We start from the raw sequence: 72,089 nt of genomic DNA, 5'->3' as shown, positions 1-72,089 counted from the left end.
CCTCAATGACCTACGGAGCATGTCGGTAGAGCTCTGCCCATGTTGGCATCAGCTGTGATCACCCTGGAAGTCTTTTTCAGAAACAGCAGCAGCAAGACAAGGAAACAAGAATGCCCTGATAGAATTAGTAGAATTGCCACAATGCGCACCGGGGACACAGTCATTAAAATGCTGCAGAATTAATTTCAGTCTGGAAATTATCCGTGACCTAAATGCCTTTTATAGATTACAAATTCTAATGACTTTCTGCCTAATGACACATTAAAAGTAGTTTTCCATCATTTTTAACAAATTGTTGAAAGCAAACAAACATCCAAACATCTGATAGCATAGCCTCAACTCTGTAAACTAAGGTATGCATTTAATTTTAGTCACGTGAGTAGCTCTTTTAACTTCATACATACAGAAAGCCCAGGAAACCAACTACATTAATCTGCGCTTGGAAAATCAGAGCCAAGGATGATCACCAACCTCCTCTCCTCACAAAGAAAAATATGTCCTTTCTTTTTGTTCCAGAGCACTTGTGGTGGAGGCTGGTTAGTCTCTTTGTTGTGAGGTCAGGGTGGGGGAGCGGGAGTTAGGAAGGAGTATGTGGAAAGAAGAAGAGAAAGAATAAAGTAAACATTTCACAACGATCTCCAGTGAAAGTTACCACAAGACATGCCAGCACAGCCAGATGAATTGGGTAAATATGAATTTCAACAGATTTTCCTCAGAGATGTGGTCCTAGCTTGAAAAGCGACTCCATAAAAGTTGATTGTTTATAGTTTGGGATTATTTCTTCTCAGCAGCTTCAGCCTAGATATGCTCCATTTAATAAAAAACCCACAAAACAAACAAAATCCCTTTCTTAATTAAAAGTTACTTCCTAGGAGGCATTAGAATGACACAAGATACAAATTTATCATATCCTGTCTAAGAACTATTCCTGAAGTTTTATTACTTTTCTTCCTTTCACATGCTTATTTGAAATTTAGTGTTACTCTATGAGGTTAAGCAGCTGTTGTGCACAATCACAGGAATGACTACATATCAGCAAGGTGCAGTGATTTTTATGCATATTATATAAAAGCAGCTATACAGCACTGGCCCAAGACATGTGAAACTTCAAGCAAGTAAAAAGTGCATCACAGTTAAGCAGAAATCAATCATTATATATAGGGATTTAGAAACTGTGTGCCTGGTTAAGGCTTCCTGGGACTGCAGTCCAGCAGATGAAAGCATATACACTAAAGTATTATCTGAACCAGCATCAGTCACAGTAATTTTCTGAGAGCAAATATTTACTAGTTGCATCTAAGGAGCTGATGTATCCTTCAGACCTTCAAGTCTTTATTCTGGATTCTTACCACTAATTAAATATGTCAAAACTAGGTCCTTTCAGGAGAACAAATATAAACATAGGCTTATAAAAGAAGCCACAGGCTTATTGCTTTAGACCTTATTAATGAAGGGGAAGAGTTTGGCGGCCTGGGAAGATATTTCATGAAACTACCCAATGCAAGTTGAATGTTGGGCTGTATACAGTTATTGGCCTCTGCTCAGTCAAAACTGCTTTTGCTACCAATTATTACAGTAAAGCAACGATGGCCACACCGAAGTCCTCAGACATCCCTGAATACAGTCTCCTGCCCATACCGCTCAGGCTGTGAGCGCAGCACGGGAGTCTCGTGGGTCCCTCTGCCCCTTCCAGGAGGAGCTCATTAGCCAAGCATCAGGGCCAAGTCTTTTTTATCTACCATCTGCCCTGGACAAGTGGCTCCCACACAGTGTTTTCCACCTCTACTCCATGTTCCCATTCTGTTTCTCTTCCACAGACAAAAGAGATAAGCAGACCTTCACTGTGAAAAGCTCAAGGCAGCCAAGCATGGCAATGCACAGAGGAAAACAGAGCAAAACCTGCAAGGAGCTCCCCGCAATTTCAGCACAGCCAGAATTATAGCCCCTGGACCTCCACCTGAGCAGTGTGCTTCCAGCTCACGCTCAAACTGCAGGAGAAAACTATTATTAAGGCTGAAAAGTCAGTATGTGCAAGGTGGAGAACACCAGAATTAGAGTTGCATTTGCAATGTAGGTGGGACACGAATGTTTTTTCCTAGCCAAGATAAGTCTGATGTCTTGGAATTGCTTCTCAGCTTGATTTGAGGTAAAAAGCATCTTTTCCTTTAGCACTGTTTTATAGCCACTGCTTCACTTCTCTCTGCTTATCACAAGGGTATTTTTAGTTCCCAGCCCAGGCTAACCATCACTCGCTGGATTTGCTGTCCCCAGCCACTCGTGTCTCCTCCCATCTGACGTTCCCTGCCTGCAACTCACAGGCAGCTGCGGGCAAAACCTTCTCCACATTCCACCAACCCCCTTTAGAAATAAATACATACATGAGTCAGCTTGAGACAGACTCCTGACACACATAATTTCAGCTCATGCAGCTAAAGTCTGTCAAAGTAATAAGAAACTAAAAAGGCTTCTAATGGAAAGCATTAAGCAGCCTTAATAAATAATGCATTTTTTTGCTGCTGAAGGAGGAGACAGGCTTTCTACAACATGAACTTGACTCCCCTTCTTAGAGGGCATTTTCCCATCTTCTACTTCTTTCCCCAACACCTGCCCATTGTGCCTCTTCTCACTGCTTCAGTCTCTCCTGTTGTTTCCCATATTTTAGGCAAATGCTAGGTCTCATCAAAACAGGTCAAGGCCTGACTGACTGTCCTCCTCTATGGAGGACGAACTCATTGTGCCATTGCAAGGACAAGCTCAGATAGCCAAGAAGCCGTGGCGATTGATGTCGGCACTTCTATTTATTATTAGTTCGTGGATTTTAGGAATATAAACTAACTTATAATTCACACCAGCAAAATAAAGACTTCCTTCTCATTTAAAGTGAATCTATAAAGCAAATAAGCATCATAGGCAGAGCTTATTGGTGGTACAGACTTCAGAGATGCATTATTTAAAGCAATGGCCCTGGGTAGGCCAAAGACTCCATATTTTAAAACCTGCCTACAGGTTCAGCAGCTGGAAATCATGCTGCTGTTGTAGAAAGGGGAATTACTGCAGGGAGGGGACACGCACCAGCCAGGACCAGAGAGGCCTCTTGCACGGCTGTCCACCAATACCAGCGTATTCTGAATTCACTGTCTTTGTCCAAGGGAAAGAGATCAACCTCTCCTGGTGCATGGCACAGGCGAGAGAGCATTACTGTCCTCCCACATGAATATAATAATTCTTTCAAATGACAAGCAGAAAGGTAGGGGTGGAGAACACATAAAGAAATTTGTACATTTGCTACCAAGTCACCTAACATCCTGTCACAGGGGTTAGGTGTTTTTTAGTGTAACAGTTAATGACAGAAGCATCCCAGAAGTAGCATGTAGTAACCAAGGTGGATAAGAGCTGCAGCTCACATTGGAGGCTCTCAGTTTCCCACCACTAACGCCGCTCAAGCTACAGCAATGCCTGAAGAGGCTCCAAGGGTCCCTTTCTGCCATGCACTAAAAGAGCCCAGAGCCAGAGGGCATCTGTGGCAGTCCACAGAGACGGAAGCTGGGATGGAGAAACAGAAACTTGGAGAAGTGGAGCAACGCCTGGCATGGCAGAACAGCGGCAGACTTGCAGCCTGTCCGTATCGCAAGTTGCTCAAGGAGTGGCTTACAGGCACCTGCCAAAATGTGATGGCAGCACACAAGGATTAGGAGAAAGCTGTGCAATCTGGCACGGGCTAAACCACTGTCAACCACCCTTGTCTGGGAATACAGCAGCACACGCACCGCAGCACAGCTGGTGACCTGGAGCTAGCTAGGAGACATGACCGCTCCAGCAGCTTCACAACTTGCTGTTATGTTCATTGAAAGGTGTCCTTGGGGGTGATAGATAAGAAAAAAAAAACCTACTGTGGACCATTAGTTGTTATCTGATTTAATTAAAGAGCTGCGTGGTTGTGTGCTGATAAATACACAGACAATGCTAAGCTTCCACAAAAATTGCTCATTCCCACCCCTTTTTTTCCACCTTAGGAGGGTATTAGAAGCATATTTGAACCAAAGAGTTCATCATCTCTAAAATGGAAAAGACCTACTTTGCTTCATGAACTAGGTGAACAATTGCAAAATAAAAGTGTGCCAAGGAATTCTGAGACCCTGATATATCTACCAAAAACCTGAAACTCATAAAGAGACTGTTCACCTGGACTTAGGCTTGAAAACAATTTCCAGTGTACAGTTGTGCAGTAAAGGCTATCTAGTAGTGACGGGAGTTATTGTTGTGAATTTAAGGGCCCAGATATGGTACATTAAGATGAAGATGTAGCTAAGACAGTGTTAGTGCATTACAAGAAAAAAAAACATGAGCGTAGAGATTCAGCAGGGTGCAAGCTTTAAAGCAGGATCAACACTCTGCATTGAGCCCATTATGCACCAGAACCAGGGCAAAATAAGAGAGGAACGCAAGTGGTATTTACAAAACAAGGTAACCTTTTAGAAAACACCATTTCCAATGCTTCATTTTCATTACTAAGCCGAAGGGCTTGCCGGTCAATGTTCTCCTTTATGGAGGACCAATCTCCAGGAGAGCAGGACTCGGATCCTGCATCCAGAAAAGAGCCTGTTGCTAGCACTGACTCCTGCATGTCCTCCACCATCCTGCTCCCCGTCCTGCCAAGCACAGCACTAGGGTCAGTCACAGATGCTGGGAGGCTTGAGCCGGGCCAGAGGGGGTCAAACCATCCCCTGGCACCCCACAACAACAGACTGAACTAGGCAACTGATGAGGAAGCTATGAAAAATCAAAGGCTGAATAAAATCTAGCAAACATAGAAGTAGTCTTGATCCATTCCACTGGCTGACAGAAAGCTCTCACCTGCATTTTCTCCCTCTTCACAAAGACAGTTGGTACATTTAAGAAATTGTCCTATGCCGTCCTTCCGTCCTCTGCCTTCCCAACACATACTTTTCCTAATCACCCTGTTTTCACAAATGGCAAGGGGCTCTGACTGATTTAGAGGAAAAGCAGAGCATAACAAAACAGTTAAACTGTCTTTGCTTTGTTTAATGTTTTTTAACTACTTCATTGCATACTATTAAAAAGTCTGGGTTTTAGCCCATTAGCTCAAAGCAGCAGAAAACAAACAAGCGATGAGCTTTTTCAGGATAAGATGCACACTAAAGATCATTTCATTTCCATCAACCATGCAATTTCCAAACAACACGCTATTTGTATGTGCTTGGTGTGCTTCCTCCTGGCTTAGTCGGTCTCAGATCACGTTGGTGATTTATGAGATGCTACACTTACGGGTCGTGTTAATGTGAAAGCACTTGGAAGAGTCTCAGATGCAGAGCTACACCAACAATCTCTTTTCTTTAAAAAAAAAAAGTGCGGCAGGAATTGCATGTAAACAGATTGCCTGAAAGCCAGGGAGACATTTTACAAGATGTGCCAAGCAAACAGCTCACAGTCACCAGAAGACAGAGTTCCGCTCTCTTCTCAGAAAAAATCAAATAGGTCTGGGGTTTTTTTCCCCCTATTTAATGATCTGAGTCAGCTCACTAAGGGGTCAAGAACATCTGAGCAAATTCAAGGGGGACTGGAGCATGGAGGACTACACAGCCAGCAGGCAACTGCCCCAGAAGTAAAACCCTTTCCTGATAGCAATGACCTGGAAGATTGGCTCTGCCAGTGCCATGAAACTTCACCCCAATTTGTATCTTAACCCCAGGCCAGCAGAGATAAAGATGGCCAGTGAATGGATGAAAGATAAGGGGCTTTCTTCCTAATAGTGTCATCTGGCTGATTCAGGTGGATGCTTAATTACACAGCACCAGAAGTTCCCAGGCAGAAGGATCAGCACAAAGCTAGGATTTTCCTGGGCAATATTTAACACTGGTAACTTCACAACTGCTACCACAAAGTAGAGGCATACAGTAATGAATAAGATCCTTGCTACTTCTCAGCAAAATATCATTTTTGAGAAATAATGATGAAGGGACAAAACTAAATGGACAGTTTTTGAAGGTGTCTGTGATGTGCATGATTATCAGTGTCAGACTGCAAATCCTTATGGCCCTTTGTAACACACTGTTTAAACCAGTGCCATTTTCCTGTTTTCTGGTATAAAAAGTCTGGAATAAAAACAACAGGAATAGCAGTGGCACAAACTAGCATTGGATATGCACAACAGGACCTGTCTGGTGAAAAATTACACTATGAATTCTCAGATTAACAAAACAGAAACAAGGTCACTTTGTAACTGCAATTGAATTTATCTTTGTAGTTGCATAAGGTGGAACTCTCCTTCCGCAGCTCAACTGTTGCAGAAATTAGGACTCTCTGATCAGTCTTTGAGAAGGATCCCATGACAAGACATTAAACTTTTCAAATCCAAAACTTGAAAATTAGCCTTTTATAGTCATATGAGACTTGACCTTAGCTCTTCATGGTCCAAGTGTGCTTTGCAACTGAACATTATAAGTCACATAAAGAGCCTTTTTGGAACATTATTTTCCTTCTCATGAATGGCAAGAGCATCACTTGCTAGCAGGAGTCTAGAGCATATACATGTTCACATGAACATCCAAGCTTTGAAAACTAATATAGAAGAAAGCCCTGATTTGAATTAAAACTCTTCAGATTCATTCCTGTCATCCTGCAGATAGTAAACAAGCCTCAGCATAGATCATATTTTACAAAGAACCCAATATGGTTCCTAGAATCCACCTACATAAAAAATAAAAACAAAACAGAGCTCCCCCCCTCCTGCCATCCCAAGAAGGATGACAGAGAAAAAAAGATAACCTGAAGTTTCCTGTGGAGATTTGCTCATTTGTATAAATCTATCTGAGAAAAGATCCATTTCTGTGCTCCTACTCCCACATTTTCTGTCTCCTGAGCAAGTGGCAACTCTACAGCCAGGATTTCTGGCTGTTTATATCCACTCCGTGATACCTTGAGAGACCAGATAGCTTTCAGTGCGCCTGCTGTAACAACCAAACTGAAGTCCATAACTAAACAAATACACATGTGACCAGGCAGGACTAGAGGACTCATCAGCACGTGTTGCTGGCTCATATGAGCTGGTCTAACGCTGTGCTTCAGAGTCATTTCAGACTCCTGTGCCCAGTTCCTGCCATCCCTTTCAGTTCTATTCTTGGGTTGGAAGTTAGAGTCACTTTCCTTTGTAGCCAAATTTGTTTCAAGGAGGGAAGTAGCAGGGCAAGAAACAAACTCGAGCATCCTAAAGCACTATCTCCAGGATTATCCAATTTAAATTTTAAAAAACCAAACCAAACATGAGCTATTTTTATTCAGGAAGATCATTAATAATCTTTGAACTCTTTGGTTGTCCTGCAGGTTGGTACCCACAACCAGATTTCAATCTCCTTTCAATGATCTCCCCTTATGAGAGATGTAATACAGATATTACAGATGTAATATAACACAAGACAGTCCAAAATGGATTAAACTGGGAGCAAAAGGCACAAACTCCCAGGAGTTACTACAGCTGAATTTGAGAATTCAGTTTTCACAAACACTAACATATCCTTGCACCCCTTTACTCTTCACTCCCTAAAGCATCTCCAAATAATTTTCATCCATAGACTTCACTGGTCTCCCCCCTCTTTATTTGCCTTCACACTGTACTACAATTTTGCTATGTATTGATGCTAGCTTTCATACCAAGCAAACTGTTTTAAGAACCTCAGACCTTGAAAGAGTGGCAGGATGCCCAGAGCATAAAAATCAGTGCCGCCTTCTAAAGCCCGGTAATGGTCATCACAAGCATGATAGAGTCCAAAATATCATAAAGTCAACTCAGCACAGAAAACTGAAGTTGCTGTTATGAATCCAAACCTCAACAAATCTACCCATAAGAACAATTTCACATTTGGACTAGATCCACCTGAGCACTCTGCCTCCCCCAGCAGCCAGGAACAGAAGTACAGGTGCAAGAAGAATGGCACCATAGCGATAATTCCTTGGGACATTAACTCAGCTTCCAAAATTTTGTACCTACAGGCTTTCCTGAATCGGAGTTTGTGTATTCGATCTATTTCCATTAATTTGCCCAAGCCCTTCTTGAACCATTTTGGTTCAACTGTTATTTGCTTTGCTTCAATCCACCGTCAGGTTGCTTTCCTATTGCTATTACAGAAGACAGAGGGCAAAGCTGGATTTCCACAGCTTCACCCACACTGAGCGGAAGAAAAAGAAGCATGGGGAAGCACTGTGGAGACACAGCCAACCTGCATGGATGTGAACCAAACCAGCATAGTTACATTGGCTACGCTATTTCATGTTCTTTGAACTTTTAGGACTTACTTTGGCATCTTGCTGCTTCACTTTCATGTGGGTAAGAAACCTGGCAGGAGAAGAGAGAGACAATGACTGTTTTTGCTGTGAGACTTGGTTGGGTTTTGTGGTTCCCGGTGAAACCTGAACAAAAGGAAGAGAGCCCCAAATCATGCACTCCATGCACTTCAGACGTCACTGCTAACTTTTAACATAACTGGTCTCAAAACAAGACTATTCAGACCTGGTAGAAGAGGATGAGAACTCCTCCGCTTCAGTCTGTGCTTGGAAGAAGAGGGTGGAGAAGGGGGGCAATACCCACTCCCACAGCTCTGACCCTGGATCCCTGTGTTGCTACGAACTGCTGTTGTCATCTAATTTAATATCATTGCAGTTCAGATGAGCACATGTTGGTAAACAAAGCAGCAATGGAAGGGCAGCATCCTGTTTACATTTCACTGCAGGATGATTCATTTATGGTTTTTCAGCAGGCCAGAGGCTGTAATCATGCAAAAGGTCAGCAGTTTCTGCTAGGGCTTTTGCATTTAGTCAGAGAGTGTTTAGGTTAAAAAAAAAAAAGCCAGTGTTGATATAATCCTGCTGAACAGTCTTCGTCTTTCCTGGAAATCAAGAGTTTGACGTAGATGGAACTTCTTTAATTTAAGGTATGGAAAACACTCCCCATGTTTCAAAAGAATGTTGATTGTCTTTGAGTACAACAAACATAATCCGCCTGCAAACCATACCTTCTGGTGGACACTGGCAATACACCGCCTATCACAGATCCCCAAAACCAGCATTGCCAGACTTGCAAGGTGAAGGAACAAGAAATCACCCTGAGCATTAATGGCCTCTGTTAAATGAGGCTGGGGGAAGCTCTGTCATTGTTTGGCTAAACAATTACAGATGAGCAAATAATCTAAAGCACTTGCCCTTCTATTATACAGCAGATGGCCTGCAGGATCAGCCATTTAACTTCAGCATTAAGATATCGAACATGACATCCGGCACAGTAGGAGCTAATCAGTTTCTGATGAGCTATGATTTCTTCATGCTTAGCATTTGCCTGAAATCTCATCTTCTACCCCAATCACTGAGCTTTACCTTTTGCATGCATTATGTACAATTTCACATGGTGTGGCTCCACTGTGAAGGTAACACCGCACATGCGGGCAGTGCTTGTCCCCGGTCTCTTCAGGAACACACTTTATGAAATCTGTGCACGAGCTCCCAAATAAGCTATTGATTTAGAAGTTGACACCAACTCTTAAATATAGCAAACCCTCCCAAGGTGTATCCTCTTCAAACACTAAACTTAGCTCGCCTATACTAGAATACATACGAGGAACAAGCTTTCCCAGCTGTTGGAAGAGTCTGACCTTACAGTGCTACATGATTTATATTACAATCAAATAAACATGGCCTCTGAGAAGATTAGAGCTACTTACTCCTTTCCAAATACTCCCTTACATATGCACTTCCAAGCCAAAGTTGTTCTTAAATCAGTAACTACTTCAACAAGCCCTCGAGGAACTAGGATGTAATTATTACAGCATCAGCTCCTGATTAAGGACTTGTTTGAAAAAGGGCTCATTAATTTGCATGCACATCTGATTGACTGTGATGGAAGGGAGCTGGCAGAGTTATGCAGGGCGCTGGCTCCCCTACACAGTGCTCAGAGCATCAAATACATGTCTATAAGAACAATTGGCACCTGTTTGTTTTCCATCTCTTCTATACCTTAACCCCTAAAAACTCAGATCTCTCCTTTTCTTGCTGGCCTAATTAATACTAACATTTCTGTACAAGTCTATCCAGATTGTAAAGATGTTCATAAAAAATAAAGTGATTCAGGAAAGTCTGACCTGTTTCCAAAGAGTGCACGACAGGAGAGAGGGAGGCCAGCATGGTTGGGGAAATAACTTGCTGCCTGTTTTCCACTCCATTCCACTGCTATATAAAATAGAGCCATCTTATAGCAATATGAAAAGTAACACTGTACAACTGTTAACGTTATATTAAGGACTGCTGAGAAAAATGTGAAAATAGCTCAATTTTATGAGTACATTTTAATAAGCAGAAAGATTTGATCACAATTTTACCTGCACTGTGAAAAGGGAGATTTATAAGCTTTATAAGCCAGGGGTATGCACCTGAATTATCACAAGACAGTTGGCCAGAGTTATGTTGGAAACCAGAAGGAAGGTAGCTAAAACTACTGCACTAGTTAAGCAAGACAAAGGCCATTGGAACAGGAACAACAGGAATAATAAATACACAGGTGTACACAGGCCAATTTACCTGGCAACTTTCCCCATCATCAGCTAATGGTACCACTAACCCACAACAAGGATGGAGCCCCACAGGGTGCCAGCAGAAAAGTCTCCATCTCCAGTTCCACTGCCAACTCCAGCACACACATGAGCGGTCACTTTGACTCCAGTTTCCCATGCCTGCATATATCTGGTGGGAAGTACCTACAATCTCATTTTGAAGACAATATGTACCCTGGAGCTGACTCTGTTTTGATGGAGCATTCTATGAAAAATGGGAAAAAGTTCTGCGGGGATGTCAGGAAGGCACATTTTCTTCATACTCTGGCACAGCAGAAATGCAGAGCTAACATGTTTGTCCTCCCAGCTACTTCTGCACTTCTTCCATTTGTATAATATTCAATATTTCAGGTCAGACACTGGTGCTGCTTTCAAGCGACTGGCACATCTTGCACACAAAATCCTTCATGTTCTTAATTCCAGGGAGTTATGGTCTGAATAAATGGTTGCAGGCTATTTGGGGGCAATAGCTCTCCCCTCTTTCAAGAGTGTTTGACATTACCAGGTCTTTAGGCACTACCACTAACACACAAGCTTTTCACCTGCTGCTGATTCCAACCATTCATAAGCTTTTTCCCGAACTCCAGAAGGTTTTTGTTTTGTTTTACTTTCCTAAATATACGCTTGCATGTTTGCCTTGGCAAAAACATTCCTGTGTTCACAGTTAAACTTTCAAGAACCTGAAGGAATCCAAGAGACATCCACCTTTTTTTCCATAATCTCAAAGTGATCACGTCGGCAGCTGCTACCACTCTTCTGGACATAGGTTATGCAGTTCTTTCCAAGGACCATTTCTCCCCCTCTCCCCCTCCCTAAGGATTAATTCTCGCACTCCTGACAATAGAGTACTATCCAATATCTAGATCCTGGAGAGCAGTTTCATCTGCAAAAGGACCACCTCTGAGGTGGACAAATGCCAGGTATTCAGGCCTTTTAAAATTTTTCCTTCAAACCTTGCACAAAGACAAAGAAAAGCCTGTTCCTCTGCCTTCCTATCCATTTCGCTTCCAGTTTGCTTGCCTTGCTTTGTTCTGTGTGCTTTTACACTGGTGATAAACACAGAGGACTGATAGCAGTGAACATGGGCAGCTCTCTGCTGTCAGTAGTTATTTAGCACCTAGCAAGCACCAAAGGCTCAGCAGGGCGGCCACATTCATACACCCCGGTGTTATTGACAAACCCTTTCCCAGCACCGCTGCAGTTCTGGCAGAGCAGCAGCCAGAACCGACACCCAGCAATGTCCAGGGTGGCTTTGCAGGCTTCTGCGTGCAATAATAATTGGGGCACGCATGTGCTTTCACACTATCCCTACTGCAGCAAGAAGAGGGAAAATCTCCAAGCGGCGGGATGGCCTGGCAGCTCTGAATGGCCCCTCCCTTCAGCAAGGACGCAGCTCTGTAGAGCAGAGCTCAGTACCAGGGCACAATGCATTTCAGCACCCTGTAGCACAGGTCACACTGACTGTACAACAGCATGGCACGGTGCTGCAGAGCCTGTGGGGCCATGCACAGCCCCACTGCAGCCCCTTCAATTGTCTGCACCCGCGCCACAGTGGCACACAGCTCCAAGCGGCTGGCACCACCACAGAGAGGAGCCCAGGTGGCACAGCCCTGGAGATGGCCCCCCAGCAGAAGGTGGGAGCTGCAGGCAGCCCAGGGTCACGTTACCTCAGCAGGCAAGAGTAATCTTGATGAATTTGAACCCACTGCCCATCCCTGGAGACATTCAAAAGCCCTCTGGACATGGTCCTGGGCAACCAGCTCTAGGCAGCCCTGCTTGAGCGGGGAGGTTGGGCAAGATGACCTCCAGAGGTCCCTGCCAGCCTCCACCATTCTGTGACTCTGTGAAATCTTAAGATCTGTCAGCTCCTACTGAAGACAGTTGTGTAACTCTGGTTCAGCTATACGTAAAATTCATAAAAATTACAGTGTGACCAACACCACCCAGTGCTCTTGTTGAGGATTGCAGAACCAGAATAAAATAAGAGATTTTAAAACTCATAAAATGCAAATCAGCAAACTTAGATGAACACTGCCAGCTGGTGTTATGTCCAAGAAAATCTTGACTTTCTATATAAATATGGTTTTAGTAACAGCCCAGTAGGAACAGATATATTTTCTTGAGGAGTAGAAAAGAAAAATGGTTTAATCAAGCTGTCTCTGCATGGCTGCAAATCAAATATTATTCTGGTGCACGGGAGCTTTGCAGTTTATATAACCTGCCTGTGGAAATACTAGAGAGATTGATAAAGAAAAGTGAAAATTGTTTAAATCAAGATGAAATTGGAAATGCTTAAAATCAATAAGACATGGAATTACTTTCATTGCTCAGTAAACAGGGAAGAAAATGAAGCTTTAACACCTGCAGGTAATGAGTTACAACAATACTCGTTAAAAAAAAAATTTACTTTCCCCCTACCCTTTTATTTTATTGATGTGACCAGCACTAATGGTTAGGAAAGGATATAATAAATAAACATCAACACAAAGCTAAATATTGCAAAAGTGTATTTGCATTCCATTTAGGAAAGATCTGATACATGAAAGCCATGAGCTGCTGATCGCTGCTTTTGTTTCCCAAATGTAAACCCGTGCACCTTGTAAGGTCTATAAAACCAACAAACAAACATAATGAGTTCATTGGACTAAGTGTTCACTTTAACCCCAGAATACATTAATCTGTATGTACAAATACTGTGTGAGAAGAGCTCTGTTTCTCAATTACACACTGCGGTTTTTAGACACATGGTAAATAACCTTTGGAAAGACTGCCTCCAATTTCCCTGCATAGTAAGCCAATTCACTGCTCAAACGTGAATATAAATCACATAGTTCAGAAAAAAAGAATTGGTTTTCTTGAAAAGTCCTGAAAAGTGGAACCATTTGTTCTGTGTTCGGTGGGCGCACTTGGCAGCAGTGACCCCAGAAGTGACTCCCAGCAACAGCCTCGTGGCCGGCAGTGCTCCTCACACCTGGGGAGAGCGTGACAGAGGGACAGACCAGCCTCCTCACTTTGCAGAGAACCGCTTGACACGTTCAAACATTACCATGTGGTTTAGTATATCCTGAAAAATTATAGAGGCCAGCACAAGAAGTATCCACTGAGGAGGTGTTTTTAGAAAAATCTGTAGGTATTACACTGGTGCAGGTGCCACCTGCAGGTTATTAAACAGGCAGCACAGGAAGGAGACGGCATGATTACTCCTAATCTGCTCTTCCAGGTCCTCACTCAGACTTACTCAGTCCATACCTACCACACTTGAAAATAACCTGTGAGGACTCAAGCCTCAGCAGAGAGTTTATATTTTGCTTCACTGAGGCAGGGTTTTAATCAGTAACAGACAGACACCTATTTATTATGACTCTTGGGAGGTAGCCCCAGCCTGGAGGGTGAATAAGGGCATATTCTGCTTACACAAGGCAGCACATGCTGCAGTCGGGTTCTGTTCTGAACCTCCTCATGTTTCTTCAAACCAGGTGCTTTCAGCAAAAGCTGCATCTCTGCCTGCTGCTGCAACCTATGTATCTTTGGATACCTGGGCCTTAGTGCCTACATCAACAGTTTTAAACTTCTGAGCAGTGTGTCCTTTAACAGGGAAGGCAGAAAAAATGAAATATCCCATGGAATACGAGATGGTTCAAAAAGAAACTAAGGACTGAAACAGGATCTGTTCTTGGAGTCCTCATACAGCTTAAAGAAATCATATGCATATACATGCCCACACATACGCATTGGCTTTAAAGAGTTTTCTGTGGGGTAAGAATTAAAAAATCAGCAAACCTGCAATGTAAATTTTTTTTTTTTTTAATAGATTTCCATCTCCAACAGAAAGTTACAAAACATTTAACAAGAAAAAAACCTTAAGTTTTCAGCTGAAGAAAAGTACATTTCCTACTTAAAACTCTCGTATCCAGAACATACTGCATCCTACATCACATCATACAGTGACATTTATGAGATGGTTGCTTAGTTCTCCTATATTTCACCTTGCTCTATTGTCCAGTTCCTCTAGAAGAGACAGAATGGTGAGTACACCCAGTGTCTTCACTCAGACACCTATTGCCCTGGCAGCCTGATCCCTCACATTTTGGTCTGCTTTATGTATTCTTTTACCTGTAGAGCGAGACAGGCTACAAAATGTCCTTTCCTGCAAAAAGGAATTATTTGGGCCCATCTTACAGCCAATGAAAATAATTTTATGGGACTGGAGCTCTTAGACTTCATTCTGCTGCACGGCTCTTGACTTGAGCACTCCCACACAGCGATGCCACTGTGCACACCCCAACTTGTGCAGCATCGCTGTAATCATCAACGTGTGAAAAATGTAATCTGCTCTGTCTCTGGCATAATCAGGAGAAATCCTTAGATTTGAAACACTGCATGATATTGGTGCTGAGCAAAGGGAGAATGGAAACGCCAAGCTCTTCTTACAGGGCAAAAAAAGCAATTGAAGAAATGGTGAAAGATAAGGGCAGAGGGCTTCTTTTAAGTGACTGTTAGCAGGTGTGTTTTGTTTTGTTTTGTTTTTAAAGGAGTGAAAATCTAGGCCCTGATTTAAATGGTGAACAAAGTGAAGGTTTGCATGAGAGGTATAGCAAAAACTCTTGAGTACCACCTTAACTCAAGTTGAGGCATGGGCAGATGAGGGAATAATTTCTCCACTACAGAATTAAAAAGAACAGGACCTGTGGGTTTATTTCTCCTCTCTTGGATGGACACCTCCTGCTGTTTTCCAAGGAGCTGGAGACAGCAGCAGGCAGCTTTATTTCACTTGGACTGATGCCAGGATAAAAGCCAGCCTCTCCTCCTCCAGTCGCAGGCTCCATGAATCCCCAAAGTCTTACCATAAAAGAGCTTTGTACTGTGTAAGTGCGTGACCTCCATTACACATGCAGCCTTTGATTTTTATTTATAAAAATCCTTAAGCAGCTTTCTAGCCCCACACATCTCTGTTCCCTACAGCAGGAGGATGTGCCCACAACCGCAAACAAACATGTGACCAAAGAACTAGAGGGCCTTTAACCCAGGACTCAAACACCTGCATCATCTCTTACCCAATTAGTGTGACAACAGAAGAAACTAGTGAGAAGTGTTGTCTTCCTCCCTGAGCAAGAGAGGTGTATCACCTCACATCCCAGAAACAAGCTGGCACGTTAATACATCTTATTCCCTAACTCCCTTTCGTCTGGATAGTTAAGACAAAATCGCTTTTAATTAAAAGCCTAAAGCCCAGTCGTGAAGTCTCAATCATAGTATCTGTTACTCCCACTGATGAACAGGAACAGGGTTGCTCTCCATCTCCGAAAAATGAGGCAATTACATGTCAAAATAAAGGTGCTTCATGCTAGCTACACAGATTTGAAGATTTTATCCAAAAGCCACAAAAACTTGTTATAAGTACTTATGGCTCATTTCCAACAAGCATGCATCAGTATCAGAACTGCAGTGCAGGAGAGAGATAAAAACTTCTTATAAAACCCCAGTGGAAAAGAAAACTCTAAGTGAGCTGCAAGTTGCAGACTGTAAAAAGCCATCTCATCCCAACTCTGACAAGAAGCAGTCTAGATGCAAGTACATAAATGAGAGCACATCTCAGCTGTATCTTTTCTGTCCTCTAGTGTCAGCTTTCTGTGATGAACAGAATGAGAATAAGCATTTTTCTGTTGTTCATTTTAACTGCTTTGTTTTAAAGAAATACCTGTCCTATTGTGAACACTGAATACTGGTAGAGACACCTCTGAAAAGAGGCCAAGTTTTGACTGAAAAACATCAGCCTTCCCCAAATCCAACTGCAAAGTTTCAGACAGCGTTACTGCAGCACATGAAAGCAACCAGCAATCTTCAAATAGGACATTTACCTCAGGGGAGAATCACGGCAGAACAGAGAATGCAACTGATTTTGCTTCCAGCTTTTCTTTAAACAAATGTTCGTGTATGCACAGAGTTTGTGTAGGTAAAAATAGAACTGTCTTTCCCTCCTTGATTTACAATGTACCTATACATGCAGGCTGTTCTGCTTAAGAACATCTCTAGCCAAACTCCAACCTACAACAGGCCATTATTTCAGTCGTTTCAAGAGTATAGTCATAAATTATACCAAAGTAGAGCAGTTCAATGAACACCACAATTGTCTCTGCATTTAGAGGTTGGTATAGTAAAGTACCAAAAAGACCTAGAATACTTAGTGACACTAGTTTAGAAAAATAAAACCAGATTAACTAATAGTTGCACAAAATCTGCGAGTAGAGCAGGAGCACAGACCAGAGCCAGCCGAAGATCTCCAGCACCCTCTTCTGGCTCCTGGAGCCCACAGGCACGACCGCAGCTGGAAACCTCCCTTCTGCTCATGTGACATTGATAGACCCAGTTAATACACACCCAGATGCAAGCTAACAGGATGCCAGTGCCCTCAGCAGCGCTAGAGTTAACAATATAGGACATCCTATAGTTTTGAAAATTTCAGGAAGAATTTTCAGCTGTTGCGATCTTGTTCCTATGAGTCTCAGCATCCATTATTTGTGTTACTGTACTTGCCAGAAGCCGTAGATCCAGGGCCAGAACTTTAATGTACCAGACAATGTACAGACACTGGGAAAAGCTGCTTACAAGCTACCGATGGGAGAACAGAGACAATGCACATGCAATATGGTCCAAAAGCCAGGCAGAGATCAGAGTAGCCTGAGTTGCCAAGGTTCCTCGTTTTGCTTCATTTCACTTTGGAAGGTTTGGGGCAGGGGATGGGCGGGATGGGGAGGTCAGACACCATCTCTAGGAAGGAAGATAACAATGGCATTTCATTGACCTCCAGAGACAGCATGCAAGGAAGCATAAGGATGTCCTTTTCAAACCTGACTGCATGGATGACACAATCCAGCATCACTGGCCAAAGGCAGATGCCATCCTCTTGAAGTCAAGTGACAAGTGACACATTGAGTGGAAGTGTCTACATCACAGGGGGCTCAAAAGCATGTTTAATGTAATCAGGGGCAGGAGATACATGGAAGGAGCCAGAGAGGATCAAAGATGGGAGAAGAACCTGTGCAGCATCACCCTGAGACAGGTGCGGCAGCATGGTGCTAAGGTCAGAGGCGATGCTGCTGACTCAAGAGCTGGGCAGATGAGAAGAGCCCCAGTGAAAAATCCTGAGATACATGGGCAGAATAGGTTATACCTTAGAGATGTTATACAGTGAAAATCTGCAACAGCTAGAGGCGGTTATGAGAACCCACAAATTGTGAAAGATGGAGACACACACAAGATAACAAGTTAATAATTGGGAATGGAAGAGAAGAGCAAAATGGTCAGAAGTTACTATTTAAAAGTAAGAAAATAGAAACCAGACCATTGTTTGGGAAGTTTGTTCTCTTGGCTAAGCAATACCGCTTCTGCTCTGCATGGAGCCATTCACTTTTCTTCCTGTCACATTGGTCGTTGGTGTCAATAGCTCTGAGGTCTGGGCCACACAATATTGAGCAGCTTCTTCCTCTTGGGGGTCAGATACTTCAAAAACAATCAGCAGCTCACCTCCGTTCTCTCTGGCCACACCACGGTCTTTTCTCCCTGGAGTCACTAGAGCTCCCGCGAAGCCCAGACTTTCATTACTTTGCACAGAACTAAGGTACAGAAAGGACCCTTGAAGGATGACCATGCAGAGGCCCTGTCCAAGCAGCTGGAGGGGAGGGTCACCTGGCCTGGCCAACGACTGATGTTACCCTAGGACCTTGCCAAAGCAAGGCAAAGATAAAATGACCTGTCTGTCCCTGTGTGGTCAAGCTTTCTTGCATAATGGAGCGGATAATACCATCCAGGTGCCAGTCACAGAAGAGCTTTGCAGGAGGACCAGCCTTATGCTGAAGAAGTTCCTGGGAACAAGAACTTCCTCAAGAGCAGAGAGGACAGCCAGATGCCCAGGCAGCAAGGCCCAAAGACCCCTTCCTGCGCTCTAAGCCAAGCTGCTATTCCCGGCACCATTAACAACCAGGAAAACCAGCCATAAGCATAACCATTAACTCCCCTTACACTGATACATGATGATGACAGCAGCCCACATACTGATGCTGCTGGGCACCCCTAATGTGAGCAAACATTATGAAATACCCTTCCTCGATCCACACACACTCTCCCCACAGTGCTCCCTGCATGCCTGGCAGAGCAAGGGCTCGTCCTGCTCACCATCGACCTCTCCACACCAGATACTCCCCCTCCCCTCCCAATAAAGCCAACAACACTATTTGTTCCCTGTCACCCTGCAGCTCTGCCAAGATTGCCACTGTTTCAAAGGTAATCAAAAAATCAAAAAGGTCATCAAATTCCTTCTTTGCTGAGGTTTCCTACGTATTAGCTAATGAAGTCTGTCCATCCTGGTTTGGCAAATCCTAACACAGTTATCTCACGTAGCAGAGATGGGTTTTTATAATTTTTTCTTAAACAATTAACAGTGAAACAGTTGCAGAACTGGGCTCCTCTGCTCAGCTTCCACGCATCCCCCATCCACACACCTCCTTCAGACACTGCCCAGCAACCCACTGCTCAGCCAGAACTATTTCATAGACATTTCCTCCGCTTGCTTCCATGTTTACTCTTTGACAGGGCTTAAACACCATTAAAGCACTCAGACACCAACTTACTAGCTTGCAGGTCTTTGCTGCCTGCACCAGGTACTGGCTGTGCTACAAAGCCCTCCAGCTCAGCCTGGAGCTGTAAGCCACCGCTTTCCATCAGTCCTCCTCCCCCTTGCAGCTTCTCCTCCCCCAGGCATATTTCTGAGCCCCCCAAAGCCTGCTGAGCCCCCCACTCACATGGCACCCGTTGCTCCCACAGCCAGTGCAGCACCAAGACCTCACTGGCCATCCTGACAGCTCTCCCCCAGAGGCCAGTTTGCTTCCCCAGCCCCACCAGGCAGCTCAGGCCCACCTGGGAGGTAACGAGCAGCTCCTGATCTGCAGCTGCAGCACTGCTGAAGCCCCTGTATTCAGCAGAGCCAAGCTGCCCATCCTTCATTTTACTCAACTGTTTCTGCTAAACACTGAGCTGTTCCACCACCCAGCCCCACGAGCCATGCCTCTGCATAGTCCTCTTTGCCCTTTGTTCTTGCTATTTCTTTAGAATTTTTTTTCCACTCTTTATTAGAGCAGTTTCTTCTCCAGCCTTCTCTCTCCACCCTCACTCCTTGAAGCCAGCTCCAGCTGTAATTGCTACCTGCCATTGGGCATCCAGGGGAAGAAGCCAGTGAGCGAGTCCTAGTGGGTGAAGATGTCTTGATCTACGTCCTCCCTCAGCCCAAGTGGGGCAGCTTCTGGGCCTGTCCTTTTGCTACTAACTCGCTGTTTCTGCACCACAAAATCAGCCAAAAATTCAGAGGTGAGGCCATCTGCCTTTCAGTAGTCTTAATAGGAGCCAGACAAAAAAAAAAAACCTGAAGAAAAATGCAGATTTAACCTACACTGTAGCTGCCCAGTTTTGACCAATGCATGAGTTCAGCCAGCTGCACATTAATTCTTTTGATTTCATTTCAGTCAAGTACCAGCCTCATCTCCTTGGAGAGCTCTGGCCTTTCCCCGCTCCTGCCCTACTCCAGCAGTGATGCACCCTTTAGGTAAGGGCACTTCTACACCCCAGGTTACTTGGAGGATGCCTTCATCCTCACCCACAGGACTGTGCCTGCTTCCAAAATCCTTAAGGATTTTACAGAAGCTCCAGCTTTTTCCTAATCCCTTTTTCAATCTTAATTTTCCCATTCATACAACAGGAAACTATTCTAACATCAGGACCACCTTTGTTAAGCAGCAAGAGAAAGTTACTCAAAGAAAATGAAGGTCAAGCACTTGCAAGATGAGAAATAGAGAACCTGACTGAAGGCCAGGAAGCACAAGCCTGTGCCACCTTCAAGCCCTTGCAGGCATGCATTACTTGTTAGCCTTTAATTGCATAAGCACATACCATTCACCTGGCAGGACACCTGCCTTACTCAGTATTTTGTTTTTACCTACTCCCCTCCTAAGTGTGCCTCTGGTACTCTTGTACTGAGTCCTTCACCAGCATTACCTTACCTTCACATCCCTGTGGTTAGCCCACAGTATGGTCCATTTTCTCCAAGTAAATAAATTACCAAGATTAAGATAAAAATTTTCAGAAACATCCACTAAAATCAACATCTTCCTTGCTTATTGTTAAACCTGGCACATCCTGACCAGCTTTATGTTCTCTCAACATAAAAAAAAAAAGTAAAAAAAAGAGACAAGAAATAAGAGAACCACATCAGACCTCTACATGAGCCATCTAAGATTTTTACTTTCTTACAATGCAACTGCATAATTTGAGATCATCACATGCAGCAAATGTTGGCTGTAATCTTCTAACACAAGACTAGCCACTAAGAGACAGGGAGGAACACTTCACTGGCATTAGAAGACAAGACTCTCACTTTAAGGCTGCATGATCTGGATGGAAACATATTGCAGACCTTTCTTTTCAAAATTACGAGCTTGTGCCGCCTCCTGTTTGTTCCCATTTATTCTTGCCACTGAAATTTCTTTTCCCTCTTTTGCCATTGAGTTCTCCCCAGTTTTAGCTGCCTTCATCCCACCTGCTGGGCTCTGCCACCCTGCAGCTACATCCCCAGTGACCTAGTCAGCCAGGGAAAACTGGTCCCACAAACTTAAGTATTTGGCAGTTAAGTGACTGAGAGCAAATCCTTGCAGTGGAAGCATAAGGTAACCATAACCACAGCCAGTATCACCAGTTCCACCTGCAACAATGTGTTCCTTTTTCAGCAGTTTCATCAAACAAAACACTAAAAATTAAATCATACTAATATATAGTTTAACTGGAATATTAAGGTGTTTCCACCCTGCATTTTCAGAAAAACTAATTCATTAACCTCAGCTAAGAAAATGTTTTTATCCTCTACAAAGGTTATTTGTGCAGGCCCACTTTGGAGGTGGGCAATGAAAAAAATCAGGGCAGAGAAAAATGTTCATGTGAGGACTTAGTAAAGTATCTGTGTACTTTACATTCATGCTCGAGCTTCTTTTTGAAACAGCTTTCCAATGCAGACAGAAGTATTTCTCAGCTTTTGGTAATGAAGTGTTTACAGCTTAGCATAAACAGTGGCTTGATTCAGTAGGCTGCTTACAGTACATGTCAACTCCTTACAGATCAGCTCATTTCAAACATTATCCTTTCTAACAGTATACTTTGTTACCTAAAGCAATGCTACAGGAAAAAAGCCAACCTGGTAATTGATGAAGAGGCCCTTCAGCCTGGTTATAATTTAAGTCCTGTATCTCCTGGGCAGAAAAGAACACGATACTCATGACGAGCCACCAATAATACCAACAGGTACAAATGGCAAGCATAGAAAGTAAGTTATTGCTAACAATTCTACAATGTCCCCTTGTATTACATTCAAATTGTGTGTGCACACATATGCCAGATGACTCAAAGCTCAATCATTTTTCATCTGTCCATGATGCAGTCACTTGACCTCAGACAGGATGCTCCATAACTTGCTAAAGATGGTTCCACTTCAGCGGTCTTGCAACAGGAAGCAATGGGAGACAGAAGATGCAAAGATCAGAATAGCACAAAGGTCCCAGACATCAAGCTATCACACAGAAGGAATAAGAATCAAAAGGAAGCCACTGTACCAAAGCCACCATACTAGAATAAGCAGGATCAGAACTGCACATCATGTCTTGCTATTGGCTATACTGAGTAACAGATTGGAGCAAAAGCCACATCACCTTCCTTGACCCAGCTGTGAGAACACTAAGGCAACAGTGGATACTGTCTGGCTTCAGAGGAGGTCAGAAGCTGTCTGTTGGTACCTGATGCAAAGAGGCCTGTTTCAGAATCTATAGGCTTAGAAGATGGTAACTCAGGACAGCACACAGCCAGTCTGGTAATCTAGAAAATGCAATAGCTCAGGCCACCAGGCTGCTCCAAGTTCATCTTTCAAGCATTTGCAATTTCTTGCATGAGTTTGCAAGTCTGACTGCTTTCTGGCAGAGTAGAAGGAGTTTGCTTTCCTTTGTTTCCCAAGCTGAAACTCTGTAGTGCCTTGCTTAGTACCACCAGAACCAGTTATCCCCCAACGCCTCCTAAGGGGAACTCAGGTTCTCTCATATTGACCCAAGCTCCATCAGCCTGATGTGCAGATGCTTCTCTGGACATCACCAATCGTACCAGTTGCCAAAAATACTCCCTTCCACTTCAAAGCTGTATCTTTGACCTGGATAGGATAGGAAAGTAAATGAGCATTTGCCCTGCAAGTATGGAACAACATTTGTCTGTAACAATCATGCTATTGCCAGGGGAATAAATAGCTGCATACTAAGAGGATGTCCAAGGAAGCTGTATACAGAATGAAGCCTAAATAGCAAGCATACTCTCAGGTACCTTTATAGGGATTCAAGAAAAGCATGCCACTATAGACCCTGTAAGACCTCACATCTCCATCAAATCTCCACAAGAGACTGCAATGGAAGCAGGCTTTGGTAGGCACTGAATTCACTAACAGAGCAGTACAGTCTATTGACCAACTGGTCAAAGGTATGAATTCTTCTTTAGTCTGTCTGAAAGTCTTTCCTAGACGGCAACACACTAAGAAATAGACCCCAGAAGCTGCTTACAAATCTCTGAGGAAGCGCAAACCTCCAGAGACAGAAGAAACTTTTCGATACACACCTATGCCTCACACAGAGCCAGACTGCCTCGCAAATCGCTGCCAATGCTGGTTTAGCAAATGCTTTGCCAGCTACCTCTAGGGAGAGCTGAAGAGAGATCCAGGGAATGAAACAAACCTCAATCAGTTTGCAATAAAGCTCACTGATGACTATGAGTAACAGGAAAGCTGACCAGCTAGTCAGCACATTTATCATCCTAATGAGCCAATAATTCTTGGTGCACAACAGTAATAATCCTTAATCAGACCAAAAAGTTCCCTGCAGCTGAGTAAACTGCCTCAGCTACTGCCTAGCAGCAAACAGAAAACAGGGGAAAAAACAAAGACACCCCTGACTAAACTCTCCTTCCAGTTTCTAGCAGCCAGCAGTTTAAATGTATTTCCTGAAGAACAGGTATTCCTTAAAGAAGAAACACTGAAGTTGAGGTCCCCATCATAAATAAAGCAGATTTTTTCCCCCCACAGGCAATTACATAGGAGAACAAAAATCAAGTTCCTTCACACTGGATAACATTTCTCAAAGACTGAGCTAAGCAGCAAAAATCTCTTTCAGAATCTTGATTGGGTCAATATGCATCAATGGACAACTTTACTGTAATTAACTCTCTTTTCAGGAAAGATAATTACCTTCTCTCACCAGTTAAGAGAGAAAAAGGCCCTGTCCAAGTCAGTGAGGAAGGCCTCTGGTCATTCTAGATGAGGTAAAGGAGCCCCAGCTCCCTACCATAAACACAGGTACCCTCCATACCAGCAGCAGACTCAGAAGGCACATCCCTCATGCAATAGATGGAAAATCAGTGAGTGACTCATCAATCATCTTCCCTTTTGAAGGATGGAAAGGGTAACCAGGAATATACAGTTCTCTGCCAATAAAGACAGGATGAAGAGGAGAAATGGCAGTGACTGCAAATCATACAGCAGTGCCATGTCTGCATGCGGCAATCAGTGATTACTGTCATTGAAGTCAAGCTCTTTCAGCCCAGCACTGACAAACTATCCCCAGCAGACATTCTCTAACATCCAAAACTTGCTAGAACCTACTAAGGGAATGGGCAAGCTTAGTCCACCAACTTCTTAAGCCTTTAAGGCAGACTTCCTTGCTGGCGTTTAACCTGCTCAAGCAGAAAAACAAGAGAGGATGTATCCTGGGAATGGATCGTCATTTACACATGACAGAAGAGAAAGGCCAATGAACTACTAAAATTGCCCTGGGAAAGGAACAAAGTCAAAGATGGAAAAAGTTGCATTGTTACTTACTAGAGAATCAGATTTCATTCTGCTTTACATCCTCAAGCACTGAACAAAAGGAGGGGAATAGCACAAAAGAATGCTTAAGTACATTTTATGGAAGTAAAATATGAAAACCAAACTTTGTTTCAAGTGACATGTCCCAGGAAAATAAAAATCAAAAACTCAACTGAAAACAGAGTTCCTCAGTGAGTGACTAAAGAAAGTGTTTCTTAAGGTGGCAAAAAAGAGAACCAACACAGTACTCAGCTTTGCCAGAAGTAAATACGACATAAGGCAAGCCAATTCCTCAGTGGAAACATCAAAGCTTCTCCACTTCCATACTGCAGTGAAGGGCAAACCGAAGTAACGGAGCAGGCAGATAACCATTTAAGCTAGGGGCTACGCAGACCCCTGACACGTCTCTGAACTAGCAGAACGGACCACTGTATAGGACTAGAACTGAACCCACAAGCATCAGTTGGTTAAGGCTATGCGTCTGCACAATATCAAATCACAGTATCAAACATGCCTGACTTCAGAAATGCAACACAGTGTAGTAGGAGTGCAGAGTAATTATGTGTATAGAGCCAGGACGGACAACACAGCAGATACAGGAGAAGCAGCCACACACTCATAGAAAAGAAGTTACAAAGGCTGTAAAGGTGTTTCATTCTACAAAGCAAAACCACTGCTCAGTTCCTGTTACTCACAGCTCATTATAAGCAATGCTTCCATTACCAGTTTGAGGATATAAACTAGCGAAACAGAAGTACCAAGTATAACTATTATTTCTACTTTCTCTAAAGAGAATTTTCTCAATTACAACCTGTAAATTTCCCAAGTCTATACACTTAGTATAACCCAATTCTTCTATAATTATAGTATCTTCCCAAAGGGTTAATTACAGAGGTGATACTTGTTACTAAACTGAATAAAGAGGGAAAAAAGTCTAAGGCCCACTTTGAGAAATACCAAGGCAAAAAAGCTTTCACTTCGTAATAAATATATCATATTCACATACCACGAGGTAATTAGGATAGGCAGAAGATCCTGTTGATAGGATGTGAAAACCAAAAAGGGAATAGACTACACCAAGGTGTCAAAGTCAGTAAAAAAAGCTGTAGGAGAGGGGAAGGAGAAAGGTGTGTAGGGCATAAGGTAGGAAAGACTTCATTACTGATATGGCAGCTTTTTCTTTAAAAAAAAGAAACATTTTTATCCTGTTAAATCCAGATGAGAAAATGGCGTGTTTCAATACATTGTGCCAAAATTAACTACATCAACATTTGTATGCCTGTTCCAAGACAAAAACTGACCTCTTGAATAGAAATCTCTATTTAAACTAATTAAAAAAAAAAAAAAACCACAAACATACCACCTTTGGCCCAAAATTGATAGATGCCATCTTATGAAAAATGTCTTTTCCAAAAGAAGTTAAATATGGACAAAATCTCAGCTTTATAAATATTTTTGCTTTAGAGTTCTAAATTGCAAATTATTTACTATAAGAAATAGTACAATCCAAAAATATCTTGAAGGGGGAATGTCTATATATATATAAGCTATGTTATAAATGTATGTGACATAACCGAGAGCAGTTGTGCTTATGAATTAATGCTACATAGTTTGTACAACCCTGTAGAAAATATTTAAAGAACAAAAATGAACCAAATAAAACTATAAATAATACAATATTGGTTTTTAAATGTGTGATCATAAAGAAAAAGTTTGACACAAAGTAAGCAAAACAGGTGCTTTTTGCATAGATATACTTCTGCTGCTATAAAAGCAAGATCTGGTGATGAAAATATTTTTACCTCATTCTGAAATGCAGTCACTGCTGCCAGAATACATTTAATATAAATGCAAACAAAACCTACCAGATTTAAAAACAATACCCTTGATGCTATGCACTGAGACAATACTCTGTAAATCAGTTTATTTTCCATGTAGTGGACAAATCCAGTCAGTGTAATTATTTTTCTGCATGTGAATAGTAAAATCAAAGTGCTTATTTTCCCACAAGAAACATGTTCACTGTGAGAATACTGGGTCTTGCAATACCCCATAAAGCTTTCAATTTAAAGGTCTGTTCCAGAAATTTGGAACTGTAACATCAGGGTCTTTTGCCGCTAATAATGACGACTACACTACAAATGGCTAAAGAGCAGTTATGTGTGGAAGAAGTAGAACAGTACAACAGCTCAATTAAGGAAAAGAGTTTTAGTGCACTTTGCTCATTTTAGCCAACATGCTACATTGCCCTTCTTGCGTACAAAGTGGACTCACGTTGAAAGAAATGACTTGGCAAGCAAAACACTGTGTCAAGCTGCCCTTTTTTTCCTTATAGACTTGGACATTTTAAGACAGAAGCTTTGCAAGACATTACACAATTCTTTGTTTTTATTATTAAATGAGAAAGTCTGATTTGTTACATTGCCACATTGCTAGTCAGAAATGCTTCAGTGATGAAGAAAGTCAATGGTGGGTCAACCCAAGTCCTCATTCTACAACATTCGTTTACAAAGAAATTATAGTAATGTTCAACACACCCAACGCAACATTCCTTGCTTTCTTCAGAGAGAAGTCCCATCATTCTTCCTCTAGTGGGTATGTTACTACATAAATTAGGAATTTTTTTTGGACAACACATCCCCATATTTTCATGAGATCAAAACGGGCTTCTACAGATGTTGCAGAAGTCTTCACACATCATCATCATCTGATGTATCACTGCTGCTCGTCTCAGAATCCTCATTCTCCAGAGCAGGTTTGAAAGTGCTGTTTTTCCAGGGGCTAAATTTAAAATCACAGATGAGGCCATTTTTCAAAATGCCGTTTTTCCGAAGGCCATTTTTTTGTAACTGAAATGAGAAAACAAGATGTATTTAGAAAAAGAAAAAGCTAAACACAACAATCTGTTGCTTTTCAACATTCTCTACATCTTCATCTCTGGGCTACATTAGATCCACAGCACTACATTTCCATATAAACACACAAAGGAAAACTCCCCTGAGAGCCTTCACTTCTGGGCCAGCCACCTGTATCCAAGCACCTCCAACTGTGCTAAGCTCCTGCAGTCAACGAGAGCTTACCCTCTTCTCTCCCACTTCCTCAGACGTCTTGCCCCAGTGATCCCTCCTCCCACATGGTCTCTCCTGCAATGCAGTCCCTTTTTCCACAGTGCTGAAAACATCTGTGCTAAGAAGGGCAGGGTCTGCAGTAAGGAAGGGGCCCAGAAGAGGAGAAGCAGCAGGGAGGAACTGGAATCCCAATCTACCTGATGCAGTTGGAAAGTCAAAGACATTGGAGAGAAAGGAAACAACTGATTCTAAAACAAGAAAGGAATTACTGCATTTCCACACATAGTGCAGAAGCTGGGCAATAAGCCAAGCATTTAAGAGTTTAATATTCCAAATGCTCTTATAAATATGCGTGTGGCTAGACTTACATAAATATCAAATGTTCAGATTTAACATTGCACAAGATTCTCCCTTCCAGCTCCTCCTCACTGACCCCATCAGGTATATACAACACTCCTAATTTAAAAAAAAAAAAAAAAAAATTTAAAAAAATCAAATCTGGATTGCCTTTTCAGATTTTGTTAATAGTGAACTAAATGTCTCTCAATTTCCAACAGAGAAAATTTAAATTTTGGAGAACCAAGGAAACCGCATAAAAACCTTGAAAGAAAATTCCCTTTCCTCAGGCTAAGCTGAGGAGCTGGAAAGCCTGTGCGATTCTACTACCAGCAATGCTGAAACTACTCAGAAGTACTCCCTTACCCTTCCCTTGATTTTTTGAGAATAGGCCTTACCTACAATAAACACTGGTCCCCTATCTTTTTAAAGCAATTACTCTTCCAAAAGCATGATACTGAAATGGTACTGAAACAGCAACATCCCTAACCATCAAAATTACTGCAGTTCCTCCTCAAAAGGTAGGCATTTAGGGTAGCCAACTACAAGTTCATAATGGAACATTAACTTAGTGTTACCTGTTCACTAATGACTCGGAACTCCCTCATCTCATCCTCTGTTAGTGGAGCACATGTTTCATCATTTTCACTGTCTTCCTGCCAGCCCATCTCCTTTAACAACCTTTAAGTTAAAAAGGACAACATTAAGGAATTTGCTACACACACTCAGACATTTCTCTGCCTACATATATCTGTAAAGATCTGTAACAAATGGATTAATCAGTCCATAATTTTTTTTAAACAAACTCTTGCATAAACATAGGTTAAAAGCCTTACAAAAGATACATAAAGCATAGCAGCTGAGAAGTTCTCACGTCCTTCACAGATGACCCTGTTTTACCACTACATGTGGTAAAAACTGTACCTTCATTTTAAGGCAAGAAATCTGTGTCAGGTGGAAAAGTAAGAATGTATTTCCTTTGCATAACTGCTCTGGTGAAGCAGCAGTGTACCCCCTTGAAAATCGTACGAAGAGATAAAGACTCACACTGAGGGAATCCTGGATAACAGAGCAGCCGTGAGGAATACTGGTGGTGTCCCTCCATGGGAACCAATTCATGATGCCATGGCCTCATATAGTTTCTTTTTTTTAGCACATGCTAATGTCAGGGCCAGGACGGGTTTCTTTGCAATTGAGTCTCACCCAACGGCAGATGCTGGTATTTCAGCACAGGCAGACTACAAAACTAGGAGCGAGTTTTGGGATGAGGGGAAGAAAAGAAAGAAGACACTGATTCCTCTCATGACTAAGCTTGAGATATCCAAAGATGCAATAATCAACGTGTTTTAGCTAGTGCCAAAAGTGGGACAGCAGTATCTGAGCAGGCAGATAGTGGTTTTATATGTGAAGACGCTGTGAAAACAGGGGTTATCTAAGGGTGAAGACATTGTGACATTTAACAATGAAGATGAGAGTTCTCTTGCTGCAAAGTTTTTGCCAAAAGGATTAGCACCTTCTTCAGGCAAACCATGCACCTGTTGACCTTAAATGTTAAAGGAGGTTAAAGCTATTTCACAAAAAATAAAGAGGTTTCTAAAGGATATGCCGGAACTGACACAAGAAACTGGCACTTAGAGCTGAAGAATGGTGAATATATCAAAACAGGGAAGTAAGACGAACTCACAGTTGATGCCATGTGCCCAGCACTTGATTTAACCAGATGTCAGCAAAAAATGTCCACCAATATAACACACCCACCACCACCCACCACCCCCACCCACAAAGAACTCTGGGTCCCAATACAATGGATGTGCACTGGGCAACTTGCCAGTGACCAATGACACAAATGACTGTTGTTAAAACCATAATAAAAGCCTGGAATTGTAGAAGGAGAAGGGGAGAACAACACTACTCTATTATAAAAAAAAGTTAATAGGACAGTAACAGAAATGGAAATTATATCGTCTGTAGCATTTGGACCAAATTGGACAATGTGACAGCCAGGAACACTTAAATCTTCAGGAAGCAGCAGAAATAATATGCAAGTCATCCAAAACTCTCTTTTAAGAGAATAAGTGCATTTGTATAGACATACAGAAAAAGACTGGCAATGCCAAATGCAATTCAATGATAGTTATATTTTTGGCAACAGTAATTTGCATTAGAAAGTTTTACTGCAAGCAAGCTAAGATGTTAACAGTATTACATACAATAAAAGTGAATAGTTACAGAGCTCCTGTTAATGTAAATAAAATTTAGGGCAACGCCTAATTAACTTTTAAGCAACGTTGTCTAAAGTTAGCAGGGCCGCTGTCCCTTTAAAGCAACACTAGGCTTCTAGAATGGTTAAAAGTGTGAACTACGTAAAAAAATTAAACTTCAGATTAGCAAACTTGATACCAACAGGATGGCTGCATGTTGGAAACTTCCCCAGCAGAAGGGAAGCCCAAGATATATTTTGTACAAGATGTGCCAATATATGCACAAGTATCCCATGAGTTAAGCTGGTCACTTCGAGTCCAATTTACCACAAAAAGCCTTACTATAACATCTGTCTACGTGCATGCAGAGGTCACAGCCAAAGGGCTGGGACAGTACGGAGACACAGCCTGTCTGGGATACCACAAAGGACAGACACTTGCCCAGAAACCCTATGAAGGCCATTCAAAGTCATCTGAATGGAAACATGAGAGTTAGATTCTACTCTTATCTTCTAGTCAAAACAATCATCAGCAGCAGCCTCTAGTGGCCAAAGATTTGTGTCTCCATAGCCAATGGTGGAAAAAAAGGAACAGAGCAGGGTGCATTTCACCTTTCATACTCATGAGGCATAAGAGGTCACGAAAGTTTCCTCTGCAGGTACTACAAAAGGGAAAGTTCTCTAGTCCAATGTATATGTATAACCTATCACTAAAAGAAAAAAAAAATTCTATCTAATCTATCACTGCAATTCTGTAGTTGCCAGAAACAGTAAGAATCTGACAGAGCTCATGACAAGCTCATCTCCAGACTGAGTTGTGATTTCCCAGCAGCATCATTCTCATCTCTACCAGTTGCTCCTGCAGTTACTTTTATGAGATACTAGAATTGTTTCAATCCTTTTTTGAAGTTACTTTCTCCCTTTCCAGTGCATTGTCTTGTGATATCACTGACAGTGTCAACTAGTCAGCTACAGAAATAATTGATTACTTTAACAATGAGGAAAAACTCACTAGAGTTTTACATAAGATGCAGCATTTAAAGTATTATTAACACAAATAGCAATTACATGCATTGTAACTCCTAGACATGCAGATGAAAATCAGAGGGATGGAGTCACTATGCAGTTTGCTTTATTTCTTTAGAAGGAAATACATAAAATTTTTAGTAAAGCAAGTTTAAGACAGTACACAAGTGTAGTAGAAACAAAATATATTCCAAGTTAAATTAGTACATGTCTAGAAGTTAAACTTTGACAGTATTCATTAAACATTTTATGTGTTCTCAGTTTTCAGATTCTGACTTCTGAACTAGTAAGAATTTATGACATGCTCACTTACCACAAAGGAACACTTTATATTATATAAAGTACATACCTATGCTCTGCCTCAAGTGAGCTTGAAAGAACATCTGCCTGAGGGAAAGCTGAAGATCGAATGATCTGTTGAGATGTAATTGAAGCATTGCCATTCTCCTGCGGAATTTCATTTTCAAAGTTTCGGTTTATATCTCTCTCATGATGAGGGCTGTTGCTGTTATGCAAGTTAAAGGACTCATCCTCCTGTTAAAAATAACAATATATTACAAAGTTTAAAAGTAAATTCCATTCACAAGTAAATGTCTGCAACTGCTGCAACTCAGTGATATAATTTAATTTAAATTAAGTTTAAATGGAGACACTCTATACTACTTTGGGGGTAATTCTGTTCATACTTCTAGAATTTGCAATACGTGGATACTACAGAAATCTTAAGTTACGCCACCGATCAAGTAATGTAGAAAGCAACTTCCATGCTCTGCCTCAAACTTTTTTCTACAAAGTTTCAAACATACCTTAAAATTCAAACTTATTTAAGCTGCCTTTCATACTTCCAGAAATCACAGGTTACCTGTTGAACTTACAAGCAATGTTCCAAATTAAATATCAGAGCCATGCGTGTCAGGAGAAGTCTGAAAGCATGAGAGTTCTCAAGTTTACTTAGTGTAAGGGGCAGGTCACAGCCACCATACCTCAACCAGCAAATTCATCTACCACAAGTTCAGAAAGACTAGATACTGCTCTTTAAATTCAGACAATTTCCCCTACACACAGGCACTCACCACAGCTTCTCAGGCTGTTGTTAACAGCAACTGTAACTTACCAGCCATGAAATAAGAACTAGAAAGATAGTTTATTTAGAAGCATACTGTTCAGGTTCACTCATGTATTAAAAGCTCTTTAATCCCATAAACCAGAGATGCTTCTTTTTATTCTACTCATTCAGCAACCTGCAATTCTTATTTAGTAATGAGCCAAATAGCCTCAGAAGTCTTACCAGCTGTAGAAACAGAGGAGAGTATGATCGTTATCTAGTTAACACCCTTTTGAAAACAAAACCCTAAACTGGGCATTTAACAGCATTATCCATTACAGAAGGCAATTACTCAATCAGCCAGTTCTGCACTTACAAGAAACCATACTTTGGAGTCCAGGATCAAGACCATCATCATCACTTCCCTCTCACTCACAGTGTTGTCTGCTTCCAGAAATTTTAGAATACTCAGCAAGAATTTCTTAAGAACAAGTATCCCAGTAACATACATTCAAGCTGTTAAATCATACGCCTGAAGAATGCATATCAGATTATCAAACAAAATTCACAGAAGTATTAAACCATTTTAATATATATAGGGCAAAATAGCTTCTTCCAAGCATGATTCAGCTGCTGATTATGATTTGCCTCATTATTTCAGAGGTGAAATCTATTACTGCAGGCCTTAAAATTCCATCAACAGGATCATGTTATAGAAGATTGTTGTGCAGTTATCTCCCCATCCACTCAGTTGCACACCATGTCTTCTACTGCATTTAAAATCAGTGTTGGAAGTAGGACAACTATTAGTTACATGATTTGTTTAACATCTTTTCACACCTGTTAGTGAAACAGCAATGGCAAGGAAAGCGAAGCGTGCACTTACCAACAACTACTCCAGGCTACGTGTTACATACATTTGTCCAAGGACATTACAACTTCCACTACTAAAAGCCTTTTTTTTTTTTAAATACATTTGCTTCTGAAAGTCAGCTGTGTAGAATGGGGCAACTAAATGCTTTTGTCATGCGTATCATAAAGATATTATGAACTCCAGACAATTTCAGGAACAGAAACCCCTATCAAGTTCATGTACTATTTTTAGAATTCTGAAGCTCAAGACAGTGTTTCCCAGTATCTTTTTAATCTTAAGTCAAAATCTTTGTGTATTTCTTAAACACACATGAACAACATTACCCCCAACATCCATCTCAGGGTGCTCAACCACAGAACGCCTAATGGAAAGATGCAGACCTTTAACTCACATGTACAGCTAAGCTGTACAGTCCCATTACAGAAAATCTTATTTTGTCTGAAATAGGAACAGGGTCAGAAAAGTCAATCTTACTTTTATGAACAATGCACACTGGCACTCTTTCTTTTTTCACGTCTCTGAATCTGAATAAACCTTCCTCAAAACCACTCAATTTATCTGGCTGATTTGTAATTTATGATGTTTTTTTGTTTTGTTAAAACACTTTAAACCATTCATTTACAGCGAACAGGCTTGTAATCACCTCATCCTAAATAATGTAATATTTATCTTCACTTGGACTATGTATGATAACTATGCTTATGGCTTGTTGGTGGCTGGTAGCACTGACCCAAATACTCTCCGGTGCCAGCCAAGCACTCCATAAACCAATCCGGATTGAAAGAAACCTGACACATATTATATACAGACAGTATAGGCCTCCAAGTTCTCAACTAGGAAGTAAAACCAGGTTCTTTATATATGCATAAATTGAACTATTGCTCCTACAACTAGACCAAGAATAGAGAACTTCTGGCTACCTAAACACTCTAATTAGAAAGGAAATGGTTTGAAAAGCAGAACCAAGTTTTTCCATTAGTTGTTTTGTAGGATAAATAACAGCCAAGGTATGAAACACTGCCCTTCACAAGTCTGGGCAGTGGGATGGCATCCACCCAAGGGTACTGAGGGAGCTGGCTGAAGTGCTCACCAAGCCACTTTCAATTATTTATCAGCGGTCCTGGCTAACCGGGGAGGTCCCAGATGACTGGAGGTTAGCAAACGTGACACCCATCTACAAGAAGGGCCAGAAGGAGGATCCGGGGAACTACAGACCTGTCAGTCTGACCTCGGTGCCAGGGAAGGTTATGGAGCAGATCATCTTGAGTGCCATCACATGGCATGTACAGGACAACCAGGTGATCAGGCCCAGTCAGCATGGGTTTAGGAAAGGCAGGTCCTGCTTGACTAACCTGATCTCCTTCTACGACCAGGTGACCAGCTCAGTGGATGAGGGAAAGGCTGTGGATGTTGTCTACCACCTAGACTTTAGTAAAGCCTTTGGCACCGTTTCCCCCAGCACTTTCCTGGAGAAACTGGCTGCTCATGGCTTGGATGGGCGTACTCTTCACTGGTAAAAAACTGGCTGGATGGCCAGGCCCAAAGAGTTGTGGTGAATGGAGTTAAATCCAGTTGGTGGCCGGTCACAAGTGGAGTTCCCCAGGGCTCAGTATTGGGGCTGGTCTTGTTTAATATCTTTATCAATGGTCTGGATGAGGGGATCAAGTGCACCCTCAGTAAGTTTGCAGGCGACACCAAGTTGGGCGGGAGTGTTGATCTGCTCGAGGGTAGGAAGGCTCTGCAGAGGGATCTGGACAGGCTGGATCGATGGGCCAAGGCCAACCATATGAGATTCAACAAGGTCAAGTGTTGGGTCCTGCATTTGGGTCATAACAACCCCATGCAACACTACAGGCTTGGGGAAGAGTGGCTGGAAAGCTGCCTGGCGGAAAAGGACCTGGGGGTGCTGGTTGACAGCCGGCTGAACATGAGCCAGCAGTGTGCCCAGGCGGCCAAGAAGGCCAATGGCATCCTGGCCTGTATCAGAAACAGTGTGGCCAGCAGGAGCAGCAAAGTGATCATGCCCCTGTACTCGGCACTGGTGAGGCTGCACCTCGAATACTGTGTTCAGTTTTGGGCCCCTCACTACAAGAAGGACGTTGAGGTGCTGGAGCGTGTCCAGAGAAGGGCAACGAGGCTGGTGAAGGGTCTGGAGAACAAGTCTTCTGAGGAGCAGCTGAGGGAACTGGGGTTGTTTAGCCTGTAGAAAAAGAGGCTCAGGGGAGATCTTATCGCTTGTAGCAAGGCGGGTGTCAGTCTCTTCTCCCAAGTAACAAGCGATAGGACAAGAGGAAATGGCCTCAAGTTGCAGCAGGGGAGGTTTAGATTGGGTATTAGGAAAAATTTGTTCACCAAAAGGGTTGTCAAGCATTGGCACAGGCTGCCCAGGGAAATGGTTGAGTCACTATCCCTGGAGATATTTAAAAGACATGTAGATGTGGTGCTTAGGGACATGGTTTAGTGGTGGACTTGGCAGTGTTAAGTTAACGGTTCGACTCAACGATCTTAAAGGTCTTTTCCAACCTAAACGATTCTATAATTAAGTTAGTGTACTAAGCTTAATTTATTCTTTTATTGTTGCTAAAGACACAGACATGCCTGAGTTATTAACATGTATGAACAGATACTGCAGAAAGAAAAAGAGAAACTACTAAGAAGCACTGAAGGAAGAGTAGTACTTGGAACAACTTTTTTAAATTCATCAAAATGTAATTCCTTTTCTTCATTTAGAGATCAAAGACCATGACTTAACAGCTGTTTACAGCAAAATAAAAAGTAGTTTATGGTCCGTCTGAAAACTACTACTGCTGGATCTACAATAGGTATGAACAAAACTACCTTCTCTTGCCCAGCATGATTCTCGTCTTCATGTTCCTCTTCCACTCTATCTCGTTTCAATGCTTTCAAAAATTCACTCTTCTTATCAGTCCGCATTCTTGTCAATTTTGTTAAACGAGGCTGACCAACTTTGTCAACAGGGGATGAAGAATTTGACCGATTACACTAATGTTCGGAGTCAGAAAAAGAAAGAATATTAGAAGTTTATTCATTATAGAAAACTTTGAATGAAAGACAAGACGACTCCCTGGCACCTGTAGTTTCAGATTTCACATATATCCAACAGTCAAAAGCAGAGGGAAGATGTCTGTATTTCAGTATATGTAGTTCTTACATGTAAACCCGGAGATGCCGGTTTATGGAGCACTGCTAATGAGCAGTGGACCTTCTGAAGTGTATCATACCATTAGCAGTTCTGAAGTTTAAACCTATCAGGTTATACTTCCTAATGTGCCATTTTTACTCCAAATCAAACCCACAAAGCAAATTGTGCAGGCCACTGATGTGCCTTCCATACTTCTCACACATTAACTTCCAAAAAAACCTTATTTAATACAATTTGGCATAAAACTTACTGAAACCCTTATCTAACCAAATTAAACATTTTATAGATTTGATAAAAACTACAGACATTGCTTTACCTCTTTCACTGAATTTTGTGATATAGTAAATGCCTTGGCAGTTGATTTGAAAGGACTAAAATTGCCAACACCATATGCAGATTCGTGAGGAAACGGATTCCCAAGTTTATTTTCTTTTGCTTGGCTTTTCCACTGTGCAGGCTAAACAAAAATTTAAACAGAAACTTAAAAAGTCATTAACTACAACAGGATTATTTTCAGGAATCTTCAGAAAAATGATTAAGCAAAAGCAAATCATAACTACAACCATAATTTAGGGCAAACACCTGTTTTCTTGTGGAAAAGAGACTGTTTATGAGCAATTCATCTGCTCACAAATACTGTTTACACTTTTTATATAAAGACTAAAATTTCAAAACAATTAAGACCCTCATATTTGAGGTATTAAGAATCAAAATATGACTCTTCAACAGCTGAAAATATTGTTTTTAATGTAGAACGTTAGAGAGTTAAGAACTACTCCATCATATGCTCCCATAAGCACAAAAAATTTCTGAAAAATCAAGAGGTGAACATGGAGAGTTGCATTTGGAAAGGAACCAGAGTGACACTAATAGGTTGCAACATCATCTCTATCAATAATTGGGATAAATTCTGAAGGTATTTTTATACCAACTGTATCTCTCCACTAGGTATCTCTTTTTCTGTTAAAATCATATATACAAAAGGCATTGCTATTCCATCAGTTAAAAACATTTTCACTCTCACTTGGACAGCTCTTGTACTTCTCAAAAAAGGTAAATGAGAAACAGAGATCCAATTACAGTATAGTTTAAAAAGAAAAATGAGAAAAAGTTGTTTCCATTCACTTTTGTGGTGTGCTGCACTTAGCAAGACTTGAAAGCATAACACTCTAAGACCAGTACTCTCAGGGGTGAAATATGCACATTCAGAATTACAGCATGATTTTTTTTTTTCAGCACGTTGTTCATGCCACTGGTATCCAAGACTCACCTTTGCAGGTGGAGTGACAGGTTTAGGGACTAATCCTTTATAAACACTTGTGCCAGTTCCATTCCTTACTGGCTGTGAATGAAGACTTCCTACTACTGGGAATCCAGATATCTGCAGTTCTTTTGTACTGCCCTTTTTAATGACCAGCATTCTTGGAGATCTAGATTTAGGATTCAAAGGGTACTCTGGAAAAAAAAGAAGTGTGTGTGTATATATATATATATGTGTGTGTGTGTGCGCGCACATGTGTAGACAATCTTAAGTTTCTAGTTCATAAGGTACTAGATAGCCATATGGTCCAGAGCAAACAGGCATAAATCAGGCACTTAGTCCAGTATTAGTTCCACAAACAACACACTGTACAAACCTGGATAAACACAGGTTCTGTTCCATTTTCTACAACCACCATTTGTAAAATATTTCACTTGGCAATGCAGGAATTTTACTTTTGGAAAGTAAAGGTATTCTTCAGAGAAGCCAGCTACACAGTTCTTGTTTGCAAATCTAAAATCCAAATACTATTAGTTGTTGATAGTTACCTAATCGTCAAAAGACATTATGGTTTTCATATGTTGTGGTTTAACCCAGCAGGCAGCTAAACACACACAGCCATTCATTCACTCACTCCCCGCCCCCACAGTGGGATGGGAGAGACAATCGGGAAGAAAAAGTAAAATTAATGGGTTGAGATAAAGGCAGTTGAAAAGGACAGAAAAGGAGGGAGGGGAATAATAATAATAATAATAATAATAATGATAGAAGAATATACAAAGCAAGTGATGCACAATGCAATTGCTCACCACCCACCAACCAATGCCCAGCCAGTCTCCGAGCAGCAATCGCTGCCCCCCGGCCAACTCCTGCCAGTTTATATACTGAGCTTGATGCCATATGGTATGGAATAGCCCTTTGGCCAGTTTGGGTCAGCTGTCCTGGCTGTGCCCCCTCCCTTGCTGGCAGGCCATGAGAAGCTGAAAAGTCCTTGACTAGTGTAAGCACTACTTAGCAACAACTGAAACATCGGTGTGTTATCAACATTGTTCTCATCCTAAATCCAAAACACAGCACTGTACCAGCTGCTAGGAAGAAAATTAACGAGGACATCATATGTCCCTTTAAGGTTACTAAAAGAATAATTACTTATGTATTTATTAACAGCTCAGTTTAGAGCCAGACACTCCACACTAAGGCTCTACAAACATGGGACAAGAGATGTGCACTACTCTATACCATGGCAATGACCACTTTATCTCCATGCCTTAGATGGGCGTAACAGAACATCTGAAGCTTACAACATTTCCATGTTCAAGAGAGCACTAATTAAGAGACATACAGTCAGCTGTCATACTAAGTAACTGACATTTAACAGTTTTAAAGAACACCTATTAAAAACAGATCAAAAATTTTCAAAAAGTAAAAAAAAAAAACACTTTAATTTTGTTTTGCATATGCGTTCCAATGCTGCATTAATAGCCTTTTCCAAGATTATCTCATCTCCCTGCAAGCACTTCTACTTCATGGGCCGAGTGACCATATCCTACATTTTAAAAAACCTATCTTAAAAGAGTAAGTGACTTTAGCTTTTTTTAGCAGGTAAATGTTACAAAATATTTGTGATAACTGCATACTTAGCTCTCATTAAACTTTACAAAAAGACTTTATGATATTCGCATGCTCCCATCACATAGATTCCATTTTCCTTTTCGTATAATAGAATAAATTTTTAACAGGCATTAGAAGGGGATGGTAACATTCCTCTTGTCCTGAATATTGTTTCCTTTAAAAGGGAATAATAATAGCCTTAATTTCAGTTTTTCAATTACAAAACAAGGTTTGCAATAACAGAGCTGTAATAAAGTAAGATACCAAGCTGTAAGCTGTAACAGGTGACTGCACTGTAGCTTACAGGTTGGACTAGATGATCTTTAAAGGTCCCTTCCAAAACAAACCATTCTATTATTTTATGTAGCTAACAGAACTGTTCCTTCTTTGCTTGTGAAGAGTGATATCCAAAAAGCCTGGAAACCTTGCCCTCCTTCAGATCAAACTGAGCCACATCATGCAGCAGCCACAGCCAGAGTGCTGCAAAGTTTGTAAAACACTCAAATTGCTATGTAATTTTTCCCAGCTTGGTTAGTGTAATGGTTTAACCCCAGTCGGTAACGAAGCACCACACAGCTGCTCGCTCACTGCCCCCCATGGTGGGATTGGTGAGAGAATCAGAAGAGCAACAGTGAGAAAACTCGTGGGTTGAGATAAGAACAGTTTAATACTTGGGGAAAAAAATGAGAGAGTGAGAACAGGAGCAAGAGCAAGCACAAAAACTGGGGCGGGGGGGGAGGGAGAGGGAAGACTGGGGGAGGGGGTAGGGACAGATGACACTGAGTGATGCAACCACTCACCGACAGATGCCCAGTCAGTCCCGGAGCAGCAATTACCCCCCAGCCAACTCCTCCCAGCTTATATACTGAGCATGACATCATATTATGGAATATCCCTTTGGCCAGTTGGGTCAGCCCTCCCGGCTTCTTGTGCACCTCCTCGCTGGCAGAGTATGGGAAGCTGAAAAGTCCTTGACCCAGTATAAACACCGCTTAGCAACAACTAAAATATCAGTGTGTTATCACATTGTTCTCATGCTAAATCCAAAACACAGCACTGTACCAGCTACTAGGAAGAAAATTAACTCTATCCCAGCCAAAACCAGGACAGTTAGGAAAGAATTTAGTTATTGTTGCTCTTCTATTGAAAGATAACTCTATTTCCTGACTTTCACATGAAAGCTGCTAAACACACAAAAACGGAAAGCAGTCTAATTGTTTAGGCTCCTGCAACAGTTCTTAGCAATTAGGTATTTATATTGAGGGGTTGGCCTACATCTAGTGTTACCTAAGAGTGCAAAACATACTGGGGAAGTATGAGAAAAAGAATCAGCAAATTAAAGTACCATTTAAAAGGAGCAACAAGTTTCAGATCTCAGTATTAGCAACAGTTTAAGTAGTAGCTTTTATGTTTAATTAAAGTTATTTCTTCATAAAGAGAAAGGTTCTTATTTTGAGTAAGTTTATTACTTTAAAACCTGTGCAGTCTAAAGCTGCCACCTTCTTAAGGGTGAACAATTGACTACATAAAGCCCACAGAATTATAAAGTGGTAGCCAGATTTAATCAGGTAGAGATAGAAAACAATCCCAGACTACAGTCCAAGGCCCACTCTCAGGATTGGATTTGTTGCAAGTAATTCGTAAACACAACCAACAGCTTAAGACATTTGCTTCCAGGAAGAGACCTTAAACCTCTGCAAGCTAACCTGCTCTTCCCAACCCTCCCAGGTTTTCTCTCCAAACCCTTCCAACAGCTCTAATCAGTCAGAAGCATTCTTTTATGAAGTCTTCAGCTAGCAATCACATCACTAGTTTAGATGACCCACCTTCATTGCATTTCCTCTCGAAAATAAAGATGAAGATAGATTATGGACATCTTTACGATGTATACTTGTTCTGGGAAAGAATCCTAGTTGTGGCTGCATCTACAGACCAACAGACTGATATTCAAATAGAAGTGTTACCTCTTTAAGAAAAAAAGATATTTACATTGTAATAATATTGAAGTTTCCTCAATTTCAATCTCTACCTTTATAATTTAAATCTATACCTTTATAATTCTAAAAAAATTCCTATGTTTCAAATAAAACAACTTCAGATCTCTGCTATGTTTTTTACATTTAAAAACATCAAAAATACTCACCCCACACACCTGCAGCTAAAGATTTATTCTGGTTTGTTTCCCTCTCATATTCAGGGTTCAAAGATGGCTGAAAGAAAGTTTTATCATTATTAAAAAAATAAGGCCTGAATTCTGGGACCAATGAAATAAAGAATCACAATAATATTGGCAGTATGACCTCTGCTGTCAAAGATTTTTAAATGGAGACAGACTAGACACTTCCCCCTGCGACCCAAACTAGGTCAATGCTCACTTGTTTCTCTTCTCCAACAAAACATCTCAGGCATCAGTCAATACCATTACATGAACTCTCCAGTGAAAGCAAAAAACCGCGACGTATGGTTCTTCAAAGAGGAAGCTCGCCCTTCCTCTTACATATTACAATTCTAGGTTGAAGCATGGGATCTCCAAGGGCCATTGGCAGAAAGATCACTTTGTTAGTACTTCAGATTTCCAGTAAGGTAACTGTGTAGAATTTAATACATACACATACCACAGTAAACTGGAACCCAACTGTAGTTTCACTTAAACACTCAAATGACAATAATAAACACATAATGATAAAAACTGGATATAAAAGGAGAAACAAGTTAGTGGACAAATGACTAACGCCCTCTTACCTATGGGAAGGGTGATCCCTTATATGATGATCTGAAACTGGTGAAATCTCATGAAGTAGCTTGTAATGGACAAAATGGCACTTGCAGAAACAATGAAACCTTGTTTATTATAATTACAATTAACTTACAAAATCCTCAGCCTCAAACTGTTTGGGTACTTCTTTGTCTTCCTTTTTCCCAGTTTCATTATCAGGTACATTGTTTTCATGCAGTCCTTGACCTTTTCCACAGTGGAAAGTGCTGGTACGAGCACGGGAACCTCCGCCATGGTATCCCCCACGATGGTTTATATTTTCTGTACCATTTCTGCCTTGTGAACGCCAACCATTCTTCTCTTTTCTCCCAAAATGTCCTAGGATTTTTAAATTTTAACAAAATGTAATTACAAACAATTTTAAAAGAATATTCTATTTTTGCAAAATTGTTAGAGAAGTTAAGTCAGCAGCTCTGTATTCTGGGATGTGATAGCTTAGTAAACTTAAGTTTTCACTCACATAAGCAGCAGGAAAGAATCTTACAAAACAGTGCCAGAGAAAGAGGATAGTAGTCCAACTTTAAGACAAGTCAGCCTCCTTTTCTGGCTGCTCATTTATACGTTGTTGGCTAGAATATTAACTCAACAGTCTTATTCTTCTTAAGGAAGAAATACACCTGGAATCACACTACTTTAACCAACCCTTAGTCATCACATCCTCTCCCAGAAGACCTGTCTTTCCATTACCTCTATTTTACTACAGAATAAGAATTTAGCATAGGAGAGCTATTATCATCAGACTTTTTTTCTAGCTAGAGTGCTACAAAGCATGATGTAAACGTATTCAAAATGTTCCATGAAAGCTAAATTATACCTCCATTAGGCCGTCCAATGTTAGAATCAAACCCATCCGAAGAGTTGTGTCTTCTGCGATTTGCTTCATAACGATTCTCTGTCCACGAAAAATTTTCAGAATGTTTCTCAAAGTTCAGCGATGACTGTAAAGGAGCACAAGTGGTAGACCTGAGATATCTGATTAATAACGAAACTGAATTATCAGAACTGTAACATGCACTTTACTCATGGTATATACAATTCATTTTTAAAAGGACTTTGAATGACAGACAATGCAGCAATCCTCAAGCATGCACACGTTCAGAGCTATGTCACCATCTCCCATGCTAGCAAAGTGGAAGCTGTATCTTCTGCCCCAGGACACTGGAACAGCACTGAGGACCATGCTTGTGACACAAGGTAAAAAAACCAAGTGTCTATTTTGTTTTGGCAGTAGAACAGAGCACAAGTGACATGTTGCAGCAGAGGAAAAATAAAAAAAGGTAAGAAAGGACAGGAGATCACAGTTTGGAAGGCAGAAAAGAAGTCTGGGATCTTAAATTTTGGTGGTCAGAGACTACATATGTGCATTCCATAGAAAGCAAGGAGTTGCTTCCACTAGAGGCAGCTGTACCCAAAAAAGGCTCAATTTATTAGTCTTGTCATTATAACTTAATAAGGCAAATGCAACTAGTTATGAAATACAAATAAAACCTAGAGTCAAAAGTGTACAGATGCACAAATACACTTCAAATTATCAGTTTATAAGCAGGTATTGTAGAAATTTTAAAGAAATAAATCTTTAGTGTATCAGTAGGAAGTACTTTATAAACTAAAACCTTATATTGAGAATAGCACTCAGAAATCAAAATCCATCCTGACTGGAACTCATACCTAAGGGGATTAAATCAAAAAAGATCACGTCTTATAGCACCTGTCTTCCCCTATTACTTTTATCTGGCTTTACTATTTTAACACTCTAACATTTCTTTTGCTGTTAAATTTTTTTCTTAAAAATTCAAGAATAAATTTTCATTCTGCAGAAGTAGTGCTTAGCCTTACTGTTGTTCACAGCACAGATCTCCCAGTGAGCGACAGCAGAGGGCTGTGTTACCCATCAGCTCCCTGCCACACAGCCAGCCTTTGATGCAGATGAAGCAAAGCCCCCTTCCATCCCAGCAGACTTACTGTGCGCATCTATGTCCATTGTATAGCATACGTACAAGAGATCCAATACGTCCCAGGGCCGTAAGAGCTACAAATGCATAAATGCACAGCTGTGTGGAAATGTACTGAGTCAGGAATCTAAGCTTAATGATTCCAGGGAGCGTCAACTTAACTGCACCCAAAGTATCCCAACTTCCCTGCCCAAAGCTCACTCCCTCTCCAGACTGAGTAACATTCAGGAAAAAAAAGTACAGCAGTAATGGTGTATGTCTGAAAATGAAAGACCCAAGTTTATTTCAACAGTTATTATCCACTAACATCTAATCAAGCTATATTAGTATTTAAAGTACTCCACTGATCAAAGTGAGTAGGGGAAAAAAAAAAAAAATCACAGTAATAGGTTTAACTACTTTGGAAAACACGTTGAAGAAAATTATTTCCTTCTTCTCACCTCCCCAGCCCCCACAAGAGACAATCACACACACAAAATGATACCCAAGTTCTACTGACAATGCCCCAGAAGAGCTCAAGGTGCTGTTCAAAATTCACTGCTTAAAATTCAAACTCAGGTAAGCAACAGATATGTTTAAAATACAAAGCATGTATTTCCAAACTGTACAGAAGTCACATGAAAAGGGATTGCCCTCTCAGTTTGAGACCTGGGAAGTGAATTACTTCCTTGACAAACTTGGAGAGAGAGAAAAAAAAACAGAAGACCACAAGAAACTACCAAAAGGTCTACGTAGTTCAAAAATTATCATTATGAATCTCAAAATTTAAGTAAAAAATAAATCTTTATAAACAAATTTTGAGTAAGCTGCCAAAAATTTCAGAAAGCTCCAGATCTGTTGACCATAGATGAAATTTTAGAAGGTAGCTTCATGTGTTCATTTACATACAACCACCTTCTAATACTGCCTTTGGAGTTTAACTTTCATTTTTTTGTATGAACTTTGAAGAACCACCACATTTTCACAAAGTGTAACTGACAGCATTTTATATATAATGTGTTTGAGTTGCACACGATATAATGCATCTAAAGTCTCTAAATTGTGTGCAAAGATCATGCAGTTTGCATTTTCCCCACATGATGGAGGTATCAGTCTATCAAGTCTCTTGTGGCAGAGATGACAGTAAACTTTGTGATCAACAGGAAACTATTGGCAATTTCTGGAAGTTGAGAAATTATCTGACCAGGCTCAGCCATCCAAGAAAGAAAGCAAAACACATTTTTGAAGAAGATGTCTTATTGCTTAACATGAAGTAAAAGTAAGCTTGCAAAAACTGAGTTTACCAGTCTGTCTGCAATCTCCCCACACATGTTTTACAGCAATCCTTTCTGAAAAGTTTCGGCCATATCCCAAGATGGTGTCACTATTCACAATACCTTCCCATTTCCACCTGCTCAACTGCAATACTGCACTGACACAAATATAGTAGTTCCAGACCTGAACGAAAGCTACTGAGCAATGGACACCCAGCTATTTAGGTGGACTTTGCTATACAAGTGACAGGGAGATGATACAAAAGCTTATCCTTAAGAGGAAATCATCAGCAATAGGTGAGATGGATTTCAGTCAAGCTGTAATTTGTATCAGTCACATTAAGAAAGCTCATTCACAATCCCAGCTTCCTGGCATCAGGTTTTTCTAATGCTAGCCTTTAGCTATGTAAGGAAAAGCCTCAGCTACCCAGGATCAAGGGGGGAAACCAAGCTCCTAAAGATGCAATTCCTAGAAGTGCCTCTTCAGGGAAATAAAAACTGACTGGGCAGAGTTCAGTTTCTCCTTCTCAAGTCTAAACGTTGTTGATACCATAGCCTCAACCCAGCTCCATTCTGCATGAAACATGAGACACCTTGCCTTCCTCACCCCATCCTTCCTCTTCATCTCCATCCCTCTTATCTGCTCTTCTCTTCAGCTGCTTTGTTGATATACAGGAAACAGAAATAAAAATCTATTCTAGGAAATGGAGGGGACAGGGGCCACAACATTTGAGACCTGTCTTGTAGAGGAATGACAGGACAAGCCTTATTCTGTAAACTAAGAATTACTACACATCAGGTAGGACCAAAAAGACTTTGCAAGTGTTTAATATCCAAATGTGCTGTATATCACAGAATGCTGATCATTGAGGAAGGAGGTAACACAAGGAAATAAGCTGTATTTCAAACAATGAAGCACAAAGACTATAATGGAGAAAGCATATAACTATGGAGGTTTTGGAAGAGATGAAAGAAAGTCTATCTAAACTCCTTGAGGCAAAGAATCATGGAAGAGAACAGGATCCACAACATATGCTTGCAACGAAATTTCCCACAATTCAGGAATGAGGTGACAAATACAATCAAACCTCAGATATATTCGAATGGTACTGGAGTAGTTCTGGAACTTGCTTTTATCCTGCTGTATTGACACTTTAAGCATGCAAGTAAAGCTCTTCCACATATTTCAAGAATCTGCTGGTGAAGATTGTTTTGTAATTGTGACACTGTATTAAACTAAGCTCTGATTACTTTTCCAACTGAAAATGTATTCAATTGGAAAAAGCAGATCAAGAGAGTTGAACTTATTGGAAATCAAGGAGAATGAAAACAAACAGATCGCAGGAACCATCCTGGAGCAGATAGGCCTGATGTTCCCAGAACAGCAACCGAGAGTTGCTGATAGACTACAATAAACAAAGCAGCTAGCTAGGTCAGTGTAGAAGAAAGAGGAATGTACTTATTCATATTGCTCTATTTAATAACCTGACTAAAAAAATGCATGCATGTATGTTTGTGTGTGTAGACATACATAGGCAAAGCAATGGGAACACAACTAATACTGACGGCTAACTGTGCATTTAACAATAGCACAAGCCTATTTCCGTAAGTTTATAAAGGCTAAACATTTTCTATGGACATGAAAGACAGCAAGAAACTTACATAAATACATTAAAGTAAGGCAATGCCACTCTCATAGCTGCAGATATGGATATTGCATTCAGAAGATTATAATGAAGAAGACAGGTCTACAGATACAGAAATGGATGACAGGAGTTTGAATATCCAGTGCTGCTTCTGCTTCTGCATTCACACAAATTAAGAAAGAGTAGGAGGATAGGCCAGAAAAAAAGAAACATTTATGACACAGACATACTCATGACTTCCTGGAATATTTACAAATCCTAACAATTCAGAGATTGCTATTTCCTGTTTCCAAGCTAACTGTCCCATTGTATAAAGTGAGTAACAGTAGTCTAGATGAAACAACCTGAGTGAAGATGCACAACTGTTTGAAAGTACCGCACTCCGCCAGTAGTAACAAGCATCCCACCAGCAACTGAAGAGCCATTTCAGAAGGTCTATTTCAAAAGCATTTTTTTTAATCACTTGGATGATAGAATAACATTTCTGTAAAATTTATAGGACACAGAGCAAAATCAGAAGCAAGGACATCAAGCACATGCCTCTGTCTTGGTACTTCTAGCACAAAATACAGTAATTCATTTTAAACTCCTGATGAAGGCAATCTTAATCCAACAACAGCTCTGATAATGTGGCCAGGCACATGCTTCTTCCTGTGAACTCAGCTGCTCAAGCAAAAAACTCTAGTGGAGGTATGAGCTTGACAACCACGGTACAACTACTTAAATCATGACAACAAGACTTGCTAGATATCATCTGTTATCACCCTATTCATAAAGAGATTTGCATTTTTACTGTAATTGAGATTATGACATTTAGACTTCTCTAATAATGAGAGTGCCTGTTCAAAAGAACAACAAATAACACACCTTTGTTGATGATGGTGGAGTTGGAAAATTAAGCCAGGCTGGAGCAAAGTCATGCTGCGCCATTTAGGTCCAGTCTCTCCAAATCAAAGAAACAAGGCTTCAGCACCTCATGGCAAGCCCCTGTAATTGGAAAAACAAGAAATGAGTACTTTTCAGATGCTTAAGGTACAAGAGGATTACGCTTGTGGTGTTTTGATCATTATTTCCCTTCTGTTTTCTGGTATTATTTTCTCACACAGATCTGGTTTAGAATCTAACTATCCCCATCTCATTTATAGCATCACATTTGCACTTTTATTACCAAAGTGTCACACTAATCAAATATATTGCAGGTATCATGAAAATACAACTGTAACATTCCTTCCTTTATTTCCTCTTATAAATGGGATGAAGCATCTTGTGTAAGGTCTGATCCAGAAAGCTGTGGCAAAATTAGCTTGTTGAAATACTTTCTGGTACTATCTGGAATGGATTTCAGGAGCTATTTCATTAGCTTCCTAGAAGAAGCTGATTTTTTGAATTAGTCCCTAAAAGTTAAGTCTCAGAGGCCATATTAAGGTTCCTCGTGAAAAAAATAGATGCTCTGGGCCACCACAAACCCCGTATTATCTCTAGATTCAATGGAAACAGAGTCTACATGTCCAGAAACATTGTCAAAATCCAGTAAAATTCTCTAGTTTGAAAATGGACAAGAGACAGTAATGGCTTAAAATTAAAACCCAGGAATATTTTTTCTACCCCATGCTCTCCCCACAGGTAGGAAAACATCTCTAATGTTCTGCTCTAAAATAAGCAAGAGAATGCAAGATAATGTGAACTATATTACCTGAAGCTGAACTATAGCATAGAAATGGAAGAAATGGATGAAACACTGCATGAATTATAAGGGTATCTGAATCACGCTCTGCAGCTAGACACTGCAAAATTGTCAATGATTCAAAAATATTTTAAGTATGATATACACACTATTAGAAATTCAGGTAGTGAAAAAATAATAAACACCCACAAGCATTTCATAGGAGACCCAAACAAACGTGTATTCTACATCTCTGCACAACAGAGTGCAGATCTGTTAGTCAGTGAGCACAGATGTATTTCACTTTAATCTAAGGCTGCTGTAACATGTGTAAGTATTAGTAAGAGCTGTGGAATCTGAACTTGATAACTGATAATTATTGTTGTATTCTGGCCTGAACCAGGCTATTGCAGATTTCTAGTGACAGACAAGAATGTTCCAGCTTCTAAAAGGAAGTCTAACAGATTTATAAGTGTTAAACAGCACTTAGTTGAGCTGCCGGTTCTTTTTTATGCCATGAGCTCATACTTGGGTTTTTAGGTACTTCTGATACCAGAGTTAAACTGTAAGGTAAGATGCATGAAATCTACTATCATTAAATAGAGACAAGTTTAAAGGTATGTCTCACCCAAGTAATTTGTTACAAATTACTCTGTTGAAGTCATCTAACACTCTGTTCTAAATTAACCTCAACAAAAATTCCAGAGAAATTTTCTAAAAAAAATCCAATTATGTCAGACTAGTAAAAAACAAATAAAGGAAGTTCTAGAGTCACAGAACCGTCACAAAAATGGCTTCTCTTTCTAACAGGAACCAAGTTTACTTTTACTGATTAATCATGTTCAGCAATGGTATAGAAACAGAAAACGGTATATGTTTACAGATGAACCAATACAAGAGATGCTAAATTAAGAAACAGCAAATTAAATGTGAGCAGATTGCAGCAAGAATTTTTTTTTTCCTTCCTTCCTTCAGGTACAGTTCTTATCTGTAAGAAGGAGAATCATGAAATCTTTAGAAAGGATCAAGACAGATATCAATACTGGAAGATAAGCACAACAACAAAATCTTCAGACCAAGGCACTTACAGCCTGAAAAACAAAGGGAGAGATTAGGTTTATACCGAATAAGAACGTAACAAAGGATCCAAGAAGTGTTACCAAGTTATTGCTGAATCGGCTATTAGGTATGGGACAAAGGCACTAACAATGTGATTTCTTAACAATTCATCTTACTGTTTTTAGAAAACTAGTCAAGCTTTGTAACACTACTATTTATCCAACTGCCATGAAAAGAGTTTATTCTTAACTCACTAACATCCCTACCTTTTACCTTTTGCACATAAATCAAGGGCTCAGGCGAGATTTGGTGGTGGTCACCAAGCATCCGAGGACTGGAAAGGTGTTTTTAACAGAGCTTTGCCCACAGCTCATTGATACTTGGTGTATATTTCTTCCCACAAAAATTATTCTAGAAGCAGATTCAAGTCTTCCTCATGTTCTCAGTTCTTCAACTAAAAGCTCTAAAAAGGCTTTTGATAGTGCTACTCTGTCAGATAAGTCAACCCCTTTCCTACAAAGCAGCATAGTGAAGTGGTAAAGACAGAGGCCTGGGCCAAAACTACACAATATTCAGAGTGCAAAGTCAGCAACAGAACATCTGTAAAATTCAATAAGCCCATAACAGGAAAAACTCTTTTAGGCCTAATGCTTCCAGCTAGTTTTGATAAAAGAACAGCAGTAACAAAAGCACAGATGTATTTTTAGAACACTACCTGACCAATTTCACAGGTTTACTATTAAAGACTACTAAGAAAAGCAACTATTGAGGATACTAACCTCCACACCACCAAAGTCAAGAAAACACTCTCTCTCATCTGCTTGTACATATTATTGGTCTGGCAATTAGACATGGGAAAATTGAGTATTTTCATTATTAAACCTTACTAACTTCTAATAGGCACAAACACCCTAGGCATAATTAAATTGGGAAACAAACAGCAGATCAGGAAAGGACAAATACTAACATCTGTTTTTTAAAACTGTATTTTAGAGTACATAGCCTACCCCACTTTAAGTTGCCAATTCCATGTTTTACCAGGCTTCATAAATACTCTTACAGAGGCTAGCTTTCTGATGTTGCCAACAAGTTTGTCCTAGAATGTATTTTAATATAAAAACATTTTCATTACAAGCATGAGTTCTGTTTTGATGATCTGGCAAATATTCGATAGCTCTAGGACACTCTTCATTCTCAGGAAGATATTTTTGGTAAATTGAAAACAAACCACAAAAAGTGAGAATGGGATGTCAGCAAGACCACTCTGCTGCCACAGGCAGGATTTACTATGCTTAAACCCTTCGTGATCAGCTTGGTAGCCAAACATCAGTTTATTTCTTGCTTGCTTTCCAACTTACATTAGACCAACAACTGAGATTACCACGTTATTCTGCAACATGTCCCATTGCTAGAAAGGTTCCTTCTACCAGGTCTGACCTAAGTCTTTTTTCCTGCTGTTCAGGTCCGTTACCTAAGCCATCCCCAGCAGTCTAGATGTTTCTGCATTCTATGTCCCCCAAAGCACTTGCAACCTCTATTCAGATTCGTACTATCTACAGATTTAATAAGCATAAACTCTATTTCATGATTGAAGTTATTAACAAAAATACTGAAGAGACTTCTTTTGAAATTTACTTGATATATCCTTCCAGCCTGACATCAAACAAGAGCTGCCTTTACAAAGACTGAGGAGCTAGTAAGGCAAATAGGTAACATTGATCAGCAATTTACTTTAGAAGAACACTTCTGCCTTTCAGAAACATAGGACTACTTTTAAATTAAAATGAAAACAAAAACAAACCCCCACATTTAAAGTACTTGAACAGAAAGTCAGGAGTATGCATCCATACACGCATTTACAAGAAACTGCTTTAATTATACCGACAGATATGAAGAACCTATTTGCCTGCTAGCAAGCCTTCTCTTATGTACACACCACACAACGGATCAACCGCTGTTGATTAACACTGATAAAACAGCTGCTGTACTCCCTACAGCTACCAGAACTAAGCTTATTGAGGTGAGCACCACAGATCCGAACACGATTCCACTGCTTTCAGAAATTCTCTTGGTAAGAAAAGAATAGGCCCAAAATTCATCACTGAATGTTTAAGTCACCATTCCCTAGCAGCACAAACTCAAAATATATCCGCCATTCTTTAACCAAAGTGTCATAAAAGCTAACCTGGCTCAGGTTGTCTATTACTGAAGCAGAGCTGCACAATCCTAGAAAGATAAGAAAAAGATACTGAAATACTACTATCCTCATACTATTAACACTCAAATGCATTTTAATTTATTTAATCAGACTGGTCAAAATATTCAGTTTTTTGATATTCAGTATCAGAACAAAATATCTCAGCAATAGCCTCTGGTGTCTGATTCAAACACTGCGTAGTGACTTCAAAAAAGAAAGTCTTCCATAACAAATTTTATCTAAATTTATGGGCTTTGCTGTGTTGTGGATAGTAGAATAATTTACAGAAAAAAAAAAAACAAACTTGCTCTTAAATTTTACTTCTTGAGGGGCATCTGAGAGAAGCTTGTAAAGCATTTTGTTTCAAGTAACATGCAATAATTACTCCAATATTCAATTATATAAAATGTAATTCTATAGTTTTTTGAAGTATGATCTTCAATAATAAGGCAGTGAATGCCAAGGAGTAATGAACAGCTGGTTCCAAATGATGTACAGTGAAGAGATTTGTCATAAATATAACTCAGTCATCCACTCTGAGCTACATTAGCAGCTGAAATAAGAACACTGCACCAAGTATGCTTAACCAACATCCAAAAAAGGTTGGGCTGGGTTTTTTTATGGTTGCGTCAATAAGGTCCTTTTGTGACAAACTATTTTTCACCAGTTTTAAAGCAGCTAGAAATGCTACTTTTTAAACAAACTTATTTGTGTCTTCTGAAGAGCATTTGGGAAAATTTAGTATATTGCCTCTGTTTTAGAAAAAGATGTAACACGCTGAGAAAATTCCACCAAGAAAAGAATGTCTTAATCCAAACCACCATTAAGATACCAACCATAGTAGATTTAGGCTGGACAGCCATGAAGATCAGAACAAGATTCTGAAACAACTTTAAGACTTAAGACAAATACTTGAACCTGTCAATTCCTATTACGCTTCTAAGTCAGAAACTAGTAATTGTAACTAAAGAATTTAACGTGTAGCACAATGCATGTACACAAAGATAACACTGTAATAATTAATCCACTTTTTCCCCATCTTAGGTGGTAACCATATGAGAATACTGTTTTCCCAGCAAGTTTTTTCCCCTCTCTCTCCCCTGCTATTTAAAATCAATAGTGTTGAAAAAACAAACATTTTAAGCGTGAAGAACACCCACTACAACCAAAGTATAAATCAATTTTTTTTTCCTGCAATAACAGATAGAATTCAATATGGTACAAAAGCAGAAAACACCCTGTATTCATGAACATCTGGATTAACTTATTTTCAGATCACTTTGCTAAAGTGCTTCTTCAAGCTTCATCTTGTATTACAATTTTCACCTTATATGCAACCTTTAATTCACTATTACTGGGACAAAATATGGAACAGCCAAAATGACTGGCATTTTAAGTTTTGTTTGAAAAGCTTCTCTGTAAGCGAAAAACCTCCATGCAGTTAGCACATAAAACACGGGCATCAAATACATAGATCAAGGAGATCCAGTTGAACAAGCTATCTGAAACAGTGTTACAGAATACATCTCGGGTTTAACAAACTATTTTTCACATTTTAATAAAATTTGTGTAATTTCTTGCAGTAAAAGTTTTTTTTTTTTTAAATCTCTTCCCCCCCCATGTTCACCAGGGGGTTTGGGGAAGGATGCTTGCTCATCCTCCTACCATTTGTCCTAAATTAGGGGCTGCTGCTACCACAACTATGTCAGTTACGGATTCCACCCTCCTTCACTCCTGAATGATTTCACCAAACAGGCAGACCGGCAATACGTGGCAGTAGTTTCTAGCCACTAGTGAAGCGTGAGAGCATTACAGGCGAAGCATAGTGTAGAACCCTAGCAAGCATCTGTTAGTCCAGCTTGTGTCTCTGCGTAGCACATCACAAATGGGAATACAGTGCAGTCACATACCAGACTCGTTACAGACAGGGTAACTGTAGAGTCACTACAGACAGAATCGGGTGCATTTATTAACTCACTTAGCTGCAGCGCTAAAACCAGGAAGCAGTTGTGCTGCCAAAAGTTATGGAACAAAAGGGTAAGGCAAGAAGACAGACCTAGACTTTTTTTTTCCCATGCCAGGCATCTATAAAATGCTGGTAACAATTAGACCTGACAAAGCTTTAAAAAAAAACCCAAACCCAAGTCTCCAACTCAAACACTGCAATACTTATGATCTAACCTGACTTACTTCATATACGAGAAATTCATACGTCTCCTGCACTGCTCCTGCTAACACAGTGGAACAATAGTAATTTCCTTTACAAATGTCTTCAACCTGGCCTTAAACTTATCATCAAGAAAACAAAGGCTACTGAGGTCTGGAATAAACTGGTTACACAAAAAATAATTTAAGTGATCACTCCTGCTCCCTTATAAAGATGATCCTTTATTCAGAATTTCTTCTAGCTTCACTTCCATTCGTCAAATCTTTCCAGCATTAGAAACCTGTTCTCTCTCTCTATTTGTCTACTTACAAAACACTAAAAATAACCATACAGCATCTCTGGAAGTGTATGATACTCTTCAGGGTTTGGAAAAGTGACTCCCATGAGAATTCATCTCAAGAGAATCTCTGCATTGGCTGCGTAAGTGGACATGAGAGCCCGCAGACCGGGAGTGGGGGGCAAGAAACGATCTGGGATATTGCAAGGGCAGACAGCAGAGCAAGCAGAGGTAATCAAAGCATTCTGAATTTTAGTTCCATGGTTTTTTTTCTATAAACAAGTCAAATACAAAAAATGAGCCTGATTATTAAAGTACAGAATTCTGAAAAGACTATGGCATATAAGGTAATATGCATTCACATTTAACTGCTGTGATTTTTTGAGACTATTTTCATTATGTGGTTTAAGTAGCCCTAACTAGAGGAAATGCATTTAGTACCACATTTTTAATATATTTAACTATAAGCACCATAACAATTTTGCAACTCATAAGAACCAAGTGTAAAAACATGTAATCCTAGCTTTTATTTTCCCAGGTCCACACACATTGCAGATTATAGGAGGAATGTCTCAACAACACAACTCTTCAATTTATCACAGACAGGGTTATGAACTTTAAGCATCACCTTGTAACAAAGCATTCCTACCTTGTAACACCCTCCTGAGGGCATACGGTCTACTCTTATCCCAACCATCTGTAGTCCCATCAATAGCATTAACAGTAAAGTCTCCCTCCCTTACCGTTTTCACCTTCACAGAATTTTACATGAGAAAAATATGAGTTTGATGGCTTACTAATTTTAAATCTAGAAAGAATCTTCTGAAAAATTAAAATATAACATCCAGAGAGTGTTCTGAAAGACTGAGGACCAACTCGTACTTCCTTAGAAGATCAAAAAGAGTATCAGCCTCTCCCCATAGGAAAGATGCTCCAGTCCCTTAATAATCTTTGTGGTCCTTTGCTGAACTCACTCCACTAAATCCGTATCTTTCTTGTACCGGGGAGCCTATAACAGGACACAGCACTCCACATGTGGCCTCACCAGGGCTGAGTAGAGGAGAAAGATGAACTCCCCTCGACCTGCTGGCAACAGTCTTCCTAATGTAGCCCAGGGTAACGTTGGCCTTATTTGTTATGAGGATGCATTGCTGGCTCATGGTTGGCTTGTTGTCCAAGAGGACCCCCAGGTCCTTCTCTGCAGAGCTGCTTACCAGCTAGTCAGCACCCGGCATGTACTGGCATATGCAGCTACTACTCCCTAAAGGCAGGACTTCGCATTTTCCTTTTGCTGAACTTCATGACGATCCTCTGTCCAGTTCTCCTTCCTGTCCAGGTTCCTCTGAATGGCAGCAAACACATCTAGCGTATCAGCCACTCCTCCCCATTTTGTATCAACTGCAAACTTGCTGAGGGTAAACTCTGCCCCGTTGTCCAGGACTTTAATGAAGATGTTAAATAGTACGGGCTCCAGTATTGAAGCCTGGGGTACAACAGTAACAGCTTCCTCCAAATGGCCTTGGTGCCACTGATCACAACCCTGATGAGATAGGCCTGGCCACTCAGCCAGTTTTTGATACACCTCATCATTCACTTCTCTACATATACTTTTGTCAGCTTCTATACGAGGATGTTATGAAAGACAATGTCAAAAGACTTACTGAAGTCAAGATAAACACCATCTATTGCTCTCCATTCATCTACCAAGCTAGTCACCTCATTGTAGAGGGCTATTGGCTTGATTAAGCATGATTTCCCCTTCATAAATCCATTCTGACTGCTCCCACTCACCTTCCCGTCCTTCACGTGTTTGGAAACGGTTTCCAGGATTAGTTGCTGTACCACCTTCCCATGGACTGAAGTGAGGCTGACCGGCCTGTAGTTCCCTGGATCCTCCTTCTTACCCTTCTTGATGACAGGATTGACATTTGCTCTCTTACAGTACTCAAGAGCCTCTCCCAATGACCTCCCAAAGATAATAAGGAATGGCCTTGCAATGACATCAGCTGGCTCCCTCTGTACTCATAGGAGCATTCTGTCAAGCCCCATGGATTTACGTATATCTTATTTAAGTGTTCCCTAACCTGATCCTTTCTCCACCAAGGGTGGAGAAAAAAGCACAGCAGAACTTTAAGATGACAAGGACATGAGATCAGAGACCGTCCCCACCCAATTTTAAGGGCATGTTGTTTAACTTGTCTAACCAGTATTTAGCTGGCAGAGGAAAGACAGTCCCACTGGTATTGAAGAGATCCAACTTCAGGGAGGTCTCTTCAAGACTACAAAATAAAAATATTTCCCTAGCCCAGAAAGCTGTCTTCAATATTTAAGACAGGTTTCATTACTGTTGGCGAGATACATTTGGTAACACAATTTGTCTGAACTACCAGAATAAATAAAAACAGCTTTGCTTTTTCATAATGTCCTAGCATAAAGAAACAAAAAAATGGTGACATCACTACAATAAGGAAAAGGCTGGTCAGTATAATAGTAAAATAGCCAAAACACCTACAATCTAAAAAACTTAATTTACTAAAAGATTGTATGCTTTTGGCCATCTCATGGATTTACCACATTAATAAATACATCCAATTTAAATGGAGCTGGCCAAAATCTTACAGGAAAAACAAATTTAAAAATAATGCTAAAAATTAGGAAAAAACACCCTGACAGCTGAACCCATCTCACTAGAAGCTGGAGAAAAGAAAAAGTAGTTCTGCATTTTCAGCTTCTGTATTTCTCATGCTCTGTGGATAGCCTATCATATTTTACAGGAAGCAGTTTCTGTGACAGTGGGTATTTCAGAGATTGTCAGAAGACGATTAAAATAAAAGGCAATATAAACTCAAATAGCTAGGAATACTTGAAGCTTGTGAGTGGAGTGGCAAAGTTATTAACAGGGGAAAAAAAATAAGGAAGCTTCAAGCCATGAATTCCCAAAGTTAGAAGGGAGATACAAATTCAAATTTCTTGATGCTCGGTGAAGACCAGTTTAGAAATTCAGTCTATCAATTTGCATGGAGAAACCCATGAACAGGATAAATGTTAAAAGCACATGGATATATGCACATTCATAGTTTTCAGGAAAGTCTAAAATTAGCATGTACACATATCTAAGTGGCACATACCTATGATCTTTTACCTAATGCCTCACAGATTATTATTATCATAGTACAGCACACCACAAACTACATGTGGGAACCTGAACTCCACCTCTCAGCTACGCACTTGTTTGACAACCCACCCTCACCTTGTCACCGTAATTTTTAGTATAATATTTATAAATGGGGTAAAAGAAGGTTGTAAGCTGTGAGAATTGAAGTATGCTACAGTGTTGTTATGACAGTACAAAAAATAAAAGGTTACATATTATTCAGTGTGTCAAGTTTGTTGCTACTGCTGCTGCTTTGCTTCCTTGGTAATGCGCTACAGCAAGCATATCAAATCCTTCTTAAGCCAGGAAGACAAACAAAGCATACATATGAATTTCAGAGGGGTCCAATAAGCAAGTCTGTATGACATCTTAGAAAAGAGTGATCCTCTAACAGGAAGGGAAAGGAGACACAGTTTTCTAGGAGGGAAATAAAACTGAATGTTTACTATCAGAGATACACCAAACACCAACTGTACTTACTGCATTTCATGACAACAAAAAGAGAAAGCTATTTGCCAAGGTCAATTTTTTTTTTTCCTGAAGAAGCAGCAGCAGCAGGCAAAGTTCTCACTAAAACAGAGCAACTCTGGAATAACAGAGCTACAGAATAAATTGACCCTTCAGTTCTCCATCTTGGGCCAGCTTCAAATGTTTATTCCACCTATTTAGCATCAGCCATAGAAAAACTACAAAGTTTTGCTCTGAATCAGGCAAAGAAACTATATGCACAAGTCCTAGCCATCAGACTACACAGTCTCTCTTCTCCATGAACAGAAACGTTCAGTATTTTTCTCAAACTAAGCAGGCCTTTAAAATAACCCACTCCATCAAAAGTTTTTCCTTCTGCCACAAAACACATTTTCTTTTAAACAAAAAATTTCTTGTGATAACAGATCCTTCCCTGTTATCTCCAGTCAAGAGTAGCGCTAATTTGAAGTAAAGTTGATAAGTGTAAGCTTTAAACAATACTTTTGTTTAAACCCTATACATCTCAATTTTCATTCCCCTTTTAGAGACACAGCTTATTAGAGATCTTCCTTACTCTGTGATTCATTTAGTTTGAGCAAAGCAAAATAAGCTAATTTCAAGTTATTTTCCTATCCAAAATTTGCATGTTAATAGAACAGAAAATAATATTCAAACCCTAACACAAGCTTTACAGAGTTTTTGAAAATGGAAGCATTTCTACTGATCACAAATTGCTGCAAAAGCGTGACACCTACTTGAACTAAAGATTATTTATTTCCTTTCTTTTCTCTCCATGTAAATGCACAGCCACAACAACAGAATAAGCTTATATTTTTATAACCAACCTTTTAACGCTTTGAAGGGAAAGTGTGCATGTCGCCTCCCCGCTACATTTCAATGTAAAGACTGTTTACAGACATATAATTTACAAACAAGGTTAAGTTTGGGTATGGTAATTCTCTCAAGTTCTTTGGTTCTCTAAAATTTACTGCCAAAGACTCACACCTACAATAAAAGGAAAGGGAGCTGAACCTTTAAAGGTCTTCCCTCCCACTGGTTCAACAGACATTAAAAAGTTCTGAACAATTCAGCTGAAGCCTCTTCTTTCTCAACTATGCTACTGTAGAGCAAGTAAAATCTCCGGTTTTAGTCTCGCTGTCCCCACCATCCAATACAGAACCGTTCTGATGAGTATTCCAGCACTGGACATAAGGAAGAATAAAAGAAAAAAATCCATACTTTTTTTAATTTACCTTCTTGCCTCATCTTTTAAAATGAAGTATGAGAACTAAGGCTTCCTGCAGAACACTGAGGAAGGAGCAAGGTCCTCTGTCAAACCTGGACACCTCCAAAAGTCTTATGACATGCCTAGGTATGAGAAGTGTATGGAGTCAAACTGTAACAGTCAATTTTTTAACCGTTTAAAGCCAACACATTCTCTAGTACAGCCACAGCCCTAAAACCTAGTTTTACAGTGACTTAGCAAAAAAACAAACAAAATTAAGGAAAATCCACCTTCATTTCTACTTAGGGCTCAAGTTCCTTATGTGAGGATGAATCAACTAAAGCACACTTTGTTCTGCATAAGGATCTAGAACGTTGGCAGACTTGGGGGTACACTGGTGTTCTAATTCCAATCACTGCTCTTTACTGTATGATCCCCTTTCTACATATAGATATGGTTCACAAGCATCAGGGATTACATCAGTTCTGTGAATCAAATATTAATGGTCACAACAATCAAAAGATCTTTTAGGAAATGTTTTAGAAACAGTCAAAGTTAATGAGAGCGCTTCGAATAACTTAATCATGACTTCTATCAAAAAAAAGTTTTTCCTTCTTGCACTGTATCAAAATGTAAATTAAAAAAAGCAAACTATTTCATAACACAGATTAACTTCATATTTGAAGGTAAACTACAACCAGGTTCCTTCTGCTTGAAACCCTATACACTTGCAGTACCATTTAGCGGAAAGCTAGATAAACGCTAACCTCTTGCCCTTTGCAAGGTTCAAAGTCCAAAAGCTGAAGTGTTATTGCAGTAACATCACCACATCGTTCAGCATACATTATGTAAAAAAATCAGCAGGAGTTCTTTTGCACTTTGGAGTCTTCCCGAGAATCTGAAGAAAAAGCAGTTGAAAAAGGTAGCGGTTTTGACATACCCTGAGCATATAAAGCAGAAAAACAACTCTAGGTATTTCAGCTGTTTCCCTGACTATGTTTACCCAAAATATGAAAGGAGGTGGTTGTGGAAGAGTTGATATGAAAGGAGGTCATTGTGGAAGAGTTGATAGCACCACATAGGGCATTATCATCAGTTACTGTGTAATACTACTACTCAAACATGCACAGTAACAAAAACCAAAACAAAAAAGTATGCCAAGTCTCATTCAAGTTCGTTTATAATACGGTCTGCAAATAGTTCTCCTTGCAGGACAGAATTTACTCCTAGTACTAAAAAATAAATAAAAGTAACTTCCCCAGAAGTTACTGATGAACAATCACTGTCCCACTGTTTTAGCCACACATTTTAAGCAGAAGAATCTCATTAGAATGGAGGGAGGGAAAAAAAGGAATGTGAAGTACATTAACTTGTGAAGTACTAACAAAGCTAAATACCTACGCAATTTCCCTATATCATTTTACAGCTGTAATTGCACTTAAGCTTTGCTGAAAGTTTAAATTCTGCTTACTCTTAAAAGCTTCCACCAACAGTTTTTTCACACAGCAGAGCAGCCTACGCCATTCAAGACAACTTCTCAATACAAGTGTACCCATTTTAGGATTCTACCAGAATAAACCCATCAGTAAAAGAGCCAAGCTGCTGACAGTTATTCCAGTACAAAAGTTATGTTTACATCAAGGCTTAAAGTATAAGCTCTTGGGGGCAAGGACCTTATCTCCATGGTTGTCTGCAAACCACTTAACAGACTGTCAGCACTATACAAATAAGAACCCAAAGAAGCAATTAAAGTGGACCAGCATGCTAGGCATTTTCTCCTCAATGGGTGTCACCCAAGTATTAATTTTGCTTAGGGTACAAGGGCACAGCTGTAAAACACACCTGAATCCTTGTCAAATACATACGCATACAAATAAGAAAAACTGCACTTCCCAAATGCAAACATGGTGAAAAGAAAAAAAAGAATTATCCTACCAGCAAACAGAGAGGTGTAAAGACAGAGTTAATTTAATGAAGCTAAAAAGCAAACTCTTCAAAACATCCAGAAGGGAAAGAGTCCAGATAAAGACGTCACCCAAAATAGTAAGTGGGGGATGACGCTCCTTGATTTCAGTGAGAGCCTCTTGTCAAGAGGTAAAAGTATCTCACAGCACTGAAAGTTAATAGCTTGAAAAAAGACACATCACTTTTTCTATGAGTTAAGAAGTGATGTATACAAGCAAGTACTTGTATTACTCTTGTTTATGACCATACAATAGGCAAAAATCAAATGAAATGGCCACTCATGCCTGAACTCTTTCCATTTACCAAATGCTTTCAAATAAAACACAGATTAATCCAACTAAAGGAATGAGGAAGATCATTCTTCTCTGTTGGTTTGGTTCCTTCACACGTGGCTCAGTTCATTCAGTCAATCCCCAGCCACACTGAGACTGGATGTAGAAGAGCCACAAGCCACAGCCACAAGAGATTACAGAAACAGCCTCCTAATCAAGTTTCCATTTTTTCAAAACAACAAAATTGAAGTTAAAATAACAAAACAGCAAGGCCATCCAAAGAAAGCAGAACACTGAAGCTAGATCAACTTTTAGATACTGACAAGACAACACACAGAATAGAACTACTTCAGTGACCCTGAGAATTTAAAAAACTTATTTAGATGCAAGTCTTTCATTTGTGGTCAAAATAACAAGTTACGGGGGGGCGGGGGGGGGGAAACCACTGTAGTAATCTTTAGATACCGTTTCACATGCTTAACTTTACTTTTTCTACAAGGCTTTAACACAAGCCGTCTTCCCAAACATCTTTGCATTGCACTTAGAGAAAAACTTTTTTTTTTTTCCCACTAGCTCTCTACTACTTATACTTCAGTGTTGCAGAAGCTCTGAAAATGTTTTAAAAGATGGCGACTAAGGTAAATGTATCACTTTTACCAGACGCTCAGTTTACAGTCTACCCAATAATGCTTTAATTATTTAAAGCTTTATGAATAATCAAGGTGGGGTAGGGGGGAAGAGAACTTAAGTAAAATTACCACTGACTTTTGAATTAAGTTGTTCTGTCCATCTTAATTTTCTTTGAGGCAGTAGCAATTCAGCTGAATGCAAACCTACAAAAAATTATTATAAACATATTAATTTCAACATTCAATCTATATCTTCAGAAACATTTAACAACTATGGGAGGAAGGGGACAGCAATACATCTAAAAATAACATGTAAAATTAGTTACTTCACCACTAGATTTTGCTTTGAATCCTTCCAAAAAGGTGGAGGTTTTTTATAAGGTTATACTTGCACACCAGTCAAGACTCATTCGTTCCCATTACAGAACAGGAGATTACTCTGAACCCAACCTTAAAATATCAACACATTAAAAAGCTAGTTTGCATAGGCAGTAAACTAATTTTTGGTAAAAAATGTCTGGCTTCCATAAGTAACAAAGAACAGTGGAAGAAAATAAATAAAAAAAACAACCCTGCACTACTGGTACCTTCATGCTGCAAAAATATCTAATACAAATGGGAAGACGGAGATGTGCAAGCCACCCAGCACACTTGTTCAATATGTGTAATAGCTCATTGTTGAGATTACAATATTAACGTGAAGGCTAAGTTACTTACGGATTCAGTCTAGATGTACCTAATTTTTCATCTGCCAGAAAAATCACACTCCTACCTACACATTTTTCCTTGTACATGTATTCTTCAAATTCTTAAAGAATTATTCCATTAATTATTAAAAACAGCAAGTAAAACTTCGATTCTGCAAGCTCATTTCAACGTTCTCAAAAAAAACAATGACTAGGCCATAAATGTTACTGGCTTAACCATTCTACTGAAAAAATGTTTATTCAAGCATAAATTGATTTATGAACACTATTACACTTACCTAATCCAAGAGGACCGCACAAGGTGTTAGTACTGCGTGATTTGTATTTTTCCAGTTTGTTTTCCTTGAGATAATATCCCAAGTTCTTGTTGATACTACATTCGTAGCTGTTTGACATAAATTTGAGCTCACAGAAATCAGCCACCCATCCTTTTTGCTTACAGATTCCACAAGGCTATTTCCAAAATTTGCCAACTCTCTGTCTTAAAAAGCGTTTTTTTTCTCTGACAGCTTCTTCTCTTGTCTATTCCATATACATATAAGAAGCATCAGCTCCAGGTGAAATAAATACGCTTTTTACACCACGAACTGTGAAGCCAAAAATCCAAATTTCACATCTGAACTGTGGAACATTTCCTAGCTTCGGGTAACAGAGGCATTTGTAAACAACAGCTATCTGGATACCTCCATACTGCTTATTGGCAACAACATTTTTCAACAAAAATATTAAATAAAATATAAAAGAAAAAATGATAAACAAACGTCTATTAATAGAGTCTTCATTTAGAAAACAGGTCTCACTGCAAAATGACAGAAGGCTATGTCAGAAAATCTAAAAAACAAGGTAAGGGGAAAAATACCTGGCATGAAACTTTTCAGCAATGTCTACACAGTGACTCAGGCTGCATTTAACCTGGAGCCAGTTAACAAAACTGGTTACGCCTGTGACTCAAACAGAATGTTGCCTAGAAGATAAAGTATTTAAAAGCAAGAAAGTACTTTATTTTGGCAGCTGAAGTGTTCAGAACTTGATAAATTCAGCCATGTATCCATGCCATGCGGACAAAAGCATCCAAGGGTGAGGTGCTCGGCACCGCTAGAAAGAAAAAGCCCACGACTCCAAACTTCCAATTCACTTCTCAGATGCCTACTGATTGTTTCAGAAGCCTTTTCAGGACGAAGCACTTGGACAAATAATCCCAGAACAGCGTCCGGTATTTCTCCCCTCTCACAAGAAGCAACTGCTGCAGGTCGGTTTCCACCTTTTTTCCTCCCTACCAGCTGAAGCAAAAGGCTGCAAACATCCAGGGCTCCCTCTGTAATCCAAACCGCCTACGGTAAAAAGAACCAGAACAATCAGTTTTCCGTTTTGAAATCTGAACCGGCGTTAGACAAACACATAAACTTCTTAGAAAAGCAAACACACGCGCAATCAGGGAGCCGAACCCGAGTGCAGAAGCCTCGGTTAAACCCTCACGCACATCGCGGAGAAAAGCGGCAGGCATGTTTATCGGAGAACGCAGCCTATCAGCGAAAACGTTCTCCGGCCTCTCATCACGACAGAAGGGGAAAAAAAAAAAAAAAAAAAAAGAAGAAAAATAGGAAAGAAAGGGGCATTTCTCATTTTATTGGGAAAGACAAACAAGTCTGCAGAAAGCACCCGGGAGGGAGGCGCTGACCTGGGCCAGGGACACCGAGCGGAAGCACAGAAGGAGCCCGGGGGAGCGGCGGGAGCCGCCTGGGGAAGCCCCAGCGCGCCCCGGGGGAAGCCTCTCCGCTTCGGGGCCGCCCGCCTGCCAAGTGCGCGGGTAGACCCCCAGCTCCCCGGCCACGACCGCCCTTCTGTTGCGGCGCCGCAGCGGGCACCGGGAAGGGCTCCGCCGGCCCGCGCTGGGAGCTCGCCCTGCCTGCCCGGGGGGCCGCGCCGCCTCCGCGCAGCAGCAGCAGCCGCCGCCGGCCGCCCCGCCGGGGGCGGCTCCCCCTGCCCTCCCCGAGGGCGGGCCTGGCCGCGCGGCGGGGGAGGGAACGGGGCGGCCCGGCGCCCCGCACGCCAGTACCCGCCCCGGCCCCTCCGCACCACCTCCCCCGGCCCCGGCGCCCCCGGCCCGCCGCCGCCAGACCGCCCCTGGGGGGAGTTGCCCCGGGCCCGGCGGCGGCCGCGCCCCCCCCCCCCGGCAGCCGCGGGGGCCACGGGCGCGAGAGCGCCGCACGCGCACACCCCCCGCGCGCGCACGCACACACACACACACACACACACACCCCCCGCTCGCCTCGCTCCCAAAATGGCGCCGCTCCGAGCCGCAATGCTCTGCGCGCACAAGCCTCGCGAGAGTCACCGCGAGACCCCGCGGGAGCCCGGGGCGGGGCTTCCCGGCCGCCGCCGAGGGTGCGACCCCGCCCCCGCCCCGCCGGCGGGAGCCCCCCTGCCGTGACGTCACGGAACAATCCCGAACGTTCCGCGCGGGGCGGCGGGGGAATCCCCAGCGCGCCCCGCCCCCACCCCACCCCGCCCCGCCCGCGGGAGTCCCCGGCGCCGCCGCGCCGCCGTAATTAACCGTGCAGCGGCGCAGCCCCGCAGCCCGCGCGGCGCTACGCCTACCGGCACCGGCGGTACAACGCTGAGGTGCCGAAATGGGTCACCGAAACCGGGAGGCGGGCTCAGGCCGCGGGGCCCCGGCCGGCCGCTGGGAGGTCCGTGCGCCGCGTACGTGGGCGGGAACGGTCGGTGAGCGCGGCCCCGGCCCCGCCGGCCCCGCCGGCCCCGAGAGCAGCCTGGTCGGTGCCAGGGAGAGCCTCGCCGCCCCCATCAGGAGGCGCGTGGGCGGCGGGGGTGCAGCGGGCACCTGGAAGCGCGGGTCCGTACCGCCGCCGGCAGCGGCGGGCAGAGCGGGGACACGGCGCCTCCCGCACCTCGGCAGGGCTGAGCACAGCTCGCGCAGGCAGCGGGGTTAAATCGCGGGGCCGGCGGGGCCTGAGGCGAGCGAGAGAGCCCGTAACCGCCATTTAAACGAACGAGAAGAAATCGGCATCTTCCTTGCGTGGACAGAAAGAGCTTCAGTTCACAAGCATGCGAAACTTGCTCGACGTGCTTGCAGACACTCGGCGCGTGCCTTTTTGAAGGAAACAGGATGGATTTTTGCAGCCTGGGAGCTAAATGTCTGAATTAACGTTCTGCAATTTTGAAATCTCATTTCCAACGCAAGTCAAATTTTATTGCAATTAATTAGGTGAAAAATTAAATATACAAAATTATATTCAAATATCATTAGAAAGGGTCCTGGCAAGTGTTTTTAGAGCCTGCATTTGATTCTGGGTTTTCTTTGAACGGCAGTTCCGTCTGTGAGATTTAAATTACTGTAGGTACCGAAATTATGCACCCATTTTTTTTTTACAAAAACGTCTCAAAGTCCTGACAAACAGTAGGAGTTTTTGATGTATTTTAAAGATATATACATGTTGTCAAAATAACCCATTTTCATTATTTGATAAAATTACTAGAAAGCGACAATTACTAGAAAAACTACTAAAAATCAACAACTGAGTAAATTAGGAAGTAGAAAAATACATAAGAGTTTCATCTTTAAAAAACTGACAGACGCTCTGAAACTGCTATGGTCACCTTTACCTTCAGCTCAACTCTTGAGTAGTCAACCCCAGTTCCCATTTCTAACAGCGACGGTGTTTTTCTAGGTTCCCATCACAATCTTGGCTGCACTGCAATCTCCTTTCTCTACCTCATCCTTGAAATTGTTTGTCCCTTTATTTACCTTGACCAGCGCTGCAGCAGTGAGGCTTCCCAGGCAGGGTGACGGAGCACACCCCGTGCCCCTCGGTTATTTTCACGGTCTGCTGCCAAGCCTGGAACCACAAACAGGAAAGGCAGGGCAGTGCTCTGCCACCTGGCCCGACTTGAACCACGGCGCCAGCCAAGGAGCCACGTCTGATGCATCTGCGTGCGGTCACTAGGACCGTAGTACTGAAACTGCCCACACTCTCAAGTTTCATTGTTAAAATCTTTTTCGAAATAGCAATTTATAACCTACATATTGATCAATGTAAGCTGTGTCGGACATATGCTGCAGTAGTAGCTAGAAGCTAACGGGTTTGTTCAATCAGGAAAAGTCGCGAAAAACATCTCAGGACTCCAGGACTCACTATGCTACGTGATTCAAACACATGTAATACCAAGAAAGCTCTGACCAAAGGGATCATATACAAGTCCCAAAGCAACATATACAATCCTAAAATATGATGGGTAACAGTACCTAGGAAAACAAGATAAGAGGTGAACCCAAAGCAACATGAAAACAAAGTGTATAGACTCAATAACGCATCTCCAGGCCACCCTGACAACACCCGCTCAAGGCTATATTAATGACCTGAAATGACCTTTCAATTCATTTGAGTGAGCTGTGGCTAAAGCCTCCACACCACACAGCTATTCTGAGCACCTTCTGGCTTTGTGATACATTATATACCGTGGGTATCAAAAGAGAAACACGGTAAGTAGCAGGAGATTATCAATTTATCCATATCGGCCCTCCTAATAGGTTTCTGTTTGTGTTGCTTCATACATGACCCTTCTATTTCCTTCCGGTGACAATAACGACATCAATTTTAGTAACCACAGGAAAAGCTGTGATACTCATTGCGGAAATTACTTTAAAGTAGTAATGGGAAATGGGTTTGATTTATGTCTCTAATGGTTTCGTAAAAGAAGGTATAAGGCCATTTCCACTTTGTGAAAAGCAAGTTTTTGACAGGCAAACAGCTGAGGTGATGTCCTTACCTTACCAAGATCAGTGACAACCCTCACACTGAATTCAAATCAAGAGCTCTCCTCTTCTAATGCACTTTAGTTTACATGTCACAAGCATTCAAGCAGTTCCAGCAAAGTCAACAGGACATTCTTAGTGTGCAAGAATTAGTTTAAAGGAATTAATTTGCAAGTCTGCTGGCATGTGAATTTGGTTTGTGAAGAGGTTCCTGCCATGCAGAGCCTAACTATACCAGCTGGTTCTCCTGGCACACACAGAGCTTATACCAGCAAAACAACGCTTTTACTAATACAGGTTGTTTTGCTTATGTGGGGAATAATTTAACTACACCAATAAAACAATATGTATTCCATTACTGATGAAGAAATCCTAGCATAAACGTAGCCATTGTCTGTCATGAAGAACAAGAGGAAAGACAAGAAGATTGGCAGAATGGCAAATTTGTGAAGCAATATTTATAGCATTTTTTGGTTGTAAAACATTATTTGATCTTCTGAACCCAAACTGTACCTGGATCATAGAATCATAGAATCATTAAGGTTGGAAAAGACCTCTTAAGATCATCGAGTCCAACCGTCAACCCAACACCACCATGCCCACTAAACCATGTCCCTAAGCACCTCATCTACACGTCTTTTAAATACCTCCAGGGATGGGGACTCAACCACTGCCCTGGGCAGCCTGTTCCAATGTTTCACCACTCTTTCAGTAAAGAAATTTTTCCTCACGTCCAATCTAAACCTCCCCTGGCACAACTTGAGGCCGTTTCCTCTCGTCCTATCGCTAGTTACTTGGGAGAAGAGACCGACCCCCACCTCGCTACAACCTCCTTTCAGGTAGTTGTAGAGAGCAATGAGGTCTCCCCTCAGCCTCCTTTTCTCCAGGCTAAACAGTCCCAGTTCCCTCAGCCGCTCCTCATAAGACTTGTTCTCCAGACCCCTCACCAGCCTCGTTGCCCTTCTCTGGACACGCTCCAGCACCTCAACGTCCTTCTTGTAGTGAGGGGCCCAAAACTGAACACAGTATTGGAGGTGCGGCCTCACCAGGGCCGAGTACAGGGGCACGATCACTTCCCTGCTCCTGCTGGCCACACTATTTCTGATACAGGCCAGGATGCCATTGGCCTTCTTGGCCGCCTGGGCACACTGCCGGCTCATGTTCAGCCGGCTATCGACCAACACCCCCAGGTCCTTTTCCGACAATCTTCAGAAGTATATACAGCACAGAAGAGGGTGAGAGCATTAAAGTGATCCATATTTAACAGAAACAGCTTCTGAAACTAGGTAGGCTGAGCAGAACATGTTTGTTCTGGAAAACTGCTGCAGGAGGTTATGATGACATTTACACTGGAAATTAATATGGGAGGGAAGATATATTCATATGAACAGTTCTCTTTTGTTAAGTAAACTTGGAAAAGTAGGCCAAGATTTTTGCCTCAGATGCTCACACGTATTTTTAAAAGTCCTTTCAATGAACCATGATATAAACAAAGGGTAACTCGTGGAATTTAGACAACAGTTGAGATTTAAGAACAAGCTAAGAATTACTGGGTTTGAATGACTGAGGTACCTCTGGGTAGTTTGATGAAGAGAGAAGAAAAGCACATTTAGCACTTTTCATCCAAATTTAGTATTTAGTATTCTGAATGCTAAATGTAATTTAAGGTTCTGTTTGGTGTAGATCAGACTACAGACTGTGAGATAAATAAAGAGACAGAGCTCATTCTGTTATTCAGGGACTGTCTACATCAGTATATGAAAGCATTGAGTAAATATAGTGAAACAAAAATGTGTGGGAAATGCTGAAATGAAACCAGAAACATTTTAACTCCCACCAAATACTAACCATTCATATTTAAATACAGGTCTTAGAACTCATTTTAATATGAAAAATGTATAGTGAATTTAAAATTAAATTATTTACTGCACAAACTTGGATGATGGGATGAAGTACGAGACCAAAAGTTAAAAACGTATTTTGGCAGGCACTTGAAATGTGCTGACTTTCATTTGTTCTAGGAATAGAATACAAGATACTTATGTGAGTATATTACACACTCAGATTGTTAATTAAGTAAATATTAAAGAAAAATATGGAAACATACTTAATTCCTTGCTATTACACATTTTTGTGTCACTTCATGAAGGTATAGAAAGCACTTGACCTTGCATTAAAAACCCAGTGTGCCCGATATATAATCAATCTGAACCAAAGAATCAGGCAGAAGGACAAAATCAAAATTTTCATATAACAGGTTTAAAATCTGGTTAATACAGATTTGATCCAGAAAGCTTCTGATGCAGTGAGCCCAATATTTAAAAACTAGACAGAAAATGGCCACTTAATAATAAAAACCCAATTCCAATGTATGTTGTTCTCAACACAGGAGTATTTATACAATCAGATCCCAAACACAATGAGAATTCCTCCGTATAAACACAGTTACAATAAAAAGTCCTTATTGTTTTAAATAAGTTTTATAAAATAATATTTTATTTATTTATAAATTAGTTATTTATAAATAATATTTAAATATTGTTTTAAATAGTTTTTAATATCTTTCGGCTGCATGTTCACAATATGAAACATTTTAAGTAACAAAATTAAAAGAATGGAAGCATTATACAAAAGTGTGTAGCCACATCTAGTCATTATCATTTGCAGTAACACGATGAACACTAGTATAAAGCATCTGGGCTTGTCTATTTATATTTATTATCCCTTCCAGGAAAGGAAGGTAAAATGACTTTTCCAATTGCTTCAGGATTTCAGTGGGTCTACCTATGCAAATAAGACAATGGGATTTGATTGTATTAAAGAATTGACCATTATTATTTGCATCATAGGTTATATAACCTCTAGATACTCAATTTTTCAAGCGTTCTGAGCATCTCTGTGTCCAATGCACTTTAATACGATTAGCAAGTACTAAACAGGTCTGAAAATTAAAACATAAGTGCTTGTTGACTCATTCTTTTCTGATGAACTTTAATATTAAAATTACCACTGATTTTGTCGGGAGCAGCATTCTGAGCAAAGACTTCAATAAAGCTGTAAGTAACAGTTCGTATTTTGAAGCAATACCTAGGTATTAATTTTGAATGACACATAAGTATAAATTTGACATATATTGTTGAAATTAATTTATCATTTTATCTCTCTCAAGAGAATGCCTCTTCCTACCTGAAAGAATCAATATCTTGGTGACACTAGTCAAAAGCCAGGATAAGAACTTGGAGGCCATTCTTTTGTTTATACTAATTGGAGATAAAAAGATTATTACAAATCAAGCTTTTAAAAGAGCAGCTTCTCCATTTCAAGTTTTTTGCCTATACTGTAACTGAAAATAGCCTGACTAGTAGCTTTTTCCCCATTAACAGTAAAAGCATGCATCTCCAAGAATGCATTTCAGAAACATTGGTCAGTATTAAACCAAGGGTTATTTGAAACTATTTTGATGGTTTATCTGCATTAAGTAGTATTCCTTTCATGTAAGTTATCCAGCTGATGAATTGAGGTTAAAAGGCTGCAACTGTCCATCAAATATGTCCCGGATGAATGCTGTCTACATGATATTTATTCTGTTGAAGGATAAAGTCATGCCAATCACCTTCTCCAAAATAATAAGCAAGTAAATCCTAAATGTACTCAACTGTTGACCCAGGAAAGTGAAATAATAGCAAATGAATACCCACTGTTCTAAATTTCACAAAGAACTCAAAATAATAACTGTTAATCACAAGAAACAGTTTAGATTAAAAGGAGCAAGTTGAAGGAATTATGAACATACAATAGCAAGTGACTAATTTTTCATAAGATGCTTGTCTTTACCCTGCCCTTTTCTCTATAAAATGAAAGTTGTGTATTTTCCCTGAAATTAACCTAGCTAACTTGTGAACTTAGAGCATGTTAATTTTCAGATAAGGAGACCAGATGACCAGCATGATGATAAGATCTTGCACATACTTAAATATGAGCAGATATTATTTTAATGCAGGTTCATTTCATAGCCAAATCTATTTGCTTTATCCCTTTTTCTTTAAAAAAAAATCTGTTTTGACACCAATTTGACATTTTATTTCCCCCATTTTTTAACAACTAGATTAATTTAGAAACTTTCCACATCCGAGTAACATGAAGAAAAACATTTTTGTAAGGATTTTCTGCAAGTTTTGCCCACTGTCAATGTACATATTACCATGTTTTTTAAAAGTATGTGTAGTTACTGCAAGGGTCACCTTAGGAAATCTTAGGCCCAAGAGATGTGTTATTTCTCTACACAGACAGACCTCATGAAGGAATTGCATGTGGAAAAGTCTGTCAATGTCTTCCCAGCTATATTAACTGACATAATTAATAGAATAATCTCTCCCTACCCCACTCCCCCCCTGCCAAAAAAAAGACAAACTTATACCGCATTTTAGATCTGTTTGCTAGAACTGTTAGAAGCCTAGATTTTGTCATATATACTAAACGCCATGGGATATAACTCACAGTTCAAAGATCTCCTGAGTTTTGTGGCATGATCCCCAAAAAGAACTGCTATCAGGGTTGGTAGAATGGGCTCAGCTGTTGCAGTTCCTTACCTTTATTACCAATCAGCCTTGGAGAGAAAAAAAATGCATCATATATGACCAAAATAAGATTCACTTACAAGTATTTTCAAGAAAGACTAAAACCAGCTTTCTGACTAGCAGAAGTTTTTTTCCATCTTTAAACCAGGCTGAAATGCCCTAGCAAAGCTTTAGTATTCTAAGAAGCTTAAAGGCAAAAGG

General features: G+C 40.7%; 1 protein-coding gene across 10 annotated transcripts; it reads right to left on the bottom strand.

The window, feature by feature from the left end:
- Window positions 1-26,452: 26,452 nt before the first annotated feature.
- Window positions 26,453-65,150, bottom strand: GPBP1 (GC-rich promoter binding protein 1). 10 transcript variants are annotated; one of them, XM_076361670.1, is made up of 14 exons: window positions 65,136-65,150; window positions 62,816-63,868; window positions 61,967-62,034; window positions 47,622-47,741; window positions 42,718-42,841; window positions 41,998-42,221; window positions 41,271-41,337; window positions 37,526-37,710; window positions 36,572-36,712; window positions 35,931-36,095; window positions 31,523-31,707; window positions 28,526-28,628; window positions 27,624-27,808; window positions 27,274-27,392 (listed from the first exon to the last, which is right to left on the bottom strand). In XM_076361670.1, the coding sequence occupies exons 4-14, from the start codon at window positions 47,682-47,684 to the stop codon at window positions 27,356-27,358; spliced, it is 1,479 nt and encodes a 492-aa protein (XP_076217785.1). In that variant the 5' UTR covers window positions 47,685-47,741; window positions 61,967-62,034; window positions 62,816-63,868; window positions 65,136-65,150; the 3' UTR covers window positions 27,274-27,355. The 10 variants fall into 10 exon arrangements, with proteins under 10 accessions (XP_076217790.1, XP_076217785.1, XP_076217782.1 ...); XM_076361667.1 differs by lacking the exon at window positions 65,136-65,150 and adding an exon at window positions 64,796-64,836; XM_076361674.1 differs by lacking the exon at window positions 65,136-65,150 and adding an exon at window positions 64,796-64,836 and having other exon boundaries at window positions 41,280-41,337.
- Between the last annotated feature and the right edge of the window lie 6,939 nt (window positions 65,151-72,089).

This window comes from Aptenodytes patagonicus, chromosome Z (genome assembly GCF_965638725.1).
Source record: "Aptenodytes patagonicus chromosome Z, bAptPat1.pri.cur, whole genome shotgun sequence".
In the NCBI taxonomy this organism is placed as follows: domain Eukaryota; kingdom Metazoa; phylum Chordata; class Aves; order Sphenisciformes; family Spheniscidae; genus Aptenodytes; species Aptenodytes patagonicus.
This window is presented reverse-complemented; position numbering and strand designations above follow the sequence as displayed.

Excerpts from the sequence above, each read along its gene's own strand:
- GPBP1 (XM_076361670.1), bottom strand. The coding sequence starts at position 47,684 with ATGGCGCAGCATGACTTTGCTCCAGCCTGGCTTAATTTTCCAACTCCA. Across the intron at positions 42,222-42,717 it reads CATTGGACGGCCTAATGGAG|GACATTTTGGGAGAAAAGAG; the intron begins GTATAATTTAGC and ends TAAAAATCCTAG. Across the intron at positions 28,629-31,522 it reads TCACTTGAGGCAGAGCATAG|GTTGTTAAAGGAGATGGGCT; the intron begins GTATGTACTTTA and ends TTTAACTTAAAG.